Genomic DNA, 57,051 nt, shown 5'->3' with positions numbered 1-57,051 from the left:
TAAGAGTTGTGATGCATGTATGATGTCGTTTTTGTATATATGCATGAGGAGCATATTCTCATAATGTTGTTTATTCCATGAGTATTATGGTTGACATTTATTTGTTGCAATGTATGAATCATGATGTTGTTTTTGTTGATTATTCACCAATTTGTGACTTATTACTTAAGTGGCATTTAGTCATGACATTTATATATTTATTTCATGCCCACAATTTTATGATATGAATGTGTGATGATGTGATTATTTGGAAATATAACCTTGTGTGATGAGAATTTTGATATGAATATGTAATGATGTGTTTATTTGGAAATAAATGTGTGATGAGAAGAACATAAAAATTATTTGTAATATTTCACTTCAAAGTATCAATTCCCAATGCTCCACTCACTTAAAGTATATCATTTCCAATGCTCTGCAAGATTTTATTCCAAACCTTTCATTACACACTATTGGTTAAAGTGTTAGTTGGATAGTCTCCACTCACTTAAAGTAGAGCAGTCCCAATGCTTCACTCACTTTATTCCAATCCTTATCCTTATCATAGCGAACACATCGTGCATTAATGAACGTGTATTCTTCCATCCTAGTCCTTCCACAAACACTCTTATTTCTTACATCCTAGTCCTTCTCATTAACTTGTATTCTTCTTTCACTTTACGTCTTCCCTCACTTTCTATCACTCTTGAAGGAGGGGCGGCTCACTGTGCATCCCTCGCTATCGCTCCCTCACTCTCCTTCTCTCACTTTCCCTCTAAGACAATGGCTAGTTACTACATGACTTCATTTACTGAACTCAAATTCTATCTTAGATCCCTTTTGTATGGACCCATGAAGGGAAAATTAATTCGAGGAGGATATGTTACGCACATGGCTGCTTGATTTGAACTCAGCAAAAGAGGTGAATATCCCTAGCTTTCCTTTTCGCTTCTTTTAATCTCGTACTTCTTATGCTAACGAGCTAAATTTTCATACAGGATATGGTGGTGGCTAGAAGTTGTATTGAAAAAACTGGTGAAGATGAGGAAAGCCAAGAGCAAAAAGAGGAGTTGTTGAATGCTTACAAGTCGGTGGAAGATTGAAACAGGTTGTGAGGAGAGTCTGTGAGGAGATTTGCGATGCCAGCCCTGGTATCGCATGGCCTGCGAGTTTAAAGTCTGCTTGTTTTCATGAAGCCAATGCCATAGTAGGCACTTTCGAGGACATATGCTCTCTCTAATGGCATAATAGTTAAGTGATGGAAATTTAATTCCATAGAGACTTATGTGTTTTCTAAAGTTGTAATAGAGAAGAAATGGAACTACGATTCCACAAAGACTTTTCAGTTCTCTAATGTAAAGTTGTAATAGACAAGAAATGGAACTACACTTCCACAAAGACTTTTAGGGAAGGGGTCAAAATATACTTCACTCTCTCTCTCCCAACCCTCCATATCACTTTCTTTTGTACACTCTCTCCTCTCTCAAACTCCACCCTCCCTATCTCTCTCTCTCACTCCAGCTCTTTTTACCGTCACCCCCCCTTCCATCCTAGTCCTTCTCAGTAACTTGTATTCTTCTATCCTAGTCCTTCCAAAAACACTCTCTTCTTTCATCCATCCTAGTAACTTGTATTCTTCTATCCTAGTTCTTCCACAAACACTCTCTTCTTTCATCCATCCTAGTGCTTCTCATTATCTTGTATTCTTCCATCCTAGTCCTTCCACAAACACTCTCTTCTTTCTTCCATCCTAGTCCATCTCTCTTTATTTATCATCTCCCCACCCATGGATGTCCTTGGCATCGTCGAAGACATGGAGTCCGGAATTAATAGTCTCAAAGAATGGATTGCTAACCAAGGAGCACAGAGAGAGGTCAGAATTTAACAAGGCTCTCCATTGAAACAGATGGAGAGAGAGGAATTGATGCATAGAGGCATGCAGAGAGGGAGGAGACTCTCGCGATAGTAGAGAGTGAAGACTTTTAAGACATATTATAAAAGCATGACAAGATCTCTTAGACTTCTTAAGTAACCTTTGTTATCATAGCTCTCGTCATGGGCGATTTGATGCGGATGCTGAGAGAACAATAAGCTCCTCACAGAGAAATTATAAAGAAATAATTTGTGACTGCTTAAATTTCTTCCTTGCATGTAATTATTTTGAGGATACAGATGTGGAGGCAGTGGAAGATTGGGTTATTGAGAAGATAAGAGAGACCAATGATGAGATCTTCTAGACTTTGGGTTATTGATAAGATAAGAGAGACCAAGATGAGATCTTCTAGGGCTAAGCTAATGTAAGGTGTTTTTTGACACCATATGGCTTTGAGTTATATGATCTACTTCTTGTACAAATGTGATGTGCTCTCTTTTAAATGTACTCTAGTTTTGAGAGACCAATGATGAGATCTTCTAGACTTTGGGTTATTGAGAAGATAAGAGAGACCAAGATGAGATGTTCTAGGGCTGAGCTAATGTAAGGTGTTTCTTGACACCATATGGCTTTGAGTTATATGATCTACTTCTTGTATAAATGTGATGTGCTCTTTTTTAAATGTACTGTTGTTTTAATAATATGTCACACATGTCATGCCATTTTTTCTAATTTGATTTTTTAAAATCTTACTTTTTGTCTCTTTTGATGTCCTCTTTTTTTAATGTACTCTAGTCTTAATAACGTGTCACGTCATTTTTTCTAATTTGATTTTTTAAAATCTTCCTTTTTGACTCAATGTTTTGTTTTATAAGAGCCTCTTTTTTTTAAATGTTTAATCCAAAATTATCTCACAAAACAAATTTGGACAGTGCACCAGTCCAAAATTAATGAAATAGGTGTTGGTGGACATATCTGAAGACACTGCTGAGCTAGCTGTTCGCTAGCCTTTTGTATCCCAGCACCAGCCATCTGGTCATGTAGATTTTTGATTCGGGTTATGAACGCCTCCGCTATCTCTCCTTCATTAAACTTCTCAACTGCGAGCTAATTCGCTAGGTTCTAGATCCTTGTTTGATTCTGCATCTCATACTGACTCTTCAATATGTTCCAGGCCACAATTGCCTTAGATGTATGCTGAATCAAGGTCAAAACACTATCAATATTACTTGTAACTAGGGCACATAGAGCATCTGCGTTCCTACGTTTCCAAGCTCGTAGAAGGTTGGCATTAGGAGGTATCATACTCCCCGGATTTGTTGGGTTGGGGGTTCCTTGTGGTTCTGGGTCCCAGTCCCCAGTACTGTCTCCAGAAGCTCATATGAATCCAAAATAGCAGTAATTTTAAACTTCCATAGAGTGTAGTTTGTACCATCTAGCTTGCCTTCAGTGAAGATTGGTGGGTAAATCCTCAACGCCTAGATTGTTGGTGTAGCTGCAGTTGCTGAACTCGAGCCGCTTCCTATTGCCATCACTCCTTATGACCTCGCGTCTCTTCTACTCTTCGATCCTTAGAGTCGCCTATGCTCTGATACCATGTTAAATTACACGGCAGAGTGGAACAGAAACTGAACAAAGAATAGAGAGTACAGAGCAAATTGGAGAGGAACAAAATTTTCCTTTAATACTGATGTAGTACAAATGATGGCTCCGTCCACCCGTGTGCTCCCACAGTGGAGCTTAGATGGCGATCTAGACAAATACTAGGTGAAGAGCTACTAGCTGGAGAATCTGATCTTATTTGAACTGATCTGATGCAATGGACTGGGGAGGTCGCCTCTTTATAACTATGAGGGTGGTAGTCGGATCAATGTAGTCGGTGGAACCGACCAGTCAACCTAGTCTGTGGAGCCAACCAATCAACCTAGTCGGTGGAACCGACTAGTCATCCATGGAGTATTCAGGGAATATTCTCTATACCATCGCCTCGGGGGCTCTTGCCCTTGAACCCCCACCAGGGGGCCTTGGCCCCGCTGGCACCCCCCAGCTGGGGGCCAATTGGACCTTAGGCCCTAGCAAGAGTAAGGGGCTCCCACACAATCAAGACAATGTGCCTCGTTGTGCTACCAGCTTACCTACCTTGCCTAGCCCATAGGCTAGACTCACATAGATCACCTTTCTACCATCAACGGTCTCATTGATAGACCTCATCTGACATGCAAGTCAGGATCCATCCAGTGTCCCAGGCTCACACATGGCTTCTCCTTATATGGGGGCCTTACAACTTGAGCACCTTGGACCACTGGTGGTTACCAGGAGGGTGGGGCATTGAGCATATCTAACAGGTTGCTAAGGGATATGCGCAAACACATGGCTTAGATTATGATGAAACATTTAGTCCCATTACCAAGATGACAATTGTGTGAACGGTGATTGCATTAGTAAGCATGTATGGATGGAGCATGGAAAATGGATGTGAAAAATACATTACACCCAAAGCATCCTGATTATGTGGTTAGACTAAAAAAAGCATTGTATGGGTTCAAGAAGGCACCTAGAGCTTGGTGTGAGGAGATCAATAAATCCTTGAAAAACATGCAATTTAGACAATGAAGTGTAGATTATTCACTCTATGTGAAGCAAGTGATTGGCAAAATGGTTGTAGTTGTGATTTATGGGGATGACTTGATCATTAAAAGATGTCATGTGAAGGAAATTTCAGCCTTGAAAAAGAAACTTTCAGCAGAGTTTGACATGAAAGATTAGGGAGAGTTATGGTATTTTCTTGGTATCTAGGTGATAAATACTTCATCAAGAATATGGATGGCTCAAAGACAATATCCTTGGGATTTGTTGGAGCATACCATTTCCCCACACAATGGAGCACTCCCATTGGTACACCTAATCCCTTAAAATTAAGAAGCACTACTTTGAGGTCCGTTTGAGATCCCAAATCTCCCCTAATGTGAACATGAGTGGAGATAGGAGGGGCCCTCTCCCTGACTAGCATGGCAACTAAGATGCAGAAGGCAAGATATGAGTGGTTGGCACTGACTGGAGGGGGGGCATAGTAAAATCATGGCACTGAGTGGAGGGGGGGGCATAGTATAATCATGTATCTGTGAGGCAAAAGCTAGTGGACCCAACAGGTAGTCCACTATGCTTGTCCCTCTACCATGCAGGAAACAAGTGATCCCACCAGGTGATGGACATCTCTAGAGACCATTGGAGATAATTGCCTCACTATCTTTAGCTATGTTGCATCTATCTCTGATACTATCAGAGATTGTTGGCACCAAAATTTAGCAGGCCAAGTTGTCTGTCCCATGTGCGTGCATTGAAGTCACCAAGAAGAAGAGTATCCCCCTATTTGGATAACTCTATAATATCATCTTTTATAGTCTCATATGGATTGTGTCCCTCTGTGGTGACTTTACATGCATAAGATGATGTGTCTAGGGGGAAGTAACACACCGTGATGAAAATTGGTCATGTATTGGATAGCTGAGCTCGTATCCACATATTTGTGCATGTTCCTCCCTACACACCATGGATATGAATGGTCTCAACTGTGATCTAAAAAAGACAGCCATACCTCCTAAGACTCGTATCCCACTGTCTCCCTGAAATTTCCTATGGGCCGATTCCCAGATATATCCTATTATTGTGGGAATCCCTCATTCTAGGATTTCATGTGTCTCAGTATAGAAGACCATGTTGGTATATGTTTCCAAGAACCCAAACGAGTCGGATCAACGAGTTCCATTGCAATTCCACACTACTATTTCAGCCCCCTTTTTGTACCCTACCCATTGGCCCAATAAAATCACAATTCACCTTCCTCTCCCTTCTCTTTCTCTACTCTTTTTTCCCTTTCTCGAATGATCACACCATCTCTGTATGCAGCCCATTTGCCTTTCTATCTTGCTACCATCACTTTCATCATTCATTGCTTTTGATGTTCATATTGTAGGAGGGTGAGATCATCATCCAAAAAGGTCCCTATACCCTTAAATGCTACATGCATGCTCATATGATTGGATCTATCCTCTTTTGTATGGAATCTTATTACCAAGGGTCTAGTTGGTGCATCTGCTTTACCCACCCTCCAAGGTGTCTCACAATTCAGGTTGATTGGTGAGGAGTATTTTGGCATCGGCTATGGGAGTATCCCCTATTGGTAGGCCTCTAACAAGTATAATCAAACATTTGTTGTTCCGTCTCTTGTCCTCTTCAAGGGCATTTGAAATGATCTCTTTTTTATGGGCTGATGACACTTCCAACATTTCAACTTACCCCATGCTGATTTGTTGTTTAAGTTCAGCGTGCTTCCCTTGCATTGTGGCTTGCATAGATATAATATCTTTCTTGAGGTTGGCATTCTCTATTTTGAGCTCTTCATTGCCTTGCATATTGAGATATCGAGCTCCACTCGTGATATGCCAGGGTGATCATTGTGCATTTATGTCACCGACTTGTTAGCTGCAGATGCGGTTGGTATGCGGTTGGTACACCGCCGATGAATAATAGCTGGATGACAGCTATCTTTACGTACTCTAGTTAGTGGCTCAGTTAATATGCCACCTAGGTTAGCTGAGTTTAGTTTGAGACTCACATATAGGGTTCATCTATTCCTTTTGTACTTAGAGAGGGAGTTCTTTTGGCTTTCACAACTAAGAAGAGGAAAACTATTTTGAGCCTCCACCTTTGTGTGTATTCCCCCATTGTATATGTGAGAAAGCTACAAGTGAGACTCCTTACTTCTCTCCCACTCTCTTCACATGGTATCAGAGCTCGGTTTGTAAGGAGCTCAAGAAAGCAAACCAAGTTCACAGTGTCTTGGTAAGAGGATCAGTGTTGCTTTCCTTTTTCGAGTTTGGGAGCAAATCTCTGTAGGTAGCATAGCCGGAAAGTGCAAGAGTGCACTGTCTCAGATTGGGACGCCCTTCGTAGTATGGCAAGAGGGTAGTATATGCTGCGGGAGAAAGCGAAGCCATCGGTGACATTATTTTTTTGATTCGAGGCCATTTTAGGGCTCGTTTTGGTGGCGGAAGTTTTTTGCAGGCACGCAGAAAGGTGCCCTGTTTTTGCTGTGCGACCACTGTTTTGCAGGTCGGTGAAAAGTTGCCATAGAAATTGCATCATATGACTGTGCACAGAGATATTGGGAGTGACAGAATCGTTTTTATTGCCTATTGATGCAAAATCATCACTAGGAAGTGACTGTGTGGTTAAATACCACTTTCGTCAGTTTTGCAGATTTGCCCGTGAGGCAAAAGTTGTGTTTTTTGCAGTGACAGAATATTTTTGCAGTGTTCTGTAATGGTGTCTAATGCTCTTTCAGAGATAGTCACTGAAAAGCTTAACAAGAACAACTTCCCAGCATGGAAGTTTAGAATGACGAATTTCCTTAAGGGAAAAGGATATTGGGAGTTCATTACTAGAGCTGAACAAGAATCAGTTCTTCCTAATGTTCCCAATCAACAATCAACAGGAGTTGCAAGCATTTAAAGGCTAGCATGAGAGAGCCAGGAAAGTTATGTACTAGCTGTCTATCAGTATTTCAGATTCTATGATTGTGCATATTCAGGATGCAAGCACGCCAAAGGAGGCGTGGGATACTTTGACAAAAATGTATAGCACAAATACACAAGCATTGAAAATGCAGCTCAAGCAAGAGTTGCATAATGTGCAGAGAGAAAATATGAGCATCAATGACTACCACATGAAGGTGAAGAAGATTGTAGATGCACTTGCTTCCATTGGGTTGCCAGTGGAAGATGATGATTTAGTTTCTGTGACCTTGAATGGTCTAGGAAAGGATTATGCATAGTTCCAGACATCCATTGCCGTCCGTGAGAATTTTCTTGATTTTGGGGAGTTGATTGCTCTTCTAATTTCTGAAGAGCAGAGAAATGGTGGTGCATCTTCTTCAAGAGGAACTTCAAAAGAAGCTGTCTTCTACTCAAATGCTGGAAGAGGTAGAGGCAAAGGTAGAGCAAGCTGATCTGGAGCCGTGGCAGAAATCAGAATATGCAGCAAATTCAAGAAAACCAGTCCTATGGAGGAGGACGTGGTAACCTTAGAGGCAGGGGGAGCCAAAGAGGTCGTGGTGGATGGTAGAGAGGCCAAAATGCAAACAGCAATGTTGAATGCTACTAATGTGGTAAAATGGGTAATATGGCTAAAGACTGCTACAAAAAGCAGAATGACATCATGAATGGAAAATTGCAGCAAGGCAATTATGCATCCTCTAGTAGAAAGGGTGATGACAGAAATGAGCATTTGTTTATGGTGCAGCACATGACCAATTCTATGACAAGTGCAGAAGAAAGCAATGATGTGTGGTATGTTGACTCAGGTGCATCAAACCACATGACAGGTCATGCAGAAGGGGTACAGCAATGGCTGCATGTGAGGCAGCTTGGTTGCATAAGCTACTTTAAGATATGCATCAGTCTACAGATAGGCCAATTGTCATTTATTGTGACAACATGAGCAGTATACACTTGGCAAATAACCCAATCTATCATGCTGGAACAAAGCACATTGAGGTGCATTATCACTGTGTGCGGGAGAAGGTTCTAGTAGGTTTGATTGATCTAGTTTATGAAGCACAGAGGATCAGGTAGTTGACATATTCACAAAGGCATTGGGCGTAGAGAAGCTGCGAAGTTCAGAGACCTGCTTGGTGTGTAGGAATTGGGGTTGAGCTTGAGGGGGAGTGTTGAGATATCAAGATCCACTTGTGATATGCCAGGGTGACCGTTGTGCATTTATGTCACCGACTTGTTAGCTATAGATGCGGTTGGTACACCGCCCATGAATAATAGCTGGATGACAGCTATCTTTACGTACTCTAGTTAGTGGCTTAGTTAGTATGCCACCTAGGTTAGCTGAGTTTGGTTTGAGACCCACATATAGGGTTCATCTATTCCTTTTGTACTTAGAGAGGGAGTTCTTTTGGCTTTCACAACTAAGAAGAGGAAAACTATTTTTAGCCTCCACCTTTGTGTGTATTCCCCCATTGTATATGTGAGAGAGCTACAAGTGAAGACTCCTTACTTCTCTCCCACTCTCTTCACATTGCATGTCTCTTTTGTGGCCCCTTTCATTTCTTCGATTTGATGTAACTAAACCTTCAAAGCATGCACGTAATCCTAGAGTCTTGTATCGATAGCTACCCATTCCAATTTGTCTTTCTCCCATTCTTCTCTTTTGCCTTTCTCTTTCCTCCATTCTTCCTGCATCTTCCCACCCTGTTGCTTCATTAAAATACCTTATCCACAAGTGCTTGCTTAAGCAGTAAGGCCACATTAGTGGCTTTTAAATTATCTATCTTCTTAGTGAGGATTGTTAGGTTCCTATGGAATTATCCAGGGCTTGTTTTCCCCATATGTCTTCAAAACAACCCCTTAGTCTACCCATGCCATCTATCTTGCTCAGGCTACCTTCCCTCCATCAGACCTCTCATGCCACCTATTAGCACCCCCGATCTGTTGTCTCTGAGCCGCGACTAGCCTACATGCATCTTTGCCCCTCCTAAGACCTTTCTACCCCCCTGCTTAGTGCCCAGCTCATACAAGGGCCTCACCACCCCCACGTAGTGCCTAGCTTATACAAGGGCCTCACCACTAGTGCCTAGCTCACACAAGGAGCTATGGCTGCTGCTCACAGCCTGCCCCATACACAGCCAATTCAAGAGTTGTGTGTGCTGGATCTCATTTATGTGTGCTTTGGTCACTCGCTCCATGGCATGGGGGCTGTGCATCTCTGCCTGGCTGTATGAACATGGTGGCTCTCACTGTTAACCGAGGATGCTCTCATCTCTTCTAGCTCCTCCTTCTCAGCCACCCTTGGAACTGACTCAAATGCATAAGAGTCTATAAAGTGTGTTTGTGCTTGATTGGGATCAGAGAAAGGCTTGCATGGCACACTTTCACTTGCAAGCTGATCTTACTGTTGGCTACAAGAAAGAGGTGGAACATAAGAGGATTGGAGATAATGACATGGATGATCTTGATGGCTCCTAGGATAAAGACAAAAGTGATGCACAGATGATTGCAAATGATGACATGGATGATCTCATGACTCACAAGATTACGCAAAGAAATCATAGACATATATCCTAGTATGACCCTTTACTTTTCTTTTACAAGCATTAGATTTAACTATAACCTATCAATCTCACAAGATTTTGTATTTTTTATAGACAGTAGAGGAGAAGGAAGAAGAAATGATTTCATGTGGATTTGAAGTCAGGAAGGCCATAGTATCTCCTTCAAGTTTAATCGATATGGTGATTGCTGGAAAAAATGAAACTGAAATATTTGAGACAATAAAAGGATCAATGAAAGACTTTCCTAACATGGAGAGTCAACTACTTGGCTTATATGGGAAATCAAAGCATATGACGATGGCGCAGGTCTCACGCTGAAGAATTCTGAAGATTTGTCTAAGCTACAAGAAATGGGAAGCAACTTTGATGTCCAGATTCTCATTGGATAGTAACCTCAATATCTATCATTTGGTGAAGAAGAGATTTAAATCCTAAGATATCGAGGGAAAGAGGTTAATGATAAAGTTATAATGGCCACCCTCACGTTTGATACAAACTTTATCTTGGCTTAGTATTTATATATTGATTAAATCTAATGTGATAATGTTTGTTTCTTTTTTGATGCAGTATAATTATATCTTGGTTTCCTCCAAATTTTGGAAATTGTGTATATGTCATAGATTCCCTGCTTTCTACATGGCTCAATAATAATAAAAAGTCAATAGAAGATATCTGAACCTAGCTGCAATCTCTCAATATGGACAATGTATGAGTTATTGTTTTTCCATATTATGAGGAGTAAGTGACACCCTAACCTCCTATTTACTTCTGTCAGAAGTAAGATGCAATCAAATAATAAAGATTGTTGAACTTGATGACATCCACTACACTGGGGCAAGACCGCACTGATCCATAGGTATCCTCATGCTGACAAATAATATGTCGAGCGAAAGTGGTGGTGATGATTGGATCCAAGGGTGGTGCAATGCGGCATGACTGAGTTGATGCTAGAATGTCTTGAAGATTGATAGGATGATCTGAAGTGCTGAAGGGAACTATGTCCATGGTATGCTCCATGTTAGAGGTGAAAGCATCAGTGATGGATGCTGGAATGGAATCTCCTAAAGAGATGAATGCACTGTGGCATGTATCTTTGCATGCAGAAGATGTGAGGGCCTCATACTAAGGACTTACCTATTGTAAATCTACATGATCAATGAACTCCTACTGAGTATCTGCATTTGTGGCAAAGGATGGAGTTGGATCCATGCATGAGAGTGATTGTTGTGCATCATAAGAATCAGTCTGCTGAGCTGATGTTGATGGGAGTGCCTTGTACTAAGGACTTACCATCAAATATGCATCATGCTAAGGGCTTACTGCCAAATGTGCCTCATGCTGAGGGCTTAATGACAAGTGTGCATGATGTGAAGATGCGGGATGATCCATGCTAACAGGTGGAGAATCTACATCTAATATGTCAAGGCCAATGAGGCTTGAGTCGACATCATACACGAGTACATACCCTATAGCAATAAATGGTCAAAGAAGGTTCTCTTTCCACTCACAGATCTCATTCGGAGTCATGACTGGTGTATCACCAGCTATGTGATGAGAATAACTCCATGCTAGAGGTGGTCTGGTGCTCTATGCAAGAGGCTTACCCATGTATGAGCGACAGTCTACCCATGAGAACACTATGTGTGATCTACCAGAATTGTCAAAACCAAGTCATGTGAGAGCTATTGTGTGCCAAGGATCAAGCTTGTAAAATGAAGATGACAACTGAGTGTTGGGCGTAGCCGAGGCTATAAAAGGCTAATTGTTGACTCTTTCCAACATCTTCTATAGGAAGATCAGGGTAATCTTAGTATGCAAGATTCTGAGGCTTTTTGTCACCTACAAATATATCGGTGTTGTCGTTTGTAGTATAAGTGTAGCTTAGGACCTCGAGTCGTATTCCGGTGAGAGACGTAAGCTTAAGGGTGGTAAGCAAATATAGTGCATGCATGTGTGACAGGAACGTGCATCATTATGGTTGCGATAATGAAAGCTTTTGCCTTCATTGGGGGTTGAACGGTTTAGGAGGAGTTTAAGGGTTAGAGGGAGGTTCAGGGTTTAGAAGGAGGTTCCAGAGCTTAAAAGAGGTTCAAGGGTTAGAAGGAGGATCCAAGGTTCAGAGTAGAGTACATGGTGGAGAACTCGTCTCCCTCGTAGATCTTGCAGGTTAAAGGTTTAGAAAAGGGTTTAGCGGGAGCATAGGAGTGGGAGAGGAAGAATATGTAAGAGCATGGGGGGAAAGGAGAGAGACAAGAAGGGAGGAGAGGGAGGAGGACGAGGAGGAGGACTGTTGGCTCTTTCCTACGGCTTCCATAGGAAGAGCAGGGTAATCTCAGTATGTAGGGTTCCAAGGCTTTTTGTCACCTACAGATATATTAGGGTTGTCGATTGTAGTATACGTGTAGCTTAGGACCTCGAGTCATGTTCCGATGAGAGACGTAGGCTTAAGTGTGGTAAGCAAACATAGTGCATGCATGTGTAAAGGGAACATGTATCGTCATGGTTGAGGTAATGAAGGCTTTCGCCTTCATTGGGGGTTGTTGGGTTTAGGAGGAGTTTAAGGGTTGGGAGGAGGTTTCAGGGTTTAGAAGAGGTTCTAGGGTTACAAGGAGTTCCAAGGTTTAGAAGGAGGTTCCAGGGTTAGAAGGAGTTCTAAGGTTTAGAGTAGAGTACACGGTGGAGAACTCGTCTCCCTTAAGGGTTGAGGAACTAAGGGTTTAGGGGGAGCATAGGAGTGGGAGAGGAAGAAGGTGTAAGAGCATGGGGGAAAGAAGAGAGAGGAGGGAGAAGGAGGAGGAGGAGGGGGGGGGAGGAGGAGAAGGGAGAAGGAGGAGGGAGGAGGAAGGAGGAGGAGGGAGGAGGAGGAGGAAGAGGGAGGAGGAGAAGGGAGGAGGAGGAGGGAGGAGGAGAGGGAGAGGATGGGTTGCAAGGTTGGAGGAGAGGGGAGGAGGAGCTGCAAGGTTAGGACATGCTTTTGGACATGGAGTGCAAGGAAGCGTGGACACTTGAGACAATTGCTTGGAATACCAAAGTAGAACTCAACACAATGCCCCAAAGAGTGTGGGCTTCATTCCATTATGGGGTATTTATACAAGTTGGAGAGCTTCTCTCTCTGCATGTAGGAATTGTAGCACATTCTCTCTCTACATGTAGAACTTGCATATAGAAGTTGCATGTAGAACTCGCATGTTGGAGTTGCATGTAGAACTTGCATGTAGAAGTCGTGTGTAGAACTTGCATGTAGAAGTCGCATGTAGAAGTCATATGTAGAACTTGCATATAGAAGTCGCATGTAGAAGTCGTATGTAGAGCTTGCATGTAGAAGTCATATGTAGAACTTGCATGTAGAAGTCGTATGTAGAACTTGCATGTAGAAGTCGCATGTAGAAGTCGTATGTAGAACTTGCATGTAGAACATGCAAGTTGGATTTCTAAGAGGGATTATTTCTAGCCTTATGCAAGTACAAGCGGAGCTTTGCTGCTACTTTACAAATCGTGGAGGATTTTCGCAGGATCTATGTCCAAGGAGATCAAACTGACTGGTATGTTCATCTAGATGCAGCAGAATTCTGCTATAATAGTTGGCAGCATTCATCCACTGGGTTTTCCCGCTTCGAGTTAGCCTATGGTGATCAACCTTTGGCTCTGAGGGAAGCATCAGTGTTACCTACTGCAGGGGGAGTAGCTCCAGCAGGTGGTGCCTTCCCACGAGGAGTGGGTAACAAGGCTCAAATCTGCCCGGGAGCAGCTGGGTAGAGCTTAGGACAGGATGAAGAAATTTGCAGATAGGAAGAGGAGGCATGTGGAGTATGAGGTTGGCAAGAAGGTCTATCTCAAACTCAACCCTGAGCAATTCAGCATGCCCAAGGAGCTCGCGAATCTTCTTGCACATAGGTATGACGGGCCTTATGAGATCCTTGAGATGGTAGGTAAGCTGGCGTATTGTTTGCAACTTCCTCCTCATCTACACATTCATCCCACTTTTCATGTTTCAATGTTGAAGGGTGCTCATGAAGATGATGATCCAGCCCGTGAGCAATGGAATAGAGGTCCAGCTCTCGTAATGGATCGTGGAGAGGGTGAGAGTGTATCATGGCACACCGTGATAGACCGAACCAGTTCGGGCCTAACAGGCCGTACCATTGCCACTGGAGGGAGCAGCCTTCAAGCGAAGACTCATGGAGGACGGAACCTTCTCTATGGCGGTTTGTGGACATCGTGCGTGGCTATAATGATTCACACCCCTATCCAAAGAAGCAGGGGAGTAATAGTAAAAGGGGGGAATGTAACAGGTGGCCCGTTGACAAGGGACTGAAAGGTCTCAGTCCACCCCTCCTCGTTCACCATCCTCAGCATTGATTAAGGGCTACGGCTCTTAGACCTCTAGGGGAGCAGCTCTACGGGGACCGCTTTCGACACCAACAGCAAGGAGAAGTCCTTGCCCTCCATTGGGTCAAGGGGGAGCAGCCCTTTTGACATAACCATAGGATCCAACCAAGGGGAATAGCCCATGGTATGAATGGATCCCCCACCCATGGTCCTTAAAGGGATCAAATTCAAATGGGCAAGTTTGAATTGATTGGCCCTTACAAGTGGCTGTTCGGGAAAAGGACTAAAGGAGGAAAGGCTGCTTGAAGAGAGGCGGCTGATCGTTTGGAGCTAGAAGGCTAGTTCCCTCCATTTTTCTCACTCAATCAAAGAGGGATTCGACTCCACTTAGACCTGATAAGGAAGAGCAGCTGGGAGAGGAGAGACTGAGAGCTGAGAGCTCCAGGAAGAGACCCTGAGAGAGTGTGAGACTTTCTACTGCATCTAAGAGATGCTCTCTTTGTAATCTTGACCCTCTGAGGCGTTTTGCCCACTGGGTCCTATTCCTTTTGATGAATAAAAGCTACTCTACCTCCTGCTATCCATCGGTGTATTGAGTTTCTGAGGTTAATCATAACTGTGGACGTTCTACGTTCTCTCCCCCCCTTCAAACTCGTTTTTGGTACACAGGTTGTTTTGTGGGCTCTTCTCAGATTTAGAGCTCCCTCTTGGATTGAGGAAGGAGCTCCTTGATCGGCAGCTCGATTGGTTCAAGGTAAAAGAAGCTTGGTGCGCTGAAGTTCTGACCCAGGAGGTCTTCTCGTCGATGCAGAGAGCTGTGTGCTCTAAACTCCAAACCGTTTGACCCCAGCTTTTGTGGAGGTCTAAAGACCCTTCTTGGTAGCTGTTGTGTAAAGACACAGAGTCTACTTCGCCCAAACAAGGGAGAATAGACCACCTGAGATCGCGCGTTGACGGAAGCTTCCCGACGGAACCTGCAGTCCATCGAAGCTCAGCTAGCAAAGATTCGTGGTGAAGATTTTAGGCTCTACACCTCAAGACCTTTGGAGCATCCTAGGGCCGGGCTCACAATAATAGCATTGAAGCAGAATAGGAGATCGGAGCTGACGGAACTCTAGCCGGTTGACGGAAGTATTAACGGAAGACGACGGAAAGGTCGAGGACCTTCCTCATGGCTGATTACCGGAACCATTACCTACCAAACCTCTTCTACGAGTTCCCCTCCACCCACATAAGCAGTGCGACGCTATAGCTCCACATCTCGACGTGTGCATGGGGGAAGGAAGGCCATCGCCGAGGCCCGTGACCTAGCTTATAAGCTTATGGGTAAAAGCAGATCTCAAGCAATGCCACGGCCCTAGTGGTTAGCCAGGCCGTGAGGTATTCGGTTACAGCACAGAGGTCGGGGGTTCGATACCCGAGAGTGGAGCCAGGGTGTCGGTCGACGAGACCCGAGAGCGGAGCCAGGGCGCGGGTCGACGAGGGGGCCTACCCTCTTTTGCTTCTCCAATGAGAAAACGTCATAAGTTAGTGGTACCTTTTGGTTACACTAACCAACAGTTAGCCCGATGGTTGGCGCTTCGCATGTGAGATAGGAGGTTGTAGGTTTGATTCCTAGCACTGTTGTGCGCAGTTCATTTTGGGAGCGCCCGCGACCCAGAAAAACACAATATATGTTAGGGGCTCGTCTTGGTTATACTAACCAAGACTAGAGCCCTTGACTAGCCTAGCATTAGGCTCTGCGTGTACTTAGCAGGAGATCTTGAGTTCGATTCTCGGTGCGGTTAGGCACTTTGCTTAAATCCACAGTCCGCTATTTTTGGAGGCACCGCCATCTATTTTTGGCCATTCTGCCAGTTTAGTCCCAACTAGCCAAGTTTAGTCATAACTAGCTAGATTTGGGGGCTTCAAAATCTGACTTCACGAGCGTGTTTCCCCGCATGTCTTGAGTCTATTGAGAAGAAAGGCAGGTATTCCTTTTGGTACACGATGCTCCGGCAAGCTTTAGAGGATGGAGAGCTTCTTCATAGCTCGTAGCTCACGGAAGGAGTTCCAGTCCATTGTTCTGAGCGTCTGATGGTCAAGGAACCTTTGTGAAGGCGAAAGACATTCAGTGAGGTGGAGTTCCACTCAGCAACTCATCCAAAACTAAGTCAAGCCGATCTTTGGATCCCGATAAGGGACCAACTCGGGGAGCAAAGGAAAAAGAGGAAAATTATTTGTGAGAACTTTGCCCTCGTGACATCCCCTCTCCCCTGTCGTTGCTCCCCCTCTCCCCCACCGCTGCTTCCCCCTGCCCCCCTCCCCTCCCCTACCCTCTACCCTTCCCCCTCCCCACGGCCCCGCCCCCTCTCTGCCCCCTCCCCTCCCCTTCCCTCTAGCCTTTCCCCCCCCTCGTGAAAACCCCCTGCCGCTGCTCGCAAAACTCCCCCCCCTCGCTATCGTCGAGCGAACCCCCCCCCCCCCCGGCCGCACCGTCGTCGCGAAAGCCCCCCCCACACACAGTTCCCAAAAAAAAAACCCCTAACCTAACCATTAATCTAACCCTAGGTTAGGTTAGTTAAATTTAAGTTAGGTTAAGTTTACCTAGGTTAGGTTAGTCTAATTAGGTTAGGTTTACCCTAGGTTAGTTACTACCAGTTAGGTTAGTCTAACTAACCTTCAGTTAGTAACTAATTGTAGTTAGTGAACTTAGTTAGGTTAACCTCCCAGTTACAATAATTGGGAGGATATAGGTTAGTTAATCTAACTAGATTAACTTGGTTCAAACCCCTCAAATGGACTTAAAGTCCATTCACACCACCCTTCCCCAAAAAAAAAAAGCAAAATTTACCCCTACTTTAACCCCTCGTAACTCATCCGTTTGGGACCCAAACTAAACCCCATTTGAACCAAGATTTCACACACAAAAACGCCATGCGACGAGGTATTTTTCCAGCCCATTGCACACCATTTTGGCATCCCTAACACTTGCTCATTCGCACCCCCGTGTGGGCCTCATTTTTGCACAAATTTGCTCCTATCTTCACGCTGTGACCTCCGATTAATGATCCATCTGCACCGGCACAGTTCCCTGCACACGTAGGACAATCTTAGGCAAATTATTAACACGAGGGTCCCTACACAAACTAACACCACTCTAACCCTCCCAACAAAACTTCATCCACAATCGCACTTGTGGCAGAGACACCCTTGGCAAATCTCGCCCAATCTGCATGCAGCTACATTCTGACTCCAATGCTCGCCAAATCTGCATACAACCCTGCTACAACCACCGCCCCCGACAATCCTCTACCCTGAATCCATCCCTGAGATTCAATCACTACCTTTAACTCCTTCACGCCCCAACATGGTTGGACGCCGTCGCGACAATGATGGGGATATCGATCTCGATGCAAAGGTTGACAATTTCTTTAATTGAAGAAATAATAACAATCAAGGCGACGCCCCTTGGGAAAACTGAAACTTCCCAAATATAATGGTAGGGGAGATCCAGCCCGATTCCTCCAGCATTTTGATGCCGCATGCCGAGCGGGTGGAGATCAATGAAACCAAGGTCGCTTGGTTTCCCATGGCCTTAACTGATGAAGCATCTGAATGGTACCTAGACCTTCTAGTGGAAGAGCGTGCCACATGGGACCTACTTCAAACAGAATTTAAATGACACTTCCAAACGGAGAAGCTACAAGATGATCCCGCTCTCCAACTAAGCAAGATCGAACAAGGCTGACGAGAAGATGTACGCACGTACATGGGTAAGATGAAAAGGTTAATCGCCAAATGTGACCCACGCCCGGATGCAAAGTACCTCACGGCATGGTTCATTGTAGGACTAAGAAAGAAAATTCGAAAGGATATGAAAAAGATAAGCAGCTATGAAACGTTCAATGCTGCTCATGCAGCAGCCATTGACATCGAGGATGGCATGACCGACTCAGACACTAGCAGTGATGACAGTAGATCTAGTACATGAGATAAGCGCTCGAAAAAGGGCAAATCAAAGGCCACTGCTAAAACATCAAATTAAGATTGCCTAGAGGCCATGACCATAAAGCTGAAAGAAGACATGATGCAGGCCATGGAACAAAAATTTCACTTGTCTCAGCCGCCAACTCAGACATATCCACGATGAGAAAATGTCTGGTGTCCACACTGCATGGCCAATCATACAACAAGTGAGTGCCCAGTCCTAAGAGCCAGGATCACTGCACAAGCAAATCCACCACCAAGGTTGTGGTGCCATATTTGCGTCATCGGTGGACATGATGAAAACAGTTGCATTTTCAACATGCGCAATAAGCTGCCTCAACCTCAACAATACCAAGCGGCACCCATGTCAGTGTACAGGCAACCGACACTTGCACAAGCACCCCAAGCTCCAAGGCTAAATCCTGTTTCCATTAGGACACAAGTCCCACAACTACTCAGGAATCTGAATCCACAACCATATCAAAGAGCACCAAATCCAGCTCCTCAGGCAGTTCCAATACATCAATTACAAGCCGAGCAAGTCAACTCGTCATTTGAGTATGAAACAGAGTACCCAGTGTACTATGTAGAAGGTGCAGAGGGTCTAATACCAGTTTATGCAAATCAAGTACGTCCCAACACATATCGAGCACCAATCAAGTGCTATGGTTGTGGCGAAAATCACCGGATCGTAGAGTGCCCTCATCGTGGTAGCCCCGCTACTTTCCAACCACTCTGCAGAGATTGTGGAATAGGACATGCCTGTATGGATTGTCCCATGAAAAATAAGATCCCAGAAGTTTGGGTCCGGCAAGTGTAATATCACAACCTATAAATGTAATTACATGCCAACAGAAAGAAGCCACCAAGGACCCTAACATTCCAATCCAGCCAAAGCGACTTCTTAAAAAGAAACCACAAGTGCCTCCACCTCCACCAAGCAATGAGCAGCTGAGCTCATCCACATCAAGTCCCGAGCCTCAAATAAAAGAAGCACCATACCCAAATGCAGAGGTGGAGAAGGCTCATTTTCAGGCACTTCAACAATGGGTACAAAAGGAACAAGCTCAATTTGCGGCTGAGAAACAAGCTCACTTTGAGGCTGAGAAACAAGCTCAAGACCCAATCCATGACTTGGCCCCACAAAGTATTGATACTGTACTCAAGTCTCTGTTCCAACAATAGACTCCACAACATAATGTACCGCCACGTCAACTTGGAGGAGCCGCACTCTCTAGCATCCTGAGTTGCCCTGTGTCAATTCCCATCGGAATCCTCCTACGGAATTGTCCCAATCTCTGGGAGAGTTTCAAAGGATGGATTGAACTCGCAAATCCCCCTCCACCTATGAACAACATTGAAGATATCCCTGTGCGGGTGGGTGAGAGAGATGACATACGCAACATTACTGTGCCTTTTATCCACAAGGCATATTATGAAGTCCAAGCCATAGTGGATGGTGGAGCAGGTGTAAATGTCCTATCAAAGGAGCTCTATGAAGAATGGGGTCTCCCACCAATGCAAAAGGCTAATTTCAACATACGCCTTGCCGATGATTCACAAGCTAAACCCTTGGGAATAGTAAATGGCGTGTCCACAAAGATCGCTGGAGTCCGCTTTTCCCTTCAATTCACAATCTTAGATCTTCGCAAAAAATCCTATCAAATCTTACTGGGACGTCCTTAGTTACGGGAAGCATCAGTCCTCCATGACTGGGGAATTGATAGACTGACAATCTAAAATCACGACACCGCAGTCAGGTTGAATGTGGGAACAAGAGCTATAAAACCAATTGTGCCTATAGCATTGGATGACACATCTTCAACAACAATCTCAAGCAAATCAGCTCCCTTGCAACAGCATGCCATAGCGGGCAATTCACAAAGCAATGTCAATAACTGGATATAAACATTGGCAACCATCGACACTTGCCATTCATTAGATCCCATCTTCTCACAAATAGATGCTAAGGCGCTACAGGTAGATCCTCCACTCACACATGAAGAACCAATCGATTTAGAGATGCCATTCTTTATGGCTAACCTCAAGTGGGATAATGAACCTGAAGAAGGTACCCATACCAATGATGACTCAGATTTTCCTTGGGACCTTGAAACAGAGGCTGAGAATGCTGAAATTGAAGACCAAATCTTTGATAATGACTTAGCCATTCTTCATGCCCTAATGGCAGTCGAGCTCCCAAAAGTTGAATCTCCAAAGTTGAATAACAGCAGAAGATCCCGCAAGAAAGCTGAAGCTCTCTGGACCATCCACGTTTAATATCAGCTTCCTCCATTTGGGCATCTTGAATCCACTGTTCAGTTTCTTTGTCAATCAGAGCTTCAAAAGTATTCTTGGTAGCCAAAGGAAAGGTTACTCTCTCCTTTTCTAGAGGTACAATAGGTTTCTTTTGAACCTCTATCTATTTAACTATTCTGTTTTCTATCCCTGCTTCTATAGTTTTCTCCAAGTCCTGATTTTTAGCCTTTCCTTTAACAGTCCACTTTGGTTTGGGAGGAGGACTGGGTTGCTGTTGAGTTGACTCCTGTACCGGCTTAGGTCCATTTCTCTTTAATGGGCAGCTTTTGAATGTGTGTGTTGAGAGCCCACACAGAAAGTAGGAATTGGGGAGGTTTTTGTAAACAAGGGGCTGCTCCATGAATACACTTCCATTCTTGTTAACTATAACCAGGGTTTCAGGAAGTTCCTCAACTACATCCAGTCTAACACAAACCTGAGGGTGACCTCTAGGGTTAATGAATTCCCGATGGGAATAGCATACTCACGGAGAGAGACAGGGACATTATCCATGGCCCTACCTAGTGTCTTCTTGAACCCTAAAGTGCTTTAAAAAAGACTATATAAAGCACTTCAAAACCCTAAAATCCCTCATTTCTATGGCACGAGTTAAACAAACTACTAGACCCACTGGATGCCGTTTAGACACTACCCGTTGTCCTCCTCAGAACGCCATGGCCTCCGAACACACTGCAAGCCCCAGTGGCCAAGAGGGCAATGATCACCAGGGATCTGAAGGCGGTTCTCATCATCAGGAGTCCAAGCAATGCAAGTCCCCACCATCCAACTCTCATGGGGGATCCCAGGGATCTTAGCACCATGAGGAATCCCAGCACACACTTCAATGAATTCGAACGAGTCCAAACAAGAATTGTCGAATTGTACCTTGCAAAGTCAGCTCCCTCAAAATCAAAACCACCGCCTCTTGAATGGTCCCCTGAGGGACTGGAAGGAGTATGCGCAACAAATGAACCCTTACTTGGAAACACCTTACCAGTGGAAAAGTTAACCCACAGTTCCCAACGTAAGAAGTTTCGGAAATATAAGACACATGTGCGGATGAAGCTCGATCAAGAGAATTCAGAAAAAGAAAGACAAAAAGAGCCTAACAAATTGGTAAGTGAAACTACACCACCCAGTACACATGGCACATGTAAGGCTAGTTCAACACCATCAGAGGCCGATCTTCGAGAAGTGTCGGAATACTTCAAGAATTACACAAGTGGCAGTGTGCCAATAGCAATGCCAAAACCACTAAGAGAATCTGAAGTTCAAGAAACTGATAGCATTGGAGAAACTCCAATCTATGAGGGACCGGCAAAAACATGCACAATAAACCTTGCCCTTGAAGGGGTGGAAGAAAAATTCGTTTTCATTGGGGAACAACTTTGACAAGAAGATGAAATCAAACTCAAAGCACTCCTAATGGAATACCGTGACTGCCTAGCATGGTCATACAAAGAGATGAAAGGAATTTCACCAGACGTGGCAGTACACACGATACCTATAAGGGAAGGTGCTCACCCTAAGGTATGTGGACCTTATCGCACAAATCCTAAGTATGGCACCATGGTTTATGACGAGTTGGAAAAACTCCTAGATGCCGGATTCATCTACGAGATAGAGCACACTGATTCACCATTGTCATTGTGCCTAAATGCAACAAGAAGCTCAGAATATGCGTAAACTTAAAAAAAGTGAATGCCGCCACAATTAGGGATCACTATCCCCTACCCTTAACAGAAACAGTGTTGGAAAAGGTGGCAGGTTCATAAATATATAGCTTCTTGGATGGCTTCAGTGGCTATGACCAAGTGCAAATTGCTCCTAAAGACCAATAAAAATTAGCATTTGCTACAAAATGGGGTATTTTTGCATATAGAGTCATGCCATTCGTCCTTTATAATGCCTCAGCCACATTCCAGTTTTGGGACACATCGTCTCTCAACATGGGATTGCAATTGACATGGACAAAATCAAAATCATCATGGAATTGCCTCCTCCTACAGATTCCAAAGGTGTACAGGTCTTTATGGGACATGCCAGCTATTATAGAAGATTTATATTGCAAGGAGGAGGAGGAGGGAGGAGGAGGAGGAAGGAGGAGGAGGAGGGGGAGGAGGAGGAGGAAGAGGGAGGAGGAGGAGGGAGGAGGAGGGGGAGAGGATGGGTTGCAAGGTTGGAGGAGAGGGGAGGAGGAGTTGCAAGGTTAGGACATGCTTTTGGACGTGGAGTGCAAGGAAGCATGGACACTTGAGACAATTGCTTGGAATACCAAAGTAGAACCCAACACAATGCCCCAAAGAGTGTGGGCTTCATTCCATTACGGGGTATTTATACAAGTTGGAGAGCTTCTCTCTCTACATGTAGGAATTGTAAGACATTCTCTCTCTACATGTAGAACTTGCATATAGAAGTTGCATGTAGCAGTTGCATGTAGGAGTTGCATATAGAACTCGCATGTAGGAGTTGCATGTAGAACTCACATGTAGAACTCGCATGTAGGAGTTGCATGTAGGAATCGTATATAGAACTTGCAAATAGAACATGCAAGTTGGATTTCTAAGAGGGATTATTTCTAGCCTTATGCAAGTACAAGCAGAGCTTTGCCACTACTCTACACACACATTCTGTTCTACCTAAGTCCATGTTTAACTTTGGCCATATAGGTGTCTTTTTTACCCTAAAATGGATGAATTAAAAAATACTAGTTCATTCATGTTAGATTTTCCAGGGGCTCCTATGTGAACCGCACAAATATTACTTCCACTAGAGCAAGAACTTCTAGATCAAAAGGATAAACAAAACTTCGAGAGGATTATCAAACTACATCCATGTTGGAACTTAACTGTGAATCATTCATAGAAAAATTACAACTATTAGCCCTACTCTCAATGACCAAACAATGGAAATTTTGCTTAAAAAGGCATCCCAAGGACTCACACACTAGCGACTTCAAACCAAAATTGTCAAAACTATGGGGAGCAAATACAAACGTCCAATTTATTCTGATCCCACATGGAGATGCAGCTTACTGTACGTCGTACATCGCTAAGGCTGATAAGGCCACCGTAGAGGTGGTTAAAAAAGCTTTGAACAAAACACTCAATGGGAAAATACCTACCAATGAAACAATACACAAGTTCAACGATGTGATTCTCAATACTCAACACATCAGTGCACAACAAGCAATGTACCTATGTTTGTCCTTACCCTTGATAAGCAACACCAAGGAGTTCATGCACACTAGCCCTCCAGAAGATTGAACATTGCTACTTAAGCACAGTTGGTAGCTAGAGAAAATGGACCCTGACAGCCAAGATATCTTCTTCGATGGCATAATAAAAAAGTATATTAAACAACCCTCCAGTTTGGTTGTGGAAGAGTACGTGAGTGAGTTCTCTTTCCTTGGAAACAAAACAAGGACACGAAGATGCCAAAAGGTTATACATTACAACAGCTACAGCACGAAGGACCCCAAGAACCATTACAAGGAGTTATGCCTTCTTTACTCGATGGAGGAACATGCACAGTATAACAAGAACCCCATATGGCATGACAAGTACCAGTCCAATGTAAGCACAATTGAATGAAATAATGAGACTTAAAAAGATAATAAAGCACTGAGGCTACCTCCTCAGAGCTTTATTATATGCTATTACCACTTGTCCACTGCTCTTACACGTGGATACTTAGTCTCGACACAACAATTACATGGCATTGCTATCCCTTTAAGTCATCCTTATTCCCAATCCAACCAGGTGTTGCTAGGACAATATGCTGAGCATAGGGGTTATCAATGGATTCATTAGCATTCGACCCAATACGTATAAAGACACATGGCATGGTCTACACAACACTCTCTCAAACAATCTATTCTTATTAGAAAAAGTCATGAAACAATAGAAGAGCTCATGAGCATAACAACAGAAGGCATGAAACAATTAGAAGAGCTCATGAGCATGCGACAACTCATTTGCACACCTCCAACGATCTATGGGTCACATTATTCCCTCCGAGGGTATTGGGGGACTTCAACAGCATAACAACAGAAGGCATGAAACAATTAGAAGAGCTCATGAGCATGCAACAACTCATTTGCACACCTCCAACACATATTATTCCCTCGGACGGTAGGCTAGAACATACATCAACAAAGACACTCATCTTGTTATTCTCTTTTTTGCCATACGACAGATTGGTTGTGTTCAGCTCTCTAACTGTTGGCTCCCAGCAACAGAGCCTCTTCTGAAAAAGCATGGCCGACGACCGGCAGCGCTTACAGGAGGGCTGGGACAAGTGCAAGCACACCGTCCCATTTGATCCTTCGGAGATTCTGACTTGGGACCGTGTCCGTCGTTCTCGAATATATATTGCTGTGGTCGCCAGTCGGGTCACCCTCTCTGAGGAAAGCTTTAGTATTTTGATGGACAGAGTTCATACTTTTACTCCACAGACGTTACAGCATATCTTTGCGGCACAGAACAGAGAAGAATGGATGCAACGGATCATAGAGAGCTTGTTTGCCATTGACGATGCTCCCGCCCAGGGTCTTTCTCCAACCCAGCTGGATCTTCTCGAAAAGGCCTTCGACAGACAATATGAGGACCCAGAAGGCTTCGTTGTCTCCTATGTTCAGCAGTATATTGATCGGTGTTTCATAAAATGGGCTGAAGATACCAAGACCTGGTATGCTCCATGCGCTCCAATAGTCCAGTCTAGCGGCTGGGGAAAGTCTAGGGCAATGAAAGAGGTTGCACATGCTGCTAGCGGTATGGTGGTATTCTATTTCTCGTTGCTTCAACCCACATCTACAGGGTACCCTCCCTCGCACCCACAATTGAGACAGCACTTTGTGACGATGACCAAAGTTGAGCAGGCTTTCGCCATCTTCCGGGCCTGCTTTGATTGGTTGGCCAATGAAGAAACGTTTCCAGATAGAGCCGAGCTGTTTCACAGACAGCAGACCAAGGACTATGGTGGCATACTAGACAGACTTTAGAGCGACCAGAGTGCTCTTCGGACGAGATGAAGCTTGCATGTTCTGCTGTTTGGAACAAATTTGAAAAGTCCCTCAAAAATTCTGGTGTTCAGTTTTTGTTCGTGATAGACGAAGCCAGGGAGCTTCTTACTCAAGCCCATGATACAGGTCAGAGAAGCTTTATTGTTTTTAGAAGAGCCTGCGCAGAGCTGCCTCTCAAGGTTAATGGAGCTCAATGCATGGGATCGTTTGTGTTGTTTATTGATACAACTGCAAGGGTGAGCATTTTTACCCCTGTGAATAGGGAGGACCCAAGTGCTAAAGTGAGGATCGGTCTCCAGCAACTTTTTGGGCCGTTATCAAGAATGCCCACGTTTAATATACTTGCTACATCACAACCCACCACTCTGAACGAGGCTGCAAAACCAGAACGTTTTCTCGTTCGTGGCAGGCCATTGTGGGCTTCTTTTCTGGAAGGTCACAATACAATAGAATTGGTAAATCTGGCAAAAGTCAAGCTTCTTGGAGGGCTAGAAGTAAATTCAGTGCAGGGGCAAGAAAAGCTGAAGTCTCGAGATATGTCATTAGTGTTTCTTGGCCGTCGAATAGGTGTGGATGTTTGCCCAGAGGCAATGGTTGCTCAAGAGCTGGTTGCATCACATATGCGCATCTGTCTGCATACATCAGCAGCTAGAGATTATGTGCTTACCCATGCACTACCTGAACCTGTTTTAGCTGAAGCAGCAGCACAGGTTCTGCACAGTGAAGGCTTGGTTACTACACAACTTCGACATTTAAACTCTCTACTCCTGAATGGCATTGCGAGTGGAGGAGAAAGAGGAGAGCTAGTAGCACGGTTTTTACTACTTAATGCCATGGACAGTTTACAGAACTGGGAGGCTTTCTCTACTCCTCAAGGGTTGGAAGAGTTTCTTCAAGCTTTCTCGAGGAACTGGAAGGGGTTCACAAAGTCAGGCCATCTGAAAAAAGCACGTGTGTTTTTCAATGCATTTTATCGCTTTTATGGTGGATACCCTTCAACTGACGTTCTCAAGACTTTTATAAGGAATTGTGGGGCCATGATATGCACTAAAGGGCAGGAGGCATATGATCTCATCATACCTTTTGTGTTGCCTAATCATAAGGGAGAATATGACATTGGTGATGACAGCTGCATAAGTTGCATAGCAATCCAAGTCAGAAACAGGAAAAATGTGGTTAATTCAGTAGGCACCCTAAAGGACATGCACACTTATCAGAAAAGAGTCTTTCTTGAGGGGAAGGCTGCGCCTAATGTTTTGATTTTGTTGCATGTGGGGCAGATGATAGAAGCAACAAAAGATTCTCCTCAAAAAAGAAAAAGATCCAAGAAAGAAATGAAGACACAGTTGGTAAAAGAGACAGTTGAAGTCGTCGCGTCTACAGTGGAGAGTTTGGATGAAGTCCAGTGCCCAGATGAATTTATGGAAGTGCTCCAATTAGTGCTTAGAGAATCACCAGAGCCCATGAGCATTTTGAAGGCAGAGAATGTTGAGGCGTTAGAGTTGACTGCACTACGAAGGATAATGCAAGATGTGTATCCAGAGGAGGCAGCAGATGCTCTGAGAAAAAGAAAGGGTAGCAAAAAGTCTTTCTTCACGAGAAGGCTGTGCCTAATGTGATATACTTCTGTAAGGTTTTGGACCTCATCAATTAGAGTCAGGCGTTAAGGGCTATGTTAAGAGAGTTACTTGATTTTGTTTTGAGAATGGGAAGTTTCATGAGACTGTCTAGTACTTTTGGTATTAGTGTGTAACTGTCTATAGGATTTCTGGTTATGCAAGGAAGGAGACCTGAATTCTAATTAAAGTTAATTGAGTTGTACTTCACTTTTCTTTAAAGCACCTATAAAGGCTCAAACTAAAGGTCTTGAGTTCTATATGGTTGTTAAATTGAGTGAGTGTATCCACATCTCGATCTTTGCAAGTTTTTTTAAAAAATAATTGGGTGCATGCTAAAGTTCAATGTACTATTAACTTAAATTACAACCATGGTGAAGGTCTGGTAGTATTTTAGCATTGAGGTTTTGCTAGTTGTAATCTTACTAGACTCTAAAAGTTTAGTTGAAGCATATTTTCTTACAACTGGATTGTTAAGGAACCCTTCTTACAGTGATTGGGTCTCTTCTTGATTAAACGAGTTTATTTAGAACTATTGCAGTTTGCTCTCGAGATGAGAACATCTCGTTTGTTAAGAGGGAGTGAATGTTACATACCAACTATTTCAGAGTTCGACTCTAGTTAATTTTGGAATTACTTAGAGACTTATTTCTATTTATTGGTATTTTTTGTATGTGGAAGCTGATGAATCCATTAATGAAACCAGCTCCTTCCAGCCCTCCGCCAACATTACCAGAGGTCTATGCCCTTCCTCGTCCTGCCACTACAAATGCAGCTCCCTCTGCTACCCCCAGGAGCACCCCAATTGCCCCTTGCAGCCACACCATGCCTACTCCTGTGGAGAATGGAGGCGCTGCAAGCTTAACCAGCCACCCCCCTACCATCTTTTGCTTGATAGAAATCATCTCTGACAAGCAAGACCTATCCTTCGTAGACAAAGTGCTCATCCCTGAGGGGCAAATCGCAGCTCTCTGTAACACGCTCTTGCCAGGATCGGCAACCCTTGATAAACAAGGGAAGCTTGCCAAGCTTGGCTTCAATGCACTCAGTTACTCAAAGAAGAGGGCTTGCTACCTCGAAGGGTATTGGAAAGCATGAATGCAGATGCCCTTAAGCCTGGCCTGTATGCTGCATGTGCACCTCAAAAGAATTGAATTTGCTTGTTTTACTGGCCTGGGAACAAACAGATGGTCGTGCATGAAGCCAGCAGGAAGGATGTGGCTTGCAACTTTGTGAGATATCTGATGGAGCTTTGCAGCTGTGTGTGTGCATGCGTGCAAGGTGCAAACATAAGCCCCTCACATCTCAGTCCAGCAGCTCGAGCATCCCCAGCCGAAAGCAGAGAACCCAGAGGCTGCAAATCTCTCTCCGCAAGGAATCAGAAGATGACCTCAAGCTTCTGCCAGGATTCAATATGCCTATGCTCCTCCTTGAACTCATGCCCTCCCAAATAGCTGCCAGTGCTGCCCGTGATCATGAGCACCACCAACCGGTGGGCTTTATGCTCTCCCAAGGCCACCACAGAACTGCCCTGCTTGTCTACATGTGCATTCCAGCTAAGGTGGTCACCAACACTAAAGCAGAAGCAGTCTATCATTCCATTGATGCTCAACCTGTCTTGAATGTGTTGTTCGCCTCTCATTTTGTGGAGTGCACTGCCTTGCCAGATGATGATTTTGTCAATCTCTTGCGGGTCATGTGCAAAGAAGATTTGGAGAGAGAGTACAATGAAGCCAAAGAGGCTTGGAAGCAACGTCTGGATGCCAGAAAATCCAAGCAAAACGATTTAATTAGTATGATTCAGATGTATTCAAGCGTGTGCTGCCACATTACTTGTTAGAAAGACATCCCTGGGAAGAAAATGTGCTTCGTAATGCATTGGATGGTCCAAATATTACCTGCAAAGGAGCTGATGATGGAAATGATCAGGAGCTGAAAGCAAATGGTCGCTGTTCCGCGGTCGAGGTGGATAGTGATAATGGTGCTGGTAGTGTGCTTCATAACGCATTAGATAGTCCAAATATATCCGGTAAAGGAGCTGGTGATGTACATGAACAATAGCTGAAAGCAAATGACCACTGTTTAGAGGGTCCAAACATTGCTGGTAAAGAAGCTGTTGATGGAAATGATCAAGAGCTGAAAGTAAATGATCTGTGTTGCAATGTCAACAAGGTGGATTGTGACTATGGTGCCTGTTTATTACTAGAACTCTCGAAGTTGGAGGAGGAGCTTTGTAGCATTTGGTCAGGTGAACCTGGTATGCAGCATGGTAGATTGTTGTTTAGTGGTGCTAACCTGCAGAGTCTCAGCCCTGATGGAAGTCATTCATGTACCAGAATGCAAATATCCTAAGTCAAAGTACAGTTGACCATTTATTTGATCATAATTAAAGAGTTTTCCATTTGTGTTAATTATGGTCAAAGCGTTTTTTTTTAAATGGTCAAAGAATTGACTACGGTCAAAGATACTTGACTCTGGTCAAGTAAACTTGACTTCGGTCGGGGAGACTTGGTTTATTACCAAGAGGGTTAACTGCGGTTAACCTGAGAACCACAGAGCTGACTACGGTCAGAGAGTGTTGACTTCGGTAAACAAGACTTGGTTAATTGCCAAGAGGGTTAACTACGGTTAACTAAGATGTGCCAACTTCGGTTGGAGAGTTGTGCCAACTTCGGTTGGAGAGACTTGACTATAATTAAGGTGCCTCGACCCTTGGTCAAAGCCTCTTAATTATAATCAAGAGCGTTGACTTCAGTCAACCAGAGAATAAATATATATTTTTATATTTGTTATGTGTGCACATGTGTTTAGTGGGGATGCCCACTGTGACTAGAATTAGACCACAATGTGTTATTTGGATGCAAAGCGCTAACAATTAATGGGTGCCATGGTGGTGCGCTTTAATTAATTGTTGCAGGTATTAGGAAGAGTGATTTTTCTAAGCGCTACGGGAGCCTAACAAGAGTCTAGGAGGCGGTTCGCGTGACCAAGTGCTTCGAAGACTCCAAAGTTGCCCTTAGTGGCATGTAATTAGGAAAGTAATGTAGAGTGTGACAAGTGGCTTGTTGCCAAGAAAGAGAACCTAAGAGCTCATGTAATGATTCATTCACGTTTGAATTTTGTATGGACAGCTTCCACGCTGAACTCTTGTACTCAGTTTTCTCTCAAGTAATAAAAACCTTCGGGTGGGTCTAGCCCGACGATTGTCCTGGGCCCTAGTATATCTGTTGAGAGAGGGAGAGAAAATGAGAGTGTCTTTGCTGTCTTTTACAAAGGAAGATTTCATTGGTATCAGAGCAATAGGCTCACCCTCTTCCTTAAGAAGGTGACGATTCAAGCGAAGGAGTACGTTGGCCTATGGAGAGCAGTGGGCTAACATGGCATTTCGAGTGCTGGCAGCTATCAGTTATTGTATTTCTTAAGAGAAGCCGACGGCGGGCAAGCTTGCATCCACCTACGGACTTTTCTTTTCGTCACAGCACTAGAGCATAGACCCGTTGTGTCTATAACTGATGAAGAGCCAACGGGGGGAGGGATGCACTAATTATGTCGACGTTTAGTGATAGGCTTTTAAAGCGCCTGCGTAGAATGGTGTTCCGTCATCTATAGGTTCAATTAATGGAACCTCTGTACAAAGGCTGATCAGGTTGGCGACACCTTCACGGGGATGTATGGCAAAGGAAACGACGGAACAAACAATTGCTTGACGCCCCGGGTAGAGGGCTAGCAGGGACAAAAGACGCCTACACGCGTGGCAATTACTCCCTCCCACGCTGGTGTATCCTTGATGGAAAGTGTCGATTCTTCATGCGGGCACTAGGCATTGTTGAAGGAGAAGGGTGCCGGCGCGACGCGCGCCGTTGACCAGCCAGAAGGTTTGGAACCTTAGGCTTGATGATGTGGCAAACCTGACAGGTGGCGCTGATGTGGCAGGCAAGGCAGGCCTGAGGGATGCTGATGTGGTAGTACAAGTGGCAGCCAACTCAGATGCTGATGTGGCATAACATGTGACAGGTGACGTGGCGCCCCACACGTGTGTGATTGACATGTGGCATCCGGTTAGCTGACCCTGGTTAGAGATCTGGTCAGAGGACAGCCTAACCAGACTGACTAATTAACTAGACTAGACTGGTTAAGTTAGCCAGTTTGGTTAAGTTAGCAGCCAAGGTACAGACTAACTAGTCTGTCAATGTAACCAGACCAGAACAGGACTGATCTGGTTAGTGTAACCAGTAGTTACCCATCTGGTTATTGTCAAAAAAAAAAGAAAAAAAAAAGACAGTTGCAGAGACTGTTTCTGCTAGCAGTTTTCACCTATCTGAGAAAGTATTTACTATCAGAAAAATTAGAGATTTGCACAAGTAAAGGAATGCATGCCTTTGTGCTCAGGAAAAGGGAATCAGATGCATACTCAGTGCTTTTTGCAGCAGCCAGAAAAGGGGCAATATAGTTGTTGATGCCTTGGCAACTTTGTGGGTATATGCCTTGAGTTGACAGCCCGGTATTGGCATAGATTGTGAATGCAAGACACCTCTTGTTGAGGTAATTTTTCTCTCTGAAAAGCAAAGGTTGCGTGCATCAGTTGCATACACAGTGTGTGTGACAAACTTGCAGATCTCAGACGAGTCGTAAGAAAATGGCCCAAGCACCTATCCAGTGGGATTCACAAGATAGGGATGTACATCCAAGACAAAGAAGTGTGCAGCAAAATCAGCAAGAATTTGAGCAGATGGTATGCACTCGTATGCAAGAGATGGAAAATCTGAGAAGGGATCCAAGAGCTCAGCATTTGTTTCAAGTAGAAAATATGCCTAATGTAGCTTATGATGTGCCAATGCCAGAGGCACACTTTCGTGTACAGCTAGAGAGAGAGAGATCTCATAGGGGACGGTCTCATAGCAGGAAGAGATCGAGGCATCATCACCAATCTATCACGAGGACGTGAAAAGAGGACGTGAAAAGTGATGTAAAGTATCTTCGTAACTCAACCTACGCTTAACCCGAGGTTAACCATGGTTAAATGTTGTAATGGTTTGGCCGTAAGGGACTGGCTAGAGGAAGTACACACTTCCTAGAAGTTCCTAAGGGCAAAGTCTAGGTGCACCACTAGGTCCTAGGGGCAAGGCAAAGGCTTTAAAAGAGGGGTCTAAAAGTTGGGCCCAAGGACAACCAAAGTTGTCCTTGGTATGGGGGTTAGGACTTTAATGAAGGGGCAAATGGCAAGGAGGAGGTGCCATTTGTCAAGCATGTGTATGCATGCCCTTCCCCCACCTTCCATCTCTCTCCCCTCACTCTCCCAGAGGTGTTGGACGTTTTCAGTTGTTCTTGTGCAGTTTTTGAGCTGTTTGAGCTGTTTCAAGCCTGTTTTCAGCCGTTTTAACATTGTTTTGACTGTTCCAAGGCTAGTACGCACTTCTAGGAAGTGCTAGAACTCGTTTTTGGGCTTTCAAAATTTTTTCGTACGGACTGTACGGACGTCCGTACGGCAGTGTGAATGCATGGGATCCTGTGGAAGGCCTAAGGACAGTGTGAATGCATGTGATAGCCTTGAGGCTGCCTTGAGCTCAGTTTGCCAGTGGTTTGGATGCCTGAATGCCTCTAAGTTGTGTCAGATCAGAAGTGAATGCCTGAGTATGCCTTGCCAATGGGAATTCTAGTGGTGCACTGGGATTAGATGCCTTGAAGACAAGTAGAGGATTTGTAGAGAGGAACAGTGCAAGGTTGAACCCTTGTTGTAAAGCATTTCCATTCAGAAGCATTAAATAAATACCGTAAGGGGCGCCAAGGCATTTGGGGCAAGTGGGTGCACTGTGTATTATTTTCATTGAGCAGGGGCATTCTAGCCTCACCTTTGTTGTTGAAGCTTGTTTCTAAGTTGTGCTAAGTGATTTAAGTGATTGAAGCTTGCATTGTGGCTATTTATGAAGTTTATGACTGAGTAGAAGAAGATCACTGCCCTTTTGTTTATCGAAGGCTGGTTTCAGTGGTTCCGTTGTCAGGACCGTCACCATCTTCCTACAAAGGTGGGCCCTGGTAGTGTTGGGTGAAGGACACCTTTAGTGCAATTGTTGCTATAGCCATCAATCTCAGCAAGCATGTCACACCATGAGAGGTCATTGACCATTTCAGAGCAGGAGGGGCAGGACGAAGACAAAGCATCAGAGAGCTTTGAAGAGGAGCACAGTACCAGCGGGGGTGATGACCAGCAGGACAGTGGGACTCATCCAGTCTCTCCTGAGCATGCCACGGAGGACTCACAGGATGAGGTAGATGAGACAGAGGAGCTTGATCCCAATGCACTTTTTCAGCTACGGATGTAAAGTGTAGCGGGAGCCCTGTCGCAGTTGCAACATGCTATCACGGAGATTATGCAAGCTCCTCCCCCTATGGTTGCTTCCCCTGGAAGCAAAAAGTCATCTCAAAAGAAACATAAGAAGCATAAGAAGACCCCTAGGCATGTTTCTTTCAGTGGACAGCCGTCAGAGATGCCCTCGATCACCCCTGTAGCGAGTCATGCCAATAACTTCCATTCAGTGAATCAGGGACAGCAAGCCCTTCCTCAGCCCACGATGCATCCAGGCGGAGGGGGATCAGTTTTTCAGGCAATGGTGGCACCATCCGCAGAGGCACCCGGAATGCCAGGTAGCTTTATGGGCAGCACGCAGCCGGGAATGCAGAATTTCCAGCAACCTATGATGGGTGGAATGCCCCTTGCAAATGCCAATATGATGTACTCAAACATTGGAATGCAGCCTGGAATGCAGACAGGAATGCCTGGGACAATGGGCAATACTTGGAATATGCCACAAATGCAGGGAGTGGGACTTGAATGCCAAACCCCACCATGGGTATGGTTGGAATGGCTCAGAATGCGGGAGCAGTGATGCCCCCACCGTTTTTACAGGCCCCCGTTTATGACAATCTCACCCCTAAAGGCAAATTGAAAGATTACAAGGAGGGAGGGGCAACTGTCAAGTTTGAGACTTTCAATGGGATGCAGGACAGATTGAAGGCTTTGACATTCGTGCAACAGTTTGATGCTGCCTACTCAGGTGGACACTTCACAAAATCCTCCAAAGTCTGAAAGGCAGCCACCTTTTTGAAGGGCAATGCGCTCCAATGGTGGACCAACCTCCTCTTGCAAGGCAGAGCACCTACCACTTGGATCGAATTCAAGCAGGTCTTCTCAGCAGCATGGCTCACTACCACTTTTGAGGTGGATATCATGACCGCCTGGTATAGGTTGGATGCTGCAAATTGCAGAAATTTGGAGGACTACAATAAGAAGTTTTGGGAAGCCCTACTGCCAGTGAATTCTTACAGACATGTGCCGCTGTCCGAGCAAATTGAAAGATATTGCTGCGGGTTGCCAAAGGAGATTCGGGACTATTGTACGAAGACAAGGGTTTCCAATATGTCCCATTTGGTTCAGAATGCCACTACAGCTTATGCACTAATGCAAGGGAAAGTTTCTGGGTTCAAAGGAAGCTCACAGGAGACATCAAGGCCAAAGGGCAGCAAGACGGAATCCCCTAAGAAGTTCAGAAAGTTTTCGCAGCCCATGAAGGCAAAGTTTGTTGGAGGACAGAGGCGAGTACCGACCCGCATGTTTGATGAGGAAAAGCAAATTCTCTATGAGCCAACAAGTGTTATATTTGCAGGGAGGAAGGCCACAGGGCTTTTGAATGCCCACATAAGAAGCGGAAGTTCCCTCCTTTTGAGCAGAGTGAGCACAAGGAGGAAAAGAGGATTGATCAGAAGAATAAAAAGCCCAAGCCCACTGCTGGTCTTTTGCTAGACTTGATTGGGGCTGTTCAGAATACAGATGCTACAGAGTTATGCCAGGCATGGGGCAAGATAAGAGACTAGACAGCTCTGATGTTTTTCAATCCGGGAGCCAAGGCCAATTTCATCTCTCCAGAGCTGGCTGGAAAGTTAGGAATAAGGGCAGAAGAGATGGGTCCTTTGTGTGATGCAAATATGGCATGTCCGGGACTCAGCCAGTCAGTTACTCCGGTGATAGGCAAGTTGTGGATGCATATTCAGAGCTATGTGGACACAGAAGAGTTCTATATTATGCCATTGAATGGTTGTGATGTGTTACTGGGGATACCTTGGCACTTTCGTGTTGGGGCTGTTTTGGATACAAAGAATAAAACAATCACAATCACTCACCGTGGCAAGACCCACGTTCTGGATGCTAAATTGAAGGGAGAATCCATCCCTGTTGTATCTGCTTCTGCCATTGGCAATGTAATGAAAAAGCATCTTTTGACCGTACAAATTGCCAGTATACGTTGCAGGTACAGCTGACGCAGGTACCGTACAGAAGGCTGCGCAGCTATACGGATGTACGGACGGATGGCGATGGCTGATGCAGGCAGGGTGTCGCAGTAGCTGACGCAGGCTGGCACAGGCAGGCATGCAACTCGAGGAGCAACTACTAGGCTCTTTGCGAGGCTATGGGTAGGCTGGTACCCTGCCCCATCTATATAGGGAGCAGGGCAGCCTAATTGGGAAGCCCTGCTTCCAAAAAAGGCCGTCCTCCCCCAGCTTTGGAGGGGGATGCTTTTTTTGAAAAAAGCACCCTCCACGCAGAGGCTGGTCGCAGCCTGTTCACTGCTCTTTGCGCCTCTCCCTGCACCCGCCTGATTTCGTACTGCCTTGACGTCAGCTCTCCGCCTCCCTCGCAGCCCTTTTCCCTCTCTTTCCTTCTTCTCTGCTCTCTCTCCTGCTTCCTACAGCCTTCTCTCACAGGCCCCTTCAAGAATCTCGAAATCTCTCCCTCCTTTCAACTACCTTTTCCTGAGATCTGTCCACCCCTGCTAACCCAGGAACCCAGCAGAAAATGCAGCAACAAATTTCGAATTTTAGGGCATATCTGGAGGAAAAATTCGTCAAAAATTCCCGCATCAGAAGTTCCTACCTTAGGAGTTGGCTCTGATACCAACTGATACATCCCAGCACTCCTAAAACCCCTGATTTGCAAACAACCACACACCACGTCAAATCTGAGCAGGCTGCTCACCACCCAACCATGACATCTACGGGATGTGATTCCGAATCAAAAGATGTCCCCTCCGAGCCACGAGCTGAGCTACTGGCACGAACTCCCAATTAGATCCAAACCAGCCTGGTGTCCCATACCACCAGGTGGTGCTGTGAAGCCCTGGATCTGCCAGTGGGCCTTGGGCTACGCTAAGATGCAGGCGCGCGTCCGCGACTCACAATCCAGGATCAGACCTGGCACTTGGGAACGAGACTTGTCCCAACTGCATACTGAGAACTGAACCCCCTGGGCCCCTTTTATAGACTCGGGCCCCGAGCGCCAAAAATAGCGAAGACCTATAAATAGTTCGTACCCTTGCCACTCAACCCGAGAATCAAGCCTGCCTAGCTCTAAGCCTCCCCAGGCTAACCTGAGCTAGTTCTGTATACCTAGTACACGTCAGATACCAATCCGTGCACATGACAATCCCCCTATTCCTTTCATTATGGGGGCAAAGAAGGGACTGCAGGAGGATAGAGAGAGGTAGCGGAGGGGGTAGCGCGGGGGGGTAAGTGAGGTAGCAGGGGGGTAGCGAGGTAGCGGGGGGGGTTAGCGAGAAGGGTAGCAGGGGGTAGCGAGGTAGCGTGGGGGTTAGCGGAGGGGGGTAGGGGGGGGTAGGTAGCGGAGGGGGTTAGCGAGGGGGTAGCGGGGGGGTAGGGGGTTAGCGAGGGGGTAGCGAGGGGGTAGTAGGGGTAGCGAAGGGGGTAGCAGGGGGGTTTAGCAGAGGTAGCGGGGGGGGTAGCAGAGGTAGCGAGGGGGTACGGAGGGGTTAGCGGAGGGGGTAGCGCAGGGAGAGAGCAGAGTGGGAGCAAAGTGGAGGAGCAGTGTGGGAGGGAGTAGAGTAGGAGGGGCGGAGGAGCAGCGCAGAAGGGGGCAGAAGGGAGAGAAAACTGGGGGAGGAGGAAGGGAAAGCAGGGGCTGAAGAGGCTGTGGCGGTCGACATCTCTGCTGTTTATACCACACAATAAAGTCAACCAAACTTAATTTCAGTAGACCAGAATTTTGAACGCACCTGACTGAACCTGAGTCACCCTCCTTCTCGCATGGGCACAATCCTCCAATCGTGGAAGTTGATTCCCAAGAGCTTCTGAATCAGGGTCGTCCTTCAGCAAGGTCCCTGCCTTCAGGCTCCCACACAAGTGAGCCTCCTACTTGGGCTCTGATACCATGTTAGAAATGACCCAACAGAGGGTACGCACAGCGGAAGACTGATAGTAATGCCCAGGAGCTCACACAGGGTGCGTGTGGGTTGTGGAATCACAAACTTCTTTACTTAATGTGCGTCACATAGATGTGCAGACTCATCAATAGACAATGAACCGGCCAGATAGAGAAACCACCAAAATATATATTTCTGTCCAAAACTATGGACACAATACAAGACAGAGAGATCCAGAGTCGCACCAATGGTGTGGTCCTTTGATCTTACCACAAGGTCCTTCTCCTATCTGCTGGCTATCTCTAGACTCGAGCCCGCGTGCTCCACCTCGAGCGTAAGTAGACTTTCCGTCCAAAGATCTCAGCACCTTGTTGCCCTAGTAGATAGTCTAGGCTCAGCCCCAAGTGAGCTCAGTCTGCAGCAACTCTGGCCCTGCTTTGCCTCCTGGATGTAGGCCCAAAGATCAGGCTTCTGCTGCTCCTGCTGCTCCTCTGTCTCCTGACTTGCTGGATAAGAAATGAGGCCACAAGCCTCTCCTTTTATAAGCCCCAAGGGCCCCTTGAACTAACCGACCAGCCAACCCTAAATGGGGCGACTGGCTGGTCTGTTTAGCCGACCAGTCTGCCCATCAAGGCAAGGGCCCAGCCTATATAAGGCATGCCACTGCCCACTGGCAGCCCCATTTGCTACTCTACCAGGCCCCATGCAGCCCTGTACACCTGCGCTCCTGACCTGCCATGTCAGCGCCTGTTTGTCCTGCTGGTTCTGCCCTCTGCCAGGCTCTTCTCCAGCGTCGTATAATTCCGTACAGTGCTGATGTCAGCGCCATGCAGATCCATCCTAGCTCCGAGTACCTTCCATGTTCTTTGATGTGAGGTGCTGCCCATGTGGCAGCCCCCTCTCTTCTACTTCTCTTGGGCACATCCTGCCCTAGGTCTCCCTCCCCCACGCTCTCCTCATTTGGGGGCTTACAGATGGGGAGGTGACCATTCCAACATTGACCCAAGCCAGGAGGTTCTCAGCAAGGTAGTGCTACTCAAGGGAGGACAAGTGTTACAGTTTGTGGTAGCTAAAGATAAGTCAGACTTGCACATTTATCTGTGCCCAAGGCTCGGAGTTTCTCTAATTGGGAGAAATCCTATGAGGCAATATAAGAGGGGTTTTGATTTGGTGGTGTATGATGAGGCCTCAAGGTTCAAGGCCATGTATGATCGGGGCCTTAATTCACTCAAGGCCTTCCACCTTGACGAGTCTTTTCAGCGTATGGACTCGACATGCATTGAAATTCAGCTATCACAGTTTGCAGGAAGCAAAGAGCTTGTGTGGTTGGAGTTTGTTCCCAGCACTTAATCACTTGGCTGGTTCTTTGCTGGATGTAGCAGGAGGAAGGTGCACAGATGGGGTGTAGATGACTGCCATCTGTGAACCCGATTGCATGTATGCATTGCTATATTTTGAGGGTCTGGGAAGTTTTGAGCGATGTGAGCAGGAGGACATGCTCCTTTCCATCCTGAATGCTGCTATCAGCAATGTGACCATATTCAACAAGAAGGTAGCTTGCTCCATTCCCTTGCTTTCTTCCATGGTCTGATTACTGTGCACACTGTAACAAGGAGTTACGGTGCACACTTTAACAAGGATTCACTTTTAAGGTACTGAAAAACAATTGATTTCCCCATTTTGAAGTGCATGTCCTTTCCTCATGTCTTCATGTCTATCTATTGTGTGTGCACAGGATTTTCATCTAGATAAAGAGACAGAACGGTTTCAGGATGGTGTGAGGTTGGTGAAGGCTGATGTGAAGCTATTCAAGGGCTTGTTCTATATGTCCATCAAGGGTGTTGATGCTTCGGATGTGGAGGATCCCAAGGATGAGTTCTATGAAAAGATCCACCAGATATGCAACAAGTTCAAGGAGAACTTCCTTACCACTATGTATGGGGGGGAGGTAGAGATTGCAGCAATGCCCCCCTTCCAACGCCCTGAGTTTCAAGACAGCATTTCTGACATTGGAGAAACAATTGAAAAACTATTTCCCACACACAATACTGGCCGCAGCTTTATGCTGGACTTGAAGCTGGTGGTTGCCGAAATAAGCGCAAGAGATTGGGCTCCTATAGATTCAAAGCGAATAGCCATGAGGCTGAGCTTGATCAGAGTGCATCTAGAAAGTGCTCTTAGGCTTGGCAACTGCTTGGATGGAATGCCGCTTGTGAAATTTGATAGTCAGGAGGAGTTGAAAGATGAGCCCATACATGTAGTAGGTCAGACTCTGACAATTATGGATGCGGGTCTGGAGCTTGCAGTAGAATCGAATGAGGCCGTGGGAGTTATACTAAGCCCCTTGAAGGAGGCATTTGCCAGAGTTTTCCAACACAAAGGAATTGATGAGAGTTGGTTATCATCGTATGTAAGCTTCCTAGCTGGTGTGGTTGAGATGAGGAGAAATAGGGTGCTTGCATGGTTACAAGTCAATACTTAAGATTTTCCAGAAGATAGTGATCTCTAGAAGCTACAGCTGGAAATACTTGCCTAACTATTTGAGATGAAAAACAAGCTTGTCCTCTATTCTTGCAAATGCCAGAGCTGCTTTTTGAAATGCATCCTAGAGAAAGGGCATACCTCTGATCACTCTTGCCTAGGACGCCACAATTGCAGAGAAGAATGCACCTTTTGTGTTGAGGAATATAAAGAGCAGATGTTTGACCAGCTTGATCATGGCTGGATGGTACTCGCATGCAATGACCCTGCTGGGCATGATGGAACCCACAATTGCAAGCGCCGGAAGCACACCTGCGGCAAACCTTGTGTACTCTCTGCAAAGGCATCCAACTGCAGTAAGACTTGCTCCTTAAGGGTCCACCATGAAGGTGACCATCATTGCAATTCTCGACAGCACATATGTGGCATGAAGTGTGCACTACCCTCTTGCAACAATGATTGTGTGTTTCCCTTGGAGTGGGGTGACCATGAAAGGCATGCTTGCCATGAAAAATTCTGCCCTATGCAGTGCTGTATGTAGGGGTCAAGGGTGTGCCATGTGCAAATAGACACGCAGCTTCCATGGCAAAATGGGGAATTTTGACTATGAATATGTGTCAGCGCAATCCAAACAACGTAAAGCCTGCTGCATAATTATCCGTCCATTGGAAAGGTGCCATGGCGGCCCTCATACCAACAAGAATGCAGTGCATTTGTGTGATGTGAGGAATGGCCTTGCAATGCATCATGCACATCTCAGCCTTGCTGGACTTTGCGTGCATATTTCCGATCTTGTATGTCGATGTCTTCTTCTTCAGACACAAACTTCATCTTAGTCATGTTGCCGTGCACCGTCTTATGTAAACCTCCATGCCCAAAAGGAAGCTGACAGTAGTAATCACAAGCAGGACAAGAGGACATACTCATTTGGTGCCATGTCCAGGTGAAACTGGAGGGTGTTGCACAGAGAAGTTGTTCCACGGAGCTAGGCACATGGCAACCAGCTCGAAATGCTCTGGGCTGGGCAGGGATGTGCTCCTGGATGAGTTGACCCACGAGGCATACTGGCATTTCCGATTTGTGGACCCATGTGAAGAAGCAAAACAAGCCTTGGTGGCCACGTCTGCAGGTCTGACGAGCATTTGGCACAGGGATCTTCAACTGGCGCAGGGAGGTCTTATTGCACAGAGAAGCTCTGGCATGCCCGTGCCAAGAAGGGGGGGCATGCAATTGGGAGGATCAAGCGGTGGGTATGTGACAGAGGATGGACATCACTTTGCTTGTGATCACTCGAAGCACACTCCGCACAATGTAATCTTTGTGATTGACAAGTCAGGCTCCATGGACAGCAAAGATTGTGGTCACCCCCGCATTTATGACAGTATGTTCTCTCTCTTAGGTCATTTGGTGTTTTCTGTTGGGGTTTGTCCCCGGTGTAGAGAAAGAGTTCTCAAGACGATACCTCAGAGGATCTAGTTGAGAGCTCTTTGGATTGTGGCTCGGGTACGGAGTATTCAGAGGCATTTACCTTGGGGCATGGCAGCTTGGTTGACAGGGGGCAGGGGCATGGGCTTCACCTCTTCCCAGTGCCCGATTTTGCATTTCGCATCAAGGCGCTGTTTTAATTTGCTAAGATATCTACTTGAGCCAATACCTAAGTGCTAATTTTGGTTTTCTATATACCTATCTGCTTCTACTAGTGCTTATTACATTATGGGTACATTATGCTCGAAAAATCATAGCAGGTTGACACGTGATCCGATCGCAGGACCAAAGACACTGGTATTTTTAATTTTGCACATAGAAAATTCACATGCCAAAAACTAAATTTTGCTTTTTTGAAAAATATTAAAGGGGGGGGGGAGATGATGCTTGCACATTACAGAAAACAAAAATGGAAAGTAGCATAATGCAAGCTAGGGTCGCTACGCAATATGGATCCCCTTCGTTGCACAAGACATCAAAGGTATAAAATAGCAAATTTGGGGTGGTGTGTTGCTGTCGTTATCATTGGGAGTCTATATCATTGGGAGTCTATAGCACGGCGGCCTTTTTTTCTATACGACGATCGGGGTTGCGTGGGCACTCAGAAGGGATATCGACATTGGAGCTTGGATTGTACGGCGACCTCTAGCACCGGACTAGCATCATCGGAGCTAATAAGATTGGGAACATCGATAGGTGAGGCGATGCGCATAGCAATGGGGGATCTGGTTGGATTGATGTCAAAGTAATGAGGAGCGGCTCGCCAGGTACCTCGCAGGTGCAAGTCCAATCGTGGCCGTGTGGTGGGGGCGTCAGAAGCAAACAAAATACTGCCCACATCTGAAATTGTGACCGTTGTGGGTGTCACCATGGTGCACCATAAGGAGTATGTACGGGAGTAGTCCATGCCTCATCCTTGGTATAGGGTCACCCATGAGGCAGAGGGGTAGTACTTCCCGGTGCAAAGCATGTGAACGATGCACCTGTCGAGTATTGTGACCAATCGGGAGTCCATCTTGTACTTCGAATACATGAACGCCCGTTCAAATATGTTCGAGCTTGTCAATTAAACACGACTCCAAATGTCCCCTACATTGTATTTTGCATACATGTCCATGTCGATGTTCATGTCCTCTGGTTCAATGTTTTTGTAAGTGGTTGGGAAGTGAGGTTTGCCGTAGTCCTTCATGCAGTACCCAAACATTCTGTGGAAGGTGTGTAAGTTCTTTTGCTTCAAGCTCTTGCATATAATCACCCCCCCAACTAGCCATTGTCCCAACCTATGTACCTTTGGATGAGTTTGTTGACACCTTGGATGTTGCGTGCGGTTATGTGGCAAACCATCTATAAATGGAGGTGAAACAGTGTGCCCCCCTTCTTGGAAGAACAAAGGCCAGCATGGCATGCCTCATGCAAGAATTTGCCCACATCGTTGAGCACAGCGATGTTGATGTTTGCACCACCCACCCCTATTGTGACGTTGACCTCGAAAACTTTGGTCGCTCCTGCTTTTGAGGTTGTTGCTTTTTTGGGTTTGCCTCTTGGTCTTTTGATGCCTCTCAGGATGGAAAACATGTGTTATTCGACTGGTTGTGTGGGGGTACATATTTGAGCCTTACACAAGCGCGGGGACCCAGTAGATTTGGAGGGAGGGGGGTGAGGGGCCCGTTGCATTGATCCATAGCACAAATCGGTAGGGGGGGGAGCCATAGCATTATTCGCAGTGCAAATTTAGGTTGGGGGGGGGAGTCATAGCGTTGATCCATGGCACAGATCGGGAGGGGGGACGAGAATCGTAGCATTGGAGTACATAACAACGTTGGAGCATTGGCATAGGCAAAGTTGGTGAATCCAGCGTTGTTTGGAGTGTTGGAGTATTGTAGCATTGCACGCAAGTGGCATTCGACGGCACTCACAACACACCAAAATCACGACAAAGTTGAAGTCACTCACGTTTTGGAAGGTTCATCGGTGGGCTCCTTCATTTGTGATTCGGGAGAACGGCCATGAGTACCCTCTGACAGCGCCTGGGTTGCTTCGACCTTCGCTGGCAACGCTTCGCACGCCTCTGGCACTTGCTCCTCTAATGCATCTACTTCGCATGGCAAGTCCTCGAACACGAGCTATCGATGAGCAGCGACACGACCTTTTGCCTTCGCAACTCGTGCCATCACTTTTTCTCGCATCATGAACTAGTACCCACCACAGAGTTCTTCACACGTGATAATGTAGAGTATGCATGTCTTGAGCTTTTGGACACGATACACACGAATATGTTGGCTCGGGTAAGATACGCAGTTGCCACCTTAAACCTTCGACATACATTGCATTCACAACCTCCAATGACCACCTCAATACTTTCGTTGCAACCTTTTACCTTACAATAATTCTTTCTCGGGGGAGGGCAACTAAACTAATACTAACGCCTTTATATATATTTTATGTTGCGGACATATTTGGTCTTCCCATCTACTATTCAAACGGACAGTTTCTCAACTAATGCCTGCATGGCAGTCGAAAGCTCTAAAAAGTGGCAAGCACTTTGCACGTAACATAGATGCAGCCCAAATGAAGTATGCATTTTAAAAAGCTATCATGTATCACAGATGCAGACACTTTGCTCAATAATGAAGTATGCATGCAAGCACATGCGCGCGTATGCGTACACACACAAAAATAAATTTGATTAGTAAATGTATCTCATACACACAGACACTTATTTCTTTCCACACGAACACACACACACATACACACACACACACACACACACACACACACACACACGAATACTTTCCTAACTATGAATTATTCTTTTATGTAACTCCTTGAAATTTTTTCTTTACACTTTCTTTTTAACCACCCCACATACCAAGCCCACTTATCGTTCCATACCTCCTCTAATCCCTTATTAATCCATGTACCCATTTGCTCCTTACTCCACTTGTGACTTAAACTTCACTTGTGGCTAAATTGTTTTTTTAATTATCTAAGAATCCATATGGTTGTCTATATTCCTAGGTAAAGCCATAACAAGCCCAGGAAAACATGCATTACCTGTCTACCCAAACGTAACTATGATGTTCTAACACCTAGTTTATTTGGATGGTGGTAGGTAAGTGGACCGACCTCGGAACCTGGACTGTTCGAGGATTCGACATCTTTTTTCAATATTATGTTTGTCAAACTCAATATTATTAAAAATTCTTAATTTGATTAAAATTTTTGCAAACTCTAGTTACATTTTTCAACTTAGATGTCTCAAATATTTTTTCCTTATATGTTTTTCTTTTTCAACTTTTTATCCAATTGATGGAATTAATTGTATGGCTCAATTATTGATGGGTCTTTTTAATCTAAACACACACACACATTGCCATCTTTTAGCATAACATTTAACAAGTAAAAAAGATCATGGCATGTTATGATCAAATATTAACTCTCTTTGTGTAGCCAGTTCCAACAAAAGTGTTTTGGGACTTTTAATGAGTCATAAGGCTATAAGAAAAAATGAAAAAAAAGGGGATAAAAGCATTAAACCATGTAAAATTCAGGTCATATATCAATTAGCGCATGACCTTTATTTGTGACAAAATCACTCAAACACAAATGGTTGCTTATTGATAAATAGCATATTCTTAACTGTTGCTTATTGGTTAAGAATAAGAATTTATGCAAAAGGGTTTAATTTGCAAGTGATCCTTAAGTTTTTGGGTGTAGGAATAGGAAAAGGCAATGTGGCCCTTTATTTCGTGGGTGACCCTTGATTTATGGGGAGGACACAACTATAAATAACATGTTGGGAGCATAGAAGTCATGACATGGTGGAATAGTCGACTGGCCATATACTTTGATCGTGGACTTCCTAAGTCATGACCTTTTGCATCAAATGCTCAAAAGATTTAAAGGTAAGAGTGACAAAGTGAGGATCCTACTCTCCTAGTCACTAAGACAACATCCTAATACAACACTAATCTACGGAGGATGCAACCTAAGTGCAAGCATGATGAAGAGAGTGCTCATGACATGTATCTCAAGTCAATTAGGTTCCAAGATAGATTAACTTGGACTCATAAAGAGAATCTTGAGATAGTGCAAAGTGCTTGATTGATATTACTTCAAATGAACCTCCCTTTTATAGGTGAGGGTACTTACATCCATTTGCTTGCTCACATGTGGGATATTTCCTCCATGCCATGTGGCAGCTTTCCCTTTACTCATACCTTTGCTCTACAAGTGCTCATGGCACCATATCTCAACACCTCCCCTTGGTGCCATGATCCTTTGGCTACTGCAAGGTGGTCAGATGTGAGTTACAAATCCATCACCTCCCCTTAGTGCATGCATTGCTACTTAAGGTGGTCAAGTGTGGTTTTTATATGTCAATACCTCCCCTGGGTGCTTTCATAACTACTCTCAGGTGGTCAGGTTTGATTACAAAACATAGGCAAGGTTGGCAAGGTTTTTGCTTTTCAATACATTCCATTGATGTCACCTTTTGGCTCATGGCTTGATGATGACTCCGCATAGTTGACTTGTTGATTCTTCAATCTGCAATCTTCTTCCTTGTGTCCGAGCTTCTTGCAATGGTGACACTTTGGTTTGTTCTTCAATCTGCAGTCACTTTGATAGTGACCCATTCTTCCGCAATGGTAGCATTTCACTGATGTTTTACTGAATAGTGCTTGTTCTTCATTATAGCTGTTGTATGTTGATGTCGATGTCGATGTCGATGTCGATGCCTTTAACTCTCTTTCTTTTTCGAGAAGAGAGGATACACATTCTTCAAACTTTGGATCTAGCAAATTCTTCAAAGTGGTTGTCAATGCACTATACTCTGCAGGCATGCTTTTAAGGAGAATTGCAAGTGCATCTTTCTCTCCTACTTTTGCATTTATGCCCTCTAGTTGAGTCATAATGCTTTTGATTTTGTTGACATCTTATGTTTGGTTTAGTTCTATAGTAATAATTGCACTACCTTGGAAGAGATATTTTTCTTTAGGTAGGAGTGGATGTAATGATGAAAGGTTAACCATCTCCTTGGTTAAGCTACCCTAGCTAGGCTTGTCTAATTATTAGCTATTGGATGGCAAGGATGTGGCAAGTATGGATGTATTTGCAAAACCCAACATGCACACACACAAGGAAATAAATTTCTCTTCGAAACAGGCTTGTCTAATTATTAGCTATTGGATGGCAAGTATGGATGTCTATTGATGACATTCCACACAAATGCCCTTGCAATCACCCACAAACATCAACATGTATCAATTAAAGAGCCTTGGTAGTGAATTTCTATAAAAGGTTTTTTGAAGATCATATTGCACTCCCAAATCTGGTTTGTAAACCCATTCATCACATTTTCTCCAAGGATATAAAGGTGTTCTCCTAGAGAGTTTGTACTATTGATTTTCTAACAAAGACAATTTTCACACCTCCAATTCATGGAATTTTTTCAAGAACATTGATTCTCTCTCTCTCTCTCTCTCTCTCTCTCTCTCTCTCTCTCTCTCTCTCTCTCTCTCTCTCTCTCTCTCTCTACATACATACATATATATTATACATTCACAAAAGTGCTAAATGGAGGTTCCATTTTTGGCATAATAAAGTGTCTGTAGTTGGATTGTGGACTGCCATTTTTGACATAAAATGTTGTAGTGGTTTAGTTTTGGTAGTGTTACCTGTTGTTGCGGCGGGTAACAATTTTTAATATAATTGTGTTTTGGAAATTTTAATGTTTGTTATGTTCCTTGTAGACGCGTTTAATTTGGATTGGTTACATTATGTGGAATTTGATAACGTGTCAGTTGTAGGTGTGTTCTACCAATCTTTTTATTTTTGGGAATGCTCAGTTGGCTTGATGTGGTTTGTTTTTTTAGCCAACAGAGGTGTCTTTTGGGTTTAGTCCATGTGTAGGTTTTTGTCTTGTTGTGGGTTTCTGTGATATAATGGGTGTGGGATCAACATGCAACATGTGCACAATGCTTGTGGAGGTCCTGGGTCTGTCATGCCGAGTGATGTAAACTCCATTTTCATTTTTGTGGATGCTCCTCACACACAGCCGCATGGTGACAAGCTGATAAGGGAGTTGTTGGAACCGAGTGCCAGATATTTCGAGATGGAGGAGAGAGCTGCTCCTCCAAGTGTAGATTCGTCAGCTCCAGTGGAGATGTACCAATTGATGCACCAGTGAATAGGAGGCCTGGCAAGGAGCTCATGACCAATCCAACTATCCTGACTGCCTCGACCAGCAACACAATGCCTCATTTGATAATAGAGTTTATTCCTCTCGTTTCACCAAAAAGTGAAATATGTATTGGATGAATGTATTATGTTACCAAATATTTTGCAAGTTTACAAACTTGGATGAAATGGAAATGTATTGACAAGTAGTATGCCTAGATTTTGTAAGCAAGTGATTTGGAACAAAATGTTATTTGAATTGTCTAGAAAAGTAAGTGTCATTCGCAATTGGTTTGAGCTCGGTTGGTGTAGTTTTCTGAAAGTTATAGAATTGTGAAGTAAGAGTTTGAGCTTGAATAGGGGGACTATGAGAGGAAAAATCAATTAGCCCTTGGGGGCGGATAGGAGGGAAAGGGTGGGAGGGGAGGGATAAATTGGGGGGAGGCATGATTTGCCACATGTCCCTACTTTGACGCTTCTGGAATTCTCTGGTAATCCTCTACACTACCTTGTTCAATCGATATGAAGAGATGGCGCACCAACTTCGCTTAGTTTATGCTTCTCCTCCACCATCCCTGCCTTGCGCTCTAGCTCCTAGACCCAACCACACGTCTCAAAGGTTGTGAAAGGTAGCGGAGCCTGCCTCATACACACCGGCCATCTATGGGCCAAATGAAGAGGAACTGAGGGGGAGAGGTTTTTGGGTTGTGCAGACATCATGGAGAGGGATAGCTTTGCTCGTCGATAGAAGGCATAGAGTGGTACTCTGCAGTGAATTTCGGTTGCAATTCCTACAAAAGGTTTTTATCAAACCATGCCTTTCTTCTACGTATTTCTGTTGTCATGGCATGGTAGGCGACTAGTCTTATCTCTGTATGCTTCTCCAATTGATAGAGCCTTTCTTTCAAGGATTCCTGGTCTCCCATGCATTCCTATACTGCGATGCGTAGACTTGGTATTACAAATTTGAGTGGGACCACAGCTTCAAGGCGGTACACCAATTGAAAAGGTGGAGAAAAGGTGTGTCCCCTGTACTGACCTTGAATGTGGTTCTGTATGCCCATAAGGCAGCATTCAGTTTCTCTGCCCAATCAGAACGGTGTGGTACTACTACCTTGGTGAGGATAATGCATATTATTTTGTTGGTGGATTCTGCTAGTCCATTCACTTGGGGGTAGTAGGGTGTGCTTTTTCTATGGATTACCATGAAGCCAGACAAGAGTTCTTGGATTACCTCATTGACAAAATGTGTGCCTCTATTTGACACAATTTCAATGGGGCATTCGAATCGGGTGATTACATTTTTGTATAAGAATCTTGCTGTGCTTTTGGTATCTGCCTTTCTGACTGCTTTAGCAGCCCATTTTGCAAAGTAATCAGTGGCCACAATGATGTAGCGTGCCTGTGTTCCTTTTGCTGCTGGATGTATTGGACCCACATAGTCAATCCCCCATTTTTCAAATGGTTTTTGTGCAACACTTGGTGTTAGGGGATTGAAGTCTTTGTGTTGTGGTTTAATAGTCCGTTGGCATACATCACAGCCTTTTACATATTCATAGGCTTCTGCTCACGGTGTTGGCCACCAGTAGCCTGCGAGGAGAACTTTTCTTGCTGTGGCTTCCCCTTGGAAGTGTCCTCCTGTAACGCCTTCATGGACTTCACTCAGGATTGGCATGATCTCATGAGGCATTACACATCATCTTAATATCTGGTCCTTGCCCATCTTATATAGTTGTCCTATAATGATTTGATAGGGTGCAGCCCTTAGAATCAATTTTTTGGCATCTACTGCTTTCATTTCAGGGGGTGGTCTTCCTGCCATCAAGTACCCAATGATATCTCCACACCATTCTGGAATAGCATCGATTTGAAATAGTGTGGCATCTAGTAAGTCGTCTTCTACTCCAGTGGCTTCTTCTCCTGACTTGACTCGAGACATGTGATCGGCAATGTAGTGTTGGGCACCTTTGTGGACCACTATTTTGAAGTTGAATTCTTGAAGCAAGAGTAGCCATCTGGTTATTCTTCCTATTGTACACAGACGGTTCACAAGATAAAGCAATGCTTGATGGTCGGTGTAGAAGACAAAATCATTTGCCAGTAGATAGTGCCAAAATTTCTTTACACTATACACCATTGCTAGGGCTTCTCTTTTTGTGGTTGTATAGTTGATCTCTGCATCATTGAGTTGTCGACTGGCGAAGTAGAAGGGGTAGTCTTTCTTATGTTCACTCGGTTGACAAAGCACACTCCCAATTGCATACTTGGATCCATCAGTATGTACATGAAAATCAATATCCCAATTGGGAGATTTAAGGATGGGTGCTGTGATTAGGCACCACTTTAAAAGCTCAAAGGCTTGGTTGCACTCTTCGGTCCATAAGAACTCCACTAATAATTTGTAAAGTGGTCTAGCTATCATGGCATATCGCAATATAAATCTTCTATAATAGCCGGCATGTCCCATAAAGACTTGTACACCTTTGGAATTTGTAGGAGGAGATAATTCCATGATGATTTTGATTTTGTCCATGTCAGTTGCAATCCCATGTTGAGAGACATGTGTCCCAAAGCAACTCCATGGGTGACCATGAACTGGCATTTTTTGGGATTTAGGGAGATGCCATACTCCCTGCATTTGATTAGTACTTCTTCAAGACATTTGAAGTGGTCCTGTTTGTTTGAATGGATGCACAAATCATCCAAGAACACGTGTAAAAACTTATTCAAAAATCACTTGAAAGCTGTGAACATGACTTGCTGGAATGTGGTCGGGGCATTACAAAGGCCAAATGGCATGACTCTATATGCAAAAATCCCCCATTCTGTAGCAAATGCTATTTTTGATTGGTCTTGAGGAGCAATTGGCACTTGGTTATAGCCACTGAAGCCATCCAAGAAGCTATATATTTCGGATCCTGCCACCTTTCCAACACTATTTCTGTTAAGGGTAGGGGATAGTGATCCCTAATTGTAGCGGCATTCACATTTTTTAAGTTTACACATATTCTGAGCTTCTTGTTGCGAGCAAATAATACATCGAATCCAGTTCAAGGGACAGGTGTTATCCCTATGAACAATTTCACTAGGACAAAAGGATTGGTGAAAGATGTACTCTATGTTCTAAAGCTTAGCAAGAACCTTTTGTGAGTAGGTCAAATGACGGAACACAATTACAAAGTCATCTTCAACGGTGATGAATGCACTATCAGAGATAAATCCAAAAGATGTCAGCTAGTAGCAAAAGGTGTCAAGGAAGGACGCTTATACAGAGTGCTAGCTACAGTACTAGATAAGCATGCCATGTCAGCTCAACCGCAACAAATGCCACTATCTGCAAAATGGCACAAGAGATATGGTCATGTCAACTTCAAGTACTTGTTAGATCTCAGGAATCAGAATATGGCAATTGGGATTTTGAAGCTACAGTTTCTTGGAAAAGTTGGCAAAGCATGCTGCTTCGGCAAACAAAAGCGAACCAACTTTGTCAGAAGTACCTCTTGTGCACGAGGTATTCTTGATTTAATTCATACAGATGTATGGGATTATGCCCAGACTCGCACCATCAATGGTTCACTTTACTATATGACTTTCATTAACGACTACAGCAGATATTGTTGGGTCTACTTTTTGAAAGAGAAACCTGAAGTGTTTTCTAGATTTCAAGAATTCAAAGCCATGGTAGAAAACCAGATAGCCAGAAAGATCAAGGTCATGAGATCAGATAGAGGAGGTGAATACATGTCTTCAGCATTCATGAAATTTTGCAAAAATCATGGCATTCGAAGACAATTCACATGTGTAGATACTCCTCAGCAGAATGCAAGAGCTGAAAGGAAGAATGGGACTTTAGCAGATAGTGCTAGAGCAATGCTTAGTGAAAAGCATCTTCCGAATCAGTATTGGGCAGAAGCAATAGCCACTGCAAACTATTTGCTTAATCGGCTTCCTACCAAACTGATACAGGGTATGAATCCTTATGAAGCATTCACTGGACACAAGCCACACATTGGGCATCTTTGCATATTTGGTTGCATAGCATATGCCCACATACATGATGATCATCGCAGGAAATTGGATGCGAAGTCACGCAAATGCATCATGGTTGGCTACAGTGAAGAAAGCAAAGCATACAAATTGTATGATCCCATCAACCGCAAGGTAATTATCTCCAGAGATGTAATCTTTGATGAGGAATCAGAATGGAAAACCTCACCTACACAGGAGATAGAAGCATCGACTTCACAGTCATCTACAGAACAGGTTGATGAACAAGAGCAAGAATTGCTAGCAACACCCCAAGCAGAGCCACAGCAGCTCAGACAGTCTACTAGGGAAAGCAGACCTCCAGCCAGATTGACATATGCTCAGAAAGGCAAAGCAATTTAGGTGGAAACCACCAACTATGCTCTTATGACTACCATCATGGCTACAGAAGAGCCAATGTACTTCGAAGACACAGTAGACAAGCCGGAATGGCAAACTTCTATGAATGAAGAAATGGATGCTTTGTATAAGAATAATACTTGGGAATTATTCGACCTTCCACTAGGAAAGAAGGCCATAGCAAACAAATGGGTATACAAAGTGAAGTACAATCCAAATGAAAGTATTCAAAGATACAAAGCTAGACTAGTTGCAAAAGGATTTGCACAACAATATGGTCAGGACTATGATGAGACTTATGCTCCAGTAGAAAAGATGGATTCCATACGGTTCTTGATATCACTAGCGACACTCAGCAGATGGAATGTGTATTAGCTTGATGTCAAGAATGCATTTCTCAACGGGTATCTAGATGAGGAAGTCTACATGCAACAACCAGCAAGTTATGTTGAACCAGGAAAGGAGAATAAGGTTTTCCATCTCCAGAAAAGTCTCTACGACTTAAAGAAAGCACCTAGAAGTTGGTACAACAGAATTAATAAGTATTTTGCTAATCTAGGATACATGAAATCCAATGCATATCATACTCTCTACTACAAAGTTCAAGGGGAAGACATTACTATTGCACTTTTGTACGTAGATGATGTGATTGTGACAGAAAGCAAGGATAGCTTCATCAGAAAATTGAAACAAGACTTGTCTACAGAGTTCGACATGAAAGATCTTGGACTTATGCAAAATTGTCTTGGAATTGAGTTCTAGAGAGATTCAGATAGCACATTCATGAGTCAACTCAAGTATGTTGGCATTCTCCTGAAGAAGTTTCATATGGCAGATTGCAAGATTGCAGCCACTCCCATGGAACAGAGTTTAAAACTTACTAAAGATTCAAAAAAGCCTACAGTCAATGACAGATACTATAAGCAGCTCATCGGATCTCTTATATATATCTGACTATCACTCGGTCAGATATTTGTTATGTAGTAAGTGTTGAGATATCAAGCTCTACCCCCGATATATCTCCTGGATGACTATCATTTATGTCACCGCCTATGTTAGTTGTACTCGTGGTGTAGTTAGACTACCACGTATGTTTTTGGTTTGGGTTCACATATGAACCACGTATTCTAGGTTTGACATATAGGGTATTTCCCTCTTCTATTGTATTGTTGTTGTATGCAAAAGTGAAGAAAGGCTTCACCCTCCAACTTTGTGGCCTCTCTCTTTTGTGTGTTGTGAAGAAAGCTGAACTTGAGTCTCCTATCTCTCTCCCTCATTCTTTACATGGTATCAGAGCCTTGTTCGTGGTAAGGAGCTCAAGAAAGCAAGCCAAGTTTGTGGTGTCTTGGTAAGAGGACCAGTGTTGCTTTCCTATTTCGAGTTCGGGAGCAAATCTCTGCAGGTAGCACAGCCAGAAGTGCAGGATCGCACTGTTTCAGATTGAGAGGCCCTTCGCGGTGTGGCGAGAGCGCAGTATATGCTGCGGGCAAGGGCGAAGCCCTTGGTGACTTTATTTTTTGGATTTGAGGCCGTTTTGGGGCCCATTTTGAAGGCGGAAGTTCTTCGCAGGCACTCAGAAAAAGGCCCTGTTTTTCGCTGTGCGACCACTGCGCGGCTAGTCAGTGGAAAGGTGCCATTGAAATTGCATCGTATGCCTGTGTGCAGAGATATTGGGAGTTGCAGATTCATGCCTGTTGCCTGTTGATGCAAAATCGTCACTAGGAAGTGACTGTGTGGAGAAATACCACTTTCGTCAGTGTTGCGGATCTGCCCCTGTGAAGCTGTTTGCAGAAGTTTTGCTATCTGCCCTTGTGAGGCATTTGCTGTGTTTACAGGTTGCTGTTGCAATTCGTCATTTGTAAAATGTCTGAGAATCTGTCTACCATTGTCAGTGAGAAGCTTGACAAGAACAACTTCCAAGCATGGAAGTTCAGGATGACAAACTTCCTTATGGGAAAGGGAGTTTGGGATTACATCAGTGGTGAAACTGCAGAACCAGTTTTGGGTAATGCTCCCACTCCTGCTGAATTGAAGGCCTTTAAAGAATGGCATGAAAAAGCAAGAAAATGCTTGTATTGGCTGTCTGTTAGCATTTCAGATTCTATGATTGTGCATATACAGGATGTAGAGACGCCTAAGGAGGCATGGGATACATTGGTGAAGCTGTATAGCACAAATACCAAAGCACGAAAGATGCAGCTAAAGCAAGAGTTGCACAATGTGCAAAGGAAAAATATGAATATAAATGAGTATTCCTTGAAGGTGAAAGGCCTTGCAGATTCTCTTGCCTCCATTGGAGCACCTGTTGATGATGAGGACTTAGTGTCCGTGACCTTGAATGGTCTTGGGAAAGATTATGCACAGTTTCGGACATCCATTGGAGTCCGTGAAACATTTCCTGATTTTCAGGAACTTATTGCTCTCTTGCTGAGTGAAGAGCAAAGGAATGGTGGTTCAGCCACCTCAACTTCTCAAGAGACTGCTTTCTACTCGAATACAGGTAGAGGCAGGGGTAGAGGAAGAGGCCGTTTTGGTGGCCGTGCAGGAAATCAGAATCAGCAGCAACAACAGGAAAACCAGTCCTATGGAGGAGGACGTGGTAGTTCTAGAGGCAGGGGGAGCCTAAGAGGCCGTGGTTCATGGCAAAGGAACCAGCAAGTAAATAGCAGCACAGAATGCTATTATTGTGGAAAGCCTGGACACAAGGAGAATACATGCTATAAAAAGCAGAATGACATCAAAAGTGGGAAGTTGCAGCAAAGCAACTATGCATCATCAAGTGGGCATGGTGACGACAGAAATGAGCACCTTTTTGTGATGCAACATATGGTTAACTCCATGTCAGGAGATGCTGCAGCTTGCAATGATGTTTGGTATGTTGATTCAGGTGCCTCTAACCACATGACCAGTCATGGTGAGTGGTTTCATGATGTTAGAAATTTGGATAAGCCAGGTTATGTTGAAACAGGTGATGATACTGCGCACCCAATTACGCAGGTTGGTAAAGTGCCATTGGCTATGCAGGATGGCAAAACGAAGTACTTGGCAAATGTACTTCATGTTCCAAAAATCACTAAGAACCTGGTTTCAGTTGGCCAGATGGTTGAGCAAGGTCTGCAGGTTAGATTTAATCCTGATGGATGCTTTGTTGAAGACTTGAAAAATAAGTGCCGCTTGGTTGCAAAAGGCAATAAAAATGGCAGAATGTTCACCTTGGATGTTGATATGCCTGAGGTGAAAGCCGCTATGTTTGCGCATGGGAGAGGTGTCATTGCAGATATTGAGATATGGCACAAGCGCATTGGGCACGTGAATATACAAAGGCTGAAATCTATGCAAACGAAAAACATTGTTGCAGGTTTGCCTAAATTCAGAGTTGAGGGAATGCAAAAGGTATGTGAAGCATGCCAAATGGGTAAGCAGGCCAGACATGCATTTCCCAAAAATGCTAAGGTGAGCAGAAGACCTTTGGAAGTGATCCATTCAGATGTTTGGACAACCAAAGCTGCTTCTATTGGTGGATGCCATTATTATGTGACGTTTATTGATGACTACACTAGGAAGGTGTGGATTTATTTTATGAAGCACAAAAGTGAAGTGTTCAGCCATTTCAAGGTTTTTAAGGCCATGGTTGAAAAAGAGAAAGGTGTGCATATTAAAGTGCTAAGATCTGATGGAGGGGGAGAGTACTTTTCAGAAGAATTTAGTGAATATCTGAAAGAACAGGGAATTCAAAGGAAGTACTCATGCAGGTCTACCCCTCAGCAGAATGGGGTTGCAGAAAGGAAGAACAGGCATATTGCAGAAGTAGGACGGGCGATCCTAAATGAGAAAAACATGCCTGATTATTTTTGGGCTGAAGCAGTAGCAACTGCTGTTTATATTATGAACAGAACCCCCACTGCAGCTGTCCATGGCATGACGCCTGAAGAAATGTATACAGGCCAAAAACCAGATATTTCTCACTTGAAGGTATTTGGTTGCATAGCTTATGTTCATGTTCCTGATGAGAAGAGAACAAAGCTGGATCCAAAGGCAGAAAAATGCATCTTTATTGGATATGCTCTGCACCAGAAAGGGTATCGCTGTTATAACCCTTCCACCCGCAAAATGCAAGTGAGCAGAGATGTTGTTTTTGATGAAATGAGCAGCTGGTATGCACCAACTGTTATGGTAGGAGATGCAGATGCAGGAAATGGGAATGCTGCAATAAATCCAGAGCAGCAATCTCAAGCCTTGAGTGGACCCAGAGAGTCCTCTACTAGTGGATCTAATGCATGGACAGGGAGATTGAGATCTAGTGAATCATCACATGGCAGTCCTGATAGTGTTGTGCAGGTATCACATAAGGGAAAAGAAAAAGTGGACCATGCTCCAGTGTTTGATGTGTCTGCTGGTAGCTCTCATGTTGATGGAGAGTCAAGTGGCTCTGAAATGAGCCTTGATGAGGAACTTGGGATTCCTTCTATTGTTACACCTGGTGCAAGGAAAAGCAGGCATGATTTAAAGACTCCTGCAACTGATCCAGTTGTACGGAGGTCCACTCGTATTAAGTATCCAGTTGACAGGCTGAGATATGATGGGTATACAGCACATCACTATGCTTATATGGTCAAGGTTCTAGAGGAGCCAGAGCCCACATGTTTTGAGGATGCAGCAGGGCATAAAAATTGGGAAGCAGCTATGGATGAAGAGATGGCTGCCTTGGATGCAAACCACACTTGGGATTTGATGCCTTTGCCTCATGATAAGAAGGCTATTGGCTGCAAGTGGGTTTACAAAGTAAAGCACAATGCTGATGGGTCTGTTAGCAGGTACAAGGCAAGATTGGTTGCCAAAGGTTTTGCGCAGACATATGGAATTGACTATGAGGAAACTTTCAGCCCAGTTGCAAGGATGGCAACCGTGAGAGCAGTAATTGCTATGGCTGCTGCAAAGGGATGGTCTTTGCATCAGATGGATGTGAAAAATGCCTTCTTGCATGGTGATTTGCAGGAAGAGGTTTATATGATGCAGCCAGAAGGTTATGAGGATAACTCACACCCCGATGTTGTATGCAGGTTGCGCAAAGCCTTGTATGGCTTAAAACAGGCGCCGAGGGCATG

General features: G+C 44.5%; 4 pseudogenes; all 4 read left to right on the top strand.

Annotated features, from left to right (window-relative positions):
* The first annotated feature begins 24,622 nt into the window (after positions 1-24,622).
* LOC147891064 (uncharacterized) lies at positions 24,623-27,427 on the top strand (annotated as a pseudogene).
* Positions 27,428-27,902: 475 nt separating this feature from the next.
* Positions 27,903-31,210, top strand: LOC147891063 (uncharacterized; annotated as a pseudogene).
* A 2,840-nt stretch (positions 31,211-34,050) lies between these two features.
* On the top strand, positions 34,051-35,519 carry LOC147891062 (uncharacterized; annotated as a pseudogene).
* Positions 35,520-38,621: 3,102 nt separating this feature from the next.
* LOC147891061 (uncharacterized) lies at positions 38,622-40,731 on the top strand (annotated as a pseudogene).
* The last annotated feature ends 16,320 nt before the right edge of the window (positions 40,732-57,051 follow it).

The sequence above is a fragment of the Dipteris shenzhenensis genome, chromosome 18 (assembly GCF_047967505.1).
Source record: "Dipteris shenzhenensis isolate YYH24624 ecotype China chromosome 18, Dip_SZ_1.0, whole genome shotgun sequence".
NCBI classification, from domain to species: domain Eukaryota; kingdom Viridiplantae; phylum Streptophyta; class Polypodiopsida; order Gleicheniales; family Dipteridaceae; genus Dipteris; species Dipteris shenzhenensis.
Note: the sequence above shows the minus strand (reverse complement) of the source record. Positions and strands in the feature narration are given on the sequence as shown.